The sequence below is a fragment of the Dryobates pubescens genome, chromosome 4, assembly GCF_014839835.1.
Source record: "Dryobates pubescens isolate bDryPub1 chromosome 4, bDryPub1.pri, whole genome shotgun sequence".
In the NCBI taxonomy this organism is placed as follows: Eukaryota; Metazoa; Chordata; class Aves; order Piciformes; family Picidae; genus Dryobates; species Dryobates pubescens.
Genome location: NC_071615.1, coordinates 7,916,923 through 7,978,390, shown reverse-complemented (window position 1 = coordinate 7,978,390; position 61,468 = coordinate 7,916,923). Strand labels below are relative to the sequence as shown.

General features: G+C 44.3%; 4 protein-coding genes across 4 annotated transcripts; 2 read left to right on the top strand and 2 right to left on the bottom strand.

The window, feature by feature from the left end:
• Positions 1-14,842: 14,842 nt before the first annotated feature.
• On the bottom strand, positions 14,843-18,873 carry THUMPD1 (THUMP domain containing 1). The gene is made up of 4 exons (XM_009899702.2): positions 18,647-18,873; positions 18,095-18,275; positions 16,955-17,203; positions 14,843-16,372 (listed from the first exon to the last, which is right to left on the bottom strand). The coding sequence occupies exons 1-4, from the start codon at positions 18,854-18,856 to the stop codon at positions 16,050-16,052; spliced, it is 963 nt and encodes a 320-aa protein (XP_009898004.2). The 5' UTR covers positions 18,857-18,873; the 3' UTR covers positions 14,843-16,049.
• Positions 18,874-21,248: 2,375 nt separating this feature from the next.
• LOC104299089 (acyl-coenzyme A synthetase ACSM3, mitochondrial) lies at positions 21,249-32,066 on the top strand. Its single transcript, XM_009899232.2, has 14 exons — positions 21,249-21,416; positions 22,435-22,692; positions 24,023-24,233; positions 24,912-25,119; positions 25,358-25,501; positions 26,755-26,911; positions 27,876-27,955; positions 28,936-29,059; positions 29,571-29,651; positions 30,330-30,431; positions 30,766-30,893; positions 31,014-31,113; positions 31,666-31,785; positions 31,917-32,066. Exons 2-14 carry the CDS (start codon positions 22,483-22,485, stop codon positions 32,001-32,003), a joined length of 1,752 nt encoding a protein of 583 aa, XP_009897534.2. The 5' UTR covers positions 21,249-21,416; positions 22,435-22,482; the 3' UTR covers positions 32,004-32,066.
• A 642-nt stretch (positions 32,067-32,708) lies between these two features.
• Positions 32,709-37,424, bottom strand: ERI2 (ERI1 exoribonuclease family member 2). Its single transcript, XM_054161324.1, has 8 exons — positions 37,402-37,424; positions 36,974-37,113; positions 36,563-36,690; positions 36,268-36,424; positions 36,044-36,144; positions 34,911-34,992; positions 34,261-34,348; positions 32,709-34,050 (listed from the first exon to the last, which is right to left on the bottom strand). The coding sequence occupies exons 1-8, from the start codon at positions 37,422-37,424 to the stop codon at positions 32,709-32,711; spliced, it is 2,061 nt and encodes a 686-aa protein (XP_054017299.1).
• A 163-nt stretch (positions 37,425-37,587) lies between these two features.
• On the top strand, positions 37,588-51,755 carry REXO5 (RNA exonuclease 5). Its single transcript, XM_054180418.1, has 19 exons — positions 37,588-37,633; positions 37,849-37,971; positions 39,969-40,090; positions 40,984-41,110; positions 41,972-42,056; positions 43,369-43,518; positions 43,690-43,778; positions 44,461-44,576; positions 45,294-45,432; positions 46,123-46,217; positions 47,005-47,107; positions 47,718-47,854; positions 48,162-48,270; positions 48,609-48,719; positions 48,844-48,981; positions 49,475-49,567; positions 50,036-50,255; positions 50,781-50,974; positions 51,609-51,755. The coding sequence occupies exons 2-19, from the start codon at positions 37,852-37,854 to the stop codon at positions 51,720-51,722; spliced, it is 2,262 nt and encodes a 753-aa protein (XP_054036393.1). The 5' UTR covers positions 37,588-37,633; positions 37,849-37,851; the 3' UTR covers positions 51,723-51,755.
• The last annotated feature ends 9,713 nt before the right edge of the window (positions 51,756-61,468 follow it).

The following is a 61,468-nucleotide window of genomic DNA, read 5'->3' as shown; positions in this document are numbered from 1 at the left end:
CTTCCACAAATGCTCCCTCATACAGGAGTAGCTTCATTGCTCACCCTCTGTTCTTAGACAGAACTCATGTACCTCTTCTGAGGTCTTTAAAATTAAGTTTGCTGTTGGGCAGGTGACCCAATCTGTAGAACTGACCGTGGTTCTTTGCCATAGTAGGCACTTAACTATGAGACCAGTCTGCTTCTGCTGCCACTTAGAGGTGAAACCAGTGAAAAAAAACTCTCTTGATCTGGCTTGAATGATCACATTTCTGTTGAACAGGTAGCTCTTAGCTTTATAAGGAAGCATGTATTGTGGTGTACACATCCTTACTTCCTACACTTGCACTAGTTGGCCAGACTTTAAGGCTGTATCAGTTCTTAGGTGATTATCCTCAGGTTTTTTAATTTTGTGTATTCAAGATAGATTTTGTTTTCTGATACAAAATTTCATTACTTGACAATAACATCTCCAGCCTTGGAGTCCTCCTCTGTTCATTAAATAAGAAGAAACCGCTGGAGAACAACAGTATCTTTAGGCAGGAAAGGATGTCTTTTAGAGCTGTGTCTCACTGCCTCAAGTTCTGAAGCTACTGCAGCAGTAAAGTGAAATTGGAGAATTCTAATTTTGAGAAAGTAAACTATTTTATTTCTTGAGAGTGAGCACTTTGCTTATATCAGTGACACAACTTCTGTACTAGCAACTGCTGAAATGAAAGCACTTCTCAAAAATAAATGCTTACTTCATTCTTCTTGGGCAGTAGCTTCTTCTTTTATTTTAATGCTCCACAATATTTGACAGGGATTTCAGATCACTTTTCACCATTTCACTCCTAAGGCTTCTAGGAGCATTAGATTACATTATCATAAAACTAATCCTTAGTTCCTTGAATGCACTCATTTGGGCACATCACTTGCGGCTGCCTTAGGCTCTTTTCTGTACCTAGCTGAGTTTCCTCTCAAAGCTATACACTCCTGGGCCTTCAGGGACCTCACATCTTCTAGGTCTTTCTGCTTGGTTTCAAGCAAGTGAAATAACCAGGTGTGCAGACTGGGCTTCAGAACCCCTGGGAGCTGTCCTTGTCTCTGCAGTTAGCTGTTTGGGAAGTTCAACTCCGGTAATGTCTGAGGGCTGGGAGGGTGATTTATTTATTTGTTGATTTCCCTCACCAAATTTAAGGACCTAAAACCAAGCAAATAAACTCAGAGCTGGGGAAATTCAGAAGTTTGGGGTTTTTTTAAAAAAAAAAGGTCTGAATGAAACTACCACACTGAAGACAGGAGTTTTACAACTGATTTTAGTGTGGTCATGACTCTTGACTCTTTAAATTCTAGGCTTCAGTGCTAGAGTTGTCGCCTGCACTCACAGCCTTGCTTAGCTGACCTCAGAAAACGGATTCCTGTTGTAGTCAGTATCTGGTTATTTGCATGAATGAGCTGGGATCAAAGTCAAGCAGACTGTCAGGTTATTCCTGCCACGTGCTGTGGCTGTAGTGTGTGAGGTGCTCTGCTCCATGCTGCAGCAGCCCTTTATCATTGATACTCAATACACTTTTCTGTCTTTGGTTCAAGGCAGTTTATTCAATACTCCTCCTCTGCCCAAGATCAGAGAAATCATCAATGCATTTCCTCTGATCCATGCACATTTGTTTTAGAGCCACAGGCTTGCAGCTGCAAGCAGTTGAAAGCAAAATGTGTCTTTCTAGTACAAGGCTTTCTTTTGGAGCCACGAAGTTCTAAACCTAACAGAATTTTATTGTTCTGCCTAAAAAAATTACAACTGTCACTAGACTAGCCTTTCCCTTTGAGATGTCTTCCCCATCCCTCATGCAGCCCAGCTGCAATTTGATGTTTTCCTCAGAAACTATAGAAAAGGCAATAACTGCATCAGAAAAAGTATTCTGTAGCAAATATCTTCTGATGTATGACCTCCTGAGAGTTCACAGTCCTCTCATCCACAGACATGGTAAGGTGAGACACATGCTCTCTGCAGGGATTACGGAAGTGCAACGTTATGACGAGGCTGCAAAACAACCTCACCCAGGTGCTAAAGCTGCTACTGACTGTATGATGTTACAGCATGATCCTAGCAGGTATCCACTGCACCAGAGCCACGTTGCAGGCTGGAGCTTTCTGCTTTAGTCCCATCCCACACAGAGTGTGTCATGCACTGTCAAGAGTGTAATAATTCCACACACTGAGATCCTCATGTGGCCCTGGGCAGCCTGATCTAGTCAGAGGTGTCTCTGCTTACTGCAGCGGGGTTTGGACAAGATGACTTTTGAAGGTTCCTTCCGGCCCAATGCAGTCTGTGACTCTGACGTGCAAAACTGCCATTTCTGGTTGTTTGTAGCAGGATCCTACATTCACATTTTCCTTCAGTGAACCTAATGCACTGATTTCCTGGGGATTTGCCCAGCATATATACGGGTAAGTGCAGGGGCATCAAACCACCCTGCTGCGATGGCAGAGTAGGGTTAGGTGTATATGAATGTCATGGCCAGACTGAATCAGGTGTATATGAATGTCATGGCCAGACTGAATCAGGATGTTTGCAGTCACCTCTCTTCTTGAACAATCTTGAGGGCATGACGTGGCTGCCTAGACGCCAGTGAAGAACTCCTGATTGCTAGGAATGCTGCCATGCTCCCCAGAAGTAGTTTTAAGGACTATTTATGGAGCTCAAGAAACAACAAAACTCAGAAAGCTGCCTAGCATCTGACTCAGAAACCTGTATTTTTGCTGGATTGAAGGCACTTTGCAAAAAATTGCATTATTCATCTTAGTCTTTCTATTGAACATTGTTCATCCAGTTAGTGATTGCTGAGTGTTGCCTTACTCCAGCTCTATCTTTTGGGTGTTAAAAGCTTTTATTGTTCTATCTCCTGAGTTTATGTCTCATGATCCTGAAAAAGTAATTCTTCAGCAGGTGAAAAAAGTTACTGCACCTTACAAGTACCAAGAAAGAAAAGTGTGGCTGAGTTCTGAATATACAAATAGTTCCTGGCAGCACACCCTGTAATAAAAGCTCTTCCAATGAAGCCAAATAATCAGGTCAAAAATACAATCAGATTATATTTTGGAACACTGGAAATGTACTTTTTTTTCCCCCCCTCTGGAACTTCTTTTATTCAGGTTTTGAAATGTAACATTAAAAATCTTACCCCATCCTAACTACAGAAGTAAACACTGCTTAGCTGAACAACACAGGCCTGTCCTGATAGGATCTGATGTTGTCTTCTTATGTTGAAGCTGCAGCTGAACCTCTATTAGATTTCACTGTGATTGTATACAGGGGAATGAAATGTTCCTTCACCTAATCAAATTGTGTCTATGAGCATCAATTCATTCTAATTATTTTAAGCAAAAGAATCAGACCTTACAAATTGAATACAGTGATAAAATATTAAATGTATTTCTAGACATTCTGAATTACCAACTGAAAAGAGAAAGGTAGTGGTTGGCTGTTACAGTCAGAAGGGAATTGAATACTGGAGTGTGGGCAGAAGCCTCAGCTGGCCACAATCGATAGCCTGTCAAGTTCCTCAGCAGAGTTGTTATCATTTGCACTGCTTGCAGATTATCAGGGTCAAAGGGTTCAGCAGGTCTGGGGGAATCTCAGCATGCTTTTCACATCTCATTACGGGTGGCAGTGGGCCGTGCAGAGGTAAACAGTAACTGCAGCATTTCCAGGTGAGGCAGGAATCAAACTCCAGTAGCAGAGTGTCTGGACTGGTTGAAGAGAACTCCAGAGTACTCACATTCCAAATTAACCAGGAATAGTTCATCAGGGGTAGCAGGATGATCCCTACCTGGCTAAGCAGTGATGCCCCAGCTCCCACAAAAAGCCTCAGTATCTGTCTTTACTCTCCCTCAGTTTCTACACAGGGTTCCAACAACCCTGATGCAAGGTTTGAAATTTCCCTTCCCTTTCCCTGAGTAGCAGCTTTGCTCTTGGAGATCAGTTGTTCTTTCTTTGATTCGATCAGAACAAAACATTGGGTATTTCAAAGCCAATCCCTTTTTTTCAAGTGGAGCAAACAGAAATAAGATTTGATTTATTTTTTTTAGTGCAAAAATAACAACATGTTGAAAAATGTCATCTGTCCACAGTTTCAGAATCTGAGGATTTTTAAGCACATTCAGATGTCATATGCAAGTACTTCTTGTGAGGGTAATCCACTGTGTCTGAAGTGATCAGGGTGTTCATGGGTTCCATTTCCGTGTGCAACAAAATTTTTAATGCAGTCTTGGGAAGTGTTTGTGTTCAAAGCAATCTTAAAAATAGAATCCTGGAAGAGGTGGTTGGGGCTTGGTACTGGTCCATGAAGATCTGTCTGGATTATCCCCTGAGCCCTGTTTGAGTGGTGCAAATTGCTCATTACGGCAGGGAAGGTCTCAGGGGGTTTCCTCTTTACCGCAGTCACAGACCTCTCAGTCTGTACATTGGCTCAGTCAGGCCAAGGTGCTGGTGCAGCTTTGTAAAGATAACTAAACCTGAACAGGAGGGAGGGGAAAAAGAAAGAAACAGGTGAACCAAAACATCTCTGTTCAGCAGGAATCCTAGCTCTGCCTCACTGCCTAGGGTTTCGGGCAACCAAATAAAGCCCCTTACGTGCTCACTTGGAGGTCCAAGCTGTACTCCGGTTCAGTGGTGTGTGATTATCCTGCACTGCTGGTGTCCACTAAGTCACTGCTGATGTGAAGAATTACTAAGTCACCCTACTGATGAGCTTTTTTCTCTACAATGCAGCTCACTCTTTCTGTTGGGCACTGGGACTGATGCACTGCCTGCTGCATCCTCAAAAGAGCCTGTGGCTTTTAAAATTGCAGGCTTGCCACAGGAAAGGAATACAGCTTGGAGTGGAGCTGTGCCAAATAAAGTGTTGTTGTTCTTTCTCTTTACAGGCAAGCCAGAGTTTGCTCAACAGCTACCAAAGATGATGTCTGGGAAAATCCAAAGCAAGAAACTAGGGAACAAAGAGTGGGGACCGTGTGCTCATCCTGGACTGCTTTTCTGCCTTCTGGCTTCATGCTCCTTACCAGTCTTGAGAGGTGCTGGACAACCTTTTTCAAAAGTGTAGAATGTACCAATTTTTGTTCTGGTGCTTTGGGGTGTTTCTAAAGGAATATGTGTCCTACCATTTTAAGTGAGAGAAACTGATTTGAAAATAATAGGGAACATTTGCAAATAAGGGGAAATCAGACTTGCCTTTAGCTTTTGCCTTTTCTTTTTTATCACTGCAAGCCACAAACTGTGGGACTCCAGGTGTCAAATACTTTTTGTGAGAATGCTTTTTAATAATTGTTGGTGGTCAGACTACCAGCTTCAGCCAGTGCTGGGTCACACAGAGTGTCAGGATTAAATATAATCAAGGATTTCCTGCTCCAGGTAGTCAGTTCAAACAGTGAGATATTTCCATAACAGTCAAGCACAGTTACGTGGGTGCAGCAGAGGTTTAGACCATCCCTGTGAGATCACATCTCACATTTCTTGTTATCCCTCTGTAGCACTGGCACCTCACACAGTGCTGTTACAGCACAGCTTGTGTACTCTTTATTCTTGCTTCAGATGATAGAAGTAGTAGTTGAACCCTGTGACCGAGGCTGTATTTACTGGGAGTACAAAACCCACCAGTGAATAATAATAATAATAGTAGTAATAATAGTAATAATAGTAATAGTAATAATAATAATAGTAGTAGTAGTAATAATAATAATAACAATAATAATAATCTTATTTTGTATAGTTCATTATCTATAGCAATATTATATTATAACCTATTGTATTATTATATATTATACTCTAAAATATACCATATTGTTATTATTACTATTACATATTATATTATTTATTATATTTAATTGTATATGTTCATATTATATTATAATTTTATTATTACATTACATTATATTATACTTGATGATGATGATTGTTGTTGTTGTTGTTGTTATTATTAAAAGCCCAGGGTTATTTATCTCAACAATTCCTGGCTCTGCTGTAAACCCACTGCACAGTACCCACAGTCACATCTGCTGTTCTGCCAAGAGCCTGGGAAAAAAAGAAGAGTCCCCTTTACTAAAGGTGTGGAAAACTGAGTTATTAACTGGCAAACAAACACAAGTCCCAGGAGAGGACTTGTGCCAAGAGGCTTCTGCAGGGGGATCTTGCGTCTTTCACACTCTTGAGCTCTGAAATGGATGTTGCTTTACTTTCCAGCTACAAAACACATAACAGCTTGAGGTCAGAATGCTTGTGTGTAGCCTTTTTCAAGGTGTTAGTTTAACAGCACTTCCCCTTGCAGGGCATATTGCCTGTGGCAGCAATGCCAGCAGACTGTACTGTGACTGCAGTAGATTCACCTAAGCCAGGTGTCTCGTAATGGAATAGCTGGAGTAACTGCATCGCCTTGCTGCCTTCCAGACCATGGATTTTGTGTCTCTTCCCTTTGTCACCCTGTAGTTTAAGCTTGGATTGTCCTGCTCAGAGCTGATGGCCCACATGTGTTTTCTCCACAGAAGTTTCCATCAGCTATTAGAGGTGATATTTACTGGCCCCAGGCTTATGAAGATCCTCCTATTTTTATCATACCAGTCTTCATGAAATGTTTAACTCTGGAATCTGAAAAGCAAGCCCCACTGTGGCTATTTCCAAAGTCCTTGGTGCCACAGTGTTATGTATTAATGTATTATGTATGGTCGATTATCCATTCTCCAAAGGCAGTGAACCAGAAACGCAATCATTCATACTCAGCACTATTTTCATCCTTTTTTCAGCTTTTTCAGTGCTTCTGCCTTTCTTCAGAATGTACTTGGAGAAATGAAATCTGCACTCTTGGGGGGAAGTCAACCCACACCACAGAATATGCTGTGTGACACCAATGAAGGGTTACAGCTGCTCAGACAGCTAGAGGGATGCAGGAAGGGGCAGCATTTGCCCATGAAGTATTAGGCAAGATCCATGAGGTGGAGTTGAAAAAAAAGTCTCACCTGATCACAAATAACATCTCCAGGTAAGCAGAGCTTATTTAAACACTCTGAGAAATGAGTTTTTCTTGAGCAGTTGTCCATAGATTCAAATCTTCACAAAGATGCTATCTGCTCATGTGGGGAAAAAAAAAGAAAAGGAAGGAAAAAGAAGTTATGCTTTATTCATTTTTCTTCACATGATTTTCACTTTTATGAAGCAAGGTGGACTGCCAGAGAGCAGTTACTCTTTCCTGGTTTGTATCAAGTAGACTGAAGAAGTTTCTTTAATGCAAGAACATCTTCTAGGTCTGAACCTGCAATTGCTGGTTCAGATCTAAGGGGAAAATGAAAGAGTAGCCAATTCTACAAAGACATCTCTGATTAACTGTGAGTTCTGGAATCAGGCCTTTTTTATTGACCCTTTTAGGGATAGAGATAAGAAACAATATGTTGTAAGCAGACTATATGGGAAAAAAATAAAAGGCCTCCAACTCAGTCTCTGAAAGTGGATCTATCCTGAGCACCATGTTGCCAGACACACAGCTCTAGTTCACTGGTTTTCACAATGTGTTTTCAGGGTAATACACAACCTCAAATGGTATTTTCTGAAGCCAAATTCACCTCTGGATGTTTCAGAACAAATGCAGCTGTAACAAAAGCATTAGTCTGGTAAGGAAATCAATGAGAGAATGCGGAAAGCCACATGATACTTTGCTATCCAACTTACACAAAGCAAATGCCAGGGGGAGGAAGGGGCATTGTGGACAAAAGGAAGGCTGAGCAATGGTGCAAAGAATGTGGACATGCTTCTTTTCAACCCAACAGTAAAGATATTTATCACATCTCTTCTACATTCATTTAACTTCATTTGACTCTGTAGCTTGATCATTTGGCAACAAAAGGGGCTGGCAGGGGTAGTCTCTTATGACTGATAAAATTACCTTCCTGTGGCTTGTGTCAATCACATTAAATCAACTTGGTTGTGCTAAATCAATTTGATTTAACTTTGACAGACTTAAAGTTCAAGCTGCTAGTATTTACTGGACCAAAGTTGTACTTCCTGCTTACATTGTGCCTGGAGCAAAGGATCTTGTAGAAACAGAAGTTATTTTGTACTTCAGATCTGCACATCTGTATTCCAAGCTCAGGTGTGGGGACTGGTTTTACCTTCTCATTTCTGGCTTGAACAGTGCTGCCTTTCAACAAATCAGGAGAAGTTACAAAGTGATGGAGACTGAAAGAGAAAAATACTTGATGAATTTCTAATTTTATTGCCCTTTCAGGTGTTACCATCATCCCAGGGACAACGCAACTGACAGCACAAGACATTGGCTATAGATTGCTGGCTTCCAAAGCAAAGTGCATTATTACAACCGATGTGCTTGCTCCTGCAGTGGACTCAGTTGTGTCCGAGTGTCAGTTTCTGAAAACAAAGCTAATTGTGTCTGAAAGCAACAGGGCTGAATGGCTGAACTTCAGTGACTTGCTCAAGTAAGTGCCTTCTGCTTTAACTCCATCACAGTTATCCCTAATGGAAATTTGTTCACATGGTTTAAACATATTTGTGCACTTACATCTCATTATGAACTCGGTACCTTTTGAGGGGGTGGGAGAAGTGATTTAGTCTCTTGTCTATGAAGAAAGGGAATATGTGGAGATAACCAAACTGCTAATTAAAAAATAAGTGCAGTCTTGTGATGTCTTAAGTTTGTCACATGTATCTATGAAGTAATATGGAGAAAAGGACAGGAAAGCCTCTTCTGTTGACAGCTGTGGCCCCTTTACCCTCTAAAGCTCTAAAGAAAATATCCTATACAAATGATTCCAAGCCATATTCCTAAAATTTGGTGAGAATAAGGCTAATGAAGGACTACAAAAGATTACTGCGAAGTGAACCTAATATGTACAGGAATCCACCTGTTTCACTGCTGAAAAGCAGCTAATAAAATGACACCCAGCAGACAGTTCCTCACTGCCATGCCTGTGACTAGGAGTGGAGAGGCAGAGTGGGGAAGGGAAGCAAATACCCTCCTGTGATCTGCTCAAGGCCCTAGGTGTGATTTCACCAGCTGATAGTTTGTTAAAAGCATCTGTGCCACTGAAACCATTGTTCCAAGGTGGGATTCCAGTTCCTTGGACACTTAAAGGGCTTTGTAAAAGATGTACCATGTGTTGTCACAAGCCGAGGTGTCTGAACTAGCGTTACCTGCGCAGCCCAGTACAGTCCCGCTGTACTTCCATCTGCCACTTCAAACAGCTGCCCACTTCAGTATCATGAAACTGGAAGACAGAGGAAGCAGTAAAACTGCATTCTCAAACCTCTTAGAGCTACTAAAACATTGTCAAATCGATTTGATGAATACTCTTTCATGCTGGGCTAATATTCCATGGCTCAGTTCCATGGCAGAGGGCAACATTGATTTAATAAACCCTAAATACTGTCTGGAACTGCATCAGTCGTGCCGAGGCTGTCACTGGTGGGCAGGCAGGTAGGCTGGCTGGTTTCCCCAGATGGCTGCCTTGTAAAGTGCTGGCTCTCTGGCTCCAGGGTTGTTCAGCTGTCAGGTTCCCAGTCCTCCCAGAGTGCTTGAGCTGCTGTCCTGCCTGGTACACTGTCTCACCCGATCACTGGAAGCCTGCCTACCTAGCAGACTAATTGCCCAGACTTCCCAGCTCTCCATGTCCCCAGCTGCCTTACCTTATTACTGAGCTGGCCAAGGGGCTCCAGAGTGCTCCTGGGCAGCCTGTCTGCCTGCCAGGCAGCACAGGGAGACAGCTGGACTGGGGAGGGCATTCCCACACACAACCTTGGCAATCTTTGCGTGCCAAGAAAAACCTTTTTGAACGTCCGTCCTGACAAAGAAAAATAAACAATTCTTTGTCATCCTGGTAAGAGAGGAGAAATACTTCCCTGTCACGTGCCAGACAACCAAGGGTTTGGGCTTCCCCACACTTACAGCTGACTAGTGGAAGCTCCTGAAAGAAATGGTGGGTCTTCCTGCAGCTGATCACACTCAGGCTGGAATGTATCAGAGAGGGCTCTGGGCCTTTTGCTGGTTGTTAAGGGAGGCAAATAAAAAAGAGCCAGTTTGTGTGTTTACTCTGGAGAGGGTGGATGTGGAGACCAACATTTTAATACAGAATTGGTGAGGGGATCTCAGTGGTGTCTTAACCCCTGTGTTTCACTGTATGAACAGTTCTACACATCTAGGGCACAAGCTAAGTGTGCTGAGTGATACCAGCCACTGTTTCTTAAAATCTTGCACTTAAGGGCTGCCCCTTCTGTCCATAACTGTGTGAAGACAAAAACCCAGGCAATGGCAATCTATTTCACCAGTGGTGCCACAGGCTGAACAAAATGGTTGAACATTCCTATGGAAGCCTTGGTCTGGGTGCTTTTCTCTGTGGAAAGTAAAGTATTCCGCTCATTATGCCTTTATAGCTCTGAAACATGAAGCACACAGGAAAGTTTTTGTATGTGATGGAATTCTGATAGATGATGGGGCTCCCTCCATACTGCACATGTAACTTCTTTTGGTCTCTTCAGCTGAATGAATTTGTACCCAGGAAGCAGGAATCTTGTTTGATATGGGACATGGCTTCATTTTAGAAACTACTTGCTTGTTAATCCAAGCTAAATAGTGATTTAGGATACCATTTCATTTCCTTTACCCTTGCCATCAGTATAAAAGGTAGGCAAAAGGCATTTATTGGAGCTCTCGTGTTTCAGATCAAATTCACCATGCCTTTCTAAGCAAAATTAACCCACTCAACCCCCTCACATTCTTCATTTCCACTTGCAGACTCCCTTTCATTTCCCAGCTTTGTCTTCAACAGATACTGGATGAATTTGACTCCCTCAGACATCATTTGGAATATGTCAGACACTGCCTGGGTAAAGGCAGCCTTTGGGAGTGTTTTTGGGCCATGGTTTCAGGGCACATGTGTTTTTGTACATGCCATGCCACACTTTGATTCAAGAGCAACGTTAGAGGTAAGAACACCATGCTCACAATCAACAGTTGCTCATATTTCATGTTGTTTTCCAGGGAGGCCACAAAACTAAGCCTCTTAGGTTTATGGGATTAGCTGGTTTAAGATGGCACAAGCACAAGGTGATTGCTCTTTGAGTAAGAACAGAATACAGGAAGGATTTTGCAGCACGATTCTTTTGGGCACAGGATATTACCAGCTGCTTCCAATCAGGAGGAGTTACTGGTATTACTTAAAGCTTCCCCCTACTGTATTTCACTATTGCAATGAGAAATGAGCTGAATTACATGTAAATTAATAGTCATTACACTGCTGTGACCCTTTAGAAAGGCAAGTCAGTACTGGCAAACACTGGAGCTGGGAGACTGGTTTGTTCAATTATTTGCAAGCTTCTCAAGCCAATCTGAGTTTTACTCTAATACAAAGGGAGAAGTGCTGTTCCCAAATGGCTCAAAGCACCTCTGTAGAGAAATGTATGTTCCTGACATGTGGGGGTTATTTGAGGAATTTCATCCTGTTTCATTTTCTTTCTTAAATGGTAGCTGCTAGCTTGGTTTTCTTCTTTGTATTAATTCCTTGGCCTTGCAGAACCATGCTTGCAACGTGCATGGGGTTTCACATCTCTACACAAAATGAAGTTCAGTAGCAGAGACTGCTTTTATTATGCGTGGTATGGCTGGAGTGAAAGCTGGTTAATGAGGGCACATCACTTGCTGTTATTTATCACTACTTTTCTCCCCTCTCTGTGTAATTTTTCATTGCAGGCAGAACTGAGCTTAAAACAAAAAAAAAAAAGGGGGTAAGGCTGAACTCTACCTGAGTAACTGTGAATCATCTGCTGGTGTTAATGGGTGAGAAATGAAGATGTGTCTGAAAACAGAGGTCTTTCTTTTTCTAGCAAGGCAACCATATCCTTTGTTCCAGGTAAAAGAGGGTATATAAATTTGCCAGCCTGAACCAACCTTTTAATACAGCATTACTCACAACTCGGAGCTCATGGAGACTTGGCTCAGGCCCTTTGGCAGGACAGCTGAGGGAACTGCAATACGTCTAAAGATTTGCAGCAGTCCATTTCAGAAAGTGGGAGGCTAAATCAAAGACTGTAAGAGGCAAACTGCTCAAAAGAAACCTATAATTCTAGGTGCCTCCACTTTGAGGTGCCTGACTTTGTCCACGGGTAAATGTGGGTTTTACTTAAAACTAACATTGCACCTCCAGAGCCAGGGTTTAACACCAGTGGATGGTCCTTGTGTGTAAAGTGAGCATCAGGACCAATAAGATACAGCAGTGATTTACCACAGTCAGTTTACCAACTCTGCAGCTGCTGGCTGGGGCACTGTGACATCTTTCTTCAACACTGATAATGGCAGCAATTACTTTGCTTTTCATGCAGGTGAGGTTACAATCACATCTTGACATTCACATCCTCAGATGGTACAGAAAGGAGCAGTTAGCAGCATTTTTTTTCCCAAAATTATACTGTTTAACCCTGGTTTTTGTTTTATTTTTCAGACCTTGTGCAGGTATCCAGTGACCACTCTGTGCAGTTCCTCAATTGACTACCACATGCTGGTACAGCAGGACCTCCCCAGGTACTGCACATCAGCGGGCATTAGAGCTCTCGCCTAGCTCCTCAACAGTGATTGCCACAGGCCCTCATAGCCAAACACTCAAGTAATGGAAATTCTGTGTTGGAGGCAAGGTCTGCAAGGAGGCAGAGCCTTTTCCATGGCACTGCAGAGAGGGATGACAAAATCCATCCCACAGGCACCTCCAACCAGAGCCAGGTACCTCTCACCTGCTCAGTGTTTATTTCTCCCTCCCAGCTACCGCATTGGGCCATTCGAAATAGAGCTGTCCTCCAGTTAGCTGCTGTCAGCAGCCCAGATCCCATCACAGGGGAGGTAAGTAGTGTTACTCTGCTACTCATCAAGGGCCTTCTGTGAAAGAGCTTTTTCTGTACAGCTTTTAATACAGCTGTACAAACTTCTCCATCATTTTACCCAAAGTGAGGGGAGCACTCACTAAGAAACTATGAACGTGACACTTTTCCTCAAGAACATACAGAACAAAAGTCTCCAGGCAGTGGATCAAAGCACACATCAATTCTTAGCAGAATCACCTTTAACAACACGTTTACAGAAAAGACTCTAGGGTCCAAGAACTTTAAACCATTCCTTTACAGAACTCTTACAAGTTTGGAAGCAGAGTTTGCAACTTCTATCATTCATTAGTTCAAGACCTTTACTGATGCAAGGCAGGAAGAGTCTTTTGTCTTGGTAGTAAATTTGCTTATACAAAAGTGAGTTTTGTTCTGCTGCACAGGTGTGCTACAGCAAGTCTGTATTGCAGGCAATACTCCCTTATTCTCAATAAATTGCCTCATTTGTTAGGTTGCTCTACTTTAAATAATGTAATCTTTATTTATTTCCTCTTTGTAGGTGGTAAAAGCTTTTGTGGTCTTGTCTCCTCCCTTTAAGTCACAAGAGCCAAAGAAACTGGCCTGTGAATTACAACATCATGTCAAGAAGGTCACTGCTCCATACCCCAGAAAGGCAAGTCAAAAGCTCTAATACAGTCACAAACAAACAAAAAAAGCCCAGCTAGGTGCTGTGCAAGAAAAATGACAAGTGGTATTTTAGAGAGGATTGTGGAAAATAGAAGACACAACAGAATCTAAAAGCAGCTACTTCCCCAGTCATCAAATTCTCATTTAAAATAAACAGGCCACAGACCTATCTTGTTCTGAAATTTGGGGGGGGTAAGGGCAAAACAACACTATAAATCTGCTCATTTTACTTGTTTGGGTTTTTTCCTCCTCTTTTTAATCAGATGGAATTTGTCCAGCAGCTGCCAAAGAATATTGTGGGGAAAATCAAATGGAATGAACTGAGAAACAAGGAGTGGGGACACGTTTAGTTTTGACAAGCAACCTGAAAGTCCTATCCCCATCAGTTTCAATCATAATGGAGCTGTTCTAGTAGCACTATGCATCAACACAGGATTTTATTTCACCTCTTAGGCAGTGACTGTGTAGTAATGCACAAAGTTTAAGAACTCCCAACTTGGTTTTAATTGCTTTTTCTTACTTACAACTGTCCAGCCTCCTTACCAGGGTGTATGCACACACATCCTTCCAGCCACCTAATGCTTTTCAGAATTAGAGTACAAGCAGAAGTGATTACTAGGTGAAGGAGCACTGTGTCCATTCCTTGAGACCAGGTGTCTTAACTCACAAGAGGCTCATTGTTGAGGAAATCCTAACAGTGTGCAGTGAAGTTCACAGAAATGGCTGTAGATCTTCCATGCACCCAAATGAAGCACCCTTTTTGTCTGAATCTTGAAAGCCTCAAGATACAGGAATTACTGTTCAGTAAGTGCAAACTATGAACAACCAGAAGTAAAAGACTACAAACATCTTCAAGACTGCAGCACAGACAGCACCTGCACGTCAGATAGAAGCTTGACAAACAGATGGCAGCTATTCAGCAGTTCCCTCTGAAGAGCTGTATGTCCAGTAGGCACACAGATGAGTGAGAGAGAAGGAAAACAATTAAACAAAGAACCACAAACTATCCAAGAGTCTTTCTTTGTCCTTGGTAGGATAAGTTGCCTGTCTAGAATTCTGCATACCGCCACCAGTCACAGCTGTCCTTCATGTCTGGTCTCAAATGGTTCTTTCCTATGTGTGACCTAGACATTGTTGGGTTTAATCCACACACAAAGCTTCAAAATTTAAAGAAAAACACTGATGGAGGTTAGAAAGCAGAGTTTTAATAAAGGGGTAGTAGGGGAGACAGGATTGGGGGGAAAAAAGTAGTCTTAACTTTCCAACTTCTGAAAAGATTTTGAGTAAAGAGGAAAATTGAACTGTTGAGACTTGAACAAATCCTTTGCAAGACAAGTAACAAGAGGTGTTCTTCAAGATGAGTCTTTTCTCATTAATAACCCACAGGCTTTCATGCTAGAAATGAAATACTAAAGCTAGACAGTTGTACAGAAAGCACACTGAAAACCCTATTGGAAAGCAGGTTATAACTGAACTGGTTTGGGCTGCCCTTTAGAAGTCACTGTGATATCAAAAAAGCTGCTGTAACAAAAGCGAACTGACAGACCTGGAACAAAATTAATACTGTAAAGCTAAAACTGTACCAAAAAACAAACTTAAATCCCCTTGTCCATTATAGTATAATGGAGAGCTTCTTTCACAAGAAGTTTCCAAGCAGTACTTAATTCAAATTTTGAGACCCAAGGAAAAAAACAAACCCAATAAACTTTACAAACCTCACCAAGGATGAAGTCTTTGGAAAGAGCAGCAAAAGGCTATTTGCAGGTAATTACACAAGAAGATTCTGGTTTGTCACTATAGCATTTCCTATAAACCAGTAACTGCTGTATGCACAGCTGATGTAAACACACCTGTAGTTTCAGCTAAAACTGCCTGCAGTGTTCTTCTACTGATCCAGAAGTCAAATCTCTTCGTCCAAACTGTCTCCTAGTATTCAAGTATTTGATCATAGCAGTTCTTCCCATTCACTTTTAAGAACTAGCACCTCTTTGCAGATTGATGTTTGTGTGTATATATATACAGAACCCTCCATCATACAGGAAGTTACCTGTTTTAGCTTATTCATTGTTCACAGAAAAATACACCTCGAGTTACACCAGTTCTCTTCCTTGAAAACCCTCTGCAATCAACTGTCTTCTTCAGATCTCTCACTTCTGTCAGTACTTCCTGATAGAGCTGATTCTGCACTGCCTTTTGGTTTCTATTGCCATCAGATATAAAAAAAGAGTCAATCCAAGTCAGAATGGCAGCAGCTCCATCTGCATGCTTTTTGTGCTAGGTAAAGGCAGTGCAGAACAAAGCCACAGAAGAATGACAGCAAGCTTCACCGGAAAGGTTAGGATGCACTCTTGAGCACTCTTGCATCTGCTGTAATGTCAGGTCCACCTGCACAGAACATCAGGATTCTTACACATGTGGATTTTAAAAACAAGGTTTCAAAATAAACCCCACTCTCCTCTTTAAAACACCCTTTCAGAACTCTAGGGAAACTGGTTTTAATAGGTTGTGACCATGTTTACCTTTCCCTTCTACCACATTTTCTAGGCAGTCAGTGCATCATTCCCCTTGGGCTCAGCTCCTAATTCACCTTGATTCTTGCTCTCTTCTTTTGCTTCTTTTTCCTCCTCCTCCCCAGTTTCTGTTTTTTCTACCTTTGAGTTCTGTTCTCCTGTCACAGTTGATGGGTTTTGCTGTGTGTCTTCTTTGTTGCTCTTCACCACCTCCTGCAGGTTGTACTTTCTGAACAGGACATAGTCTTTCACCACACTTAAGCAACAGACATTCTTTATTATTTCCACCACAATTGTATACTGTGGGTTATTAAGATCAACTTTGTTTTCTGGGTTGAGGCTGCCCACAATTCCTGTAAAACAAAGATGTAGTTTAGAAAGTGCTAGAAAGACTGTTTCAGAACTTAAGCATGCCCTGTTGAAAGGCTTAAAGTTAAGAGAGAGAAGGCAACATCATCCTTAGCTGTAACCAATTACTTGGTTTTGTAGCTGCTTAAAATAGTGGAAGAGAGCAGGACTCTTGGAATACACCACCACAATTTACCACCAGACTGAAGTAACTGGAAAACCCTTCCACTGCAATTACCAAGAAACCAAATACTCCAGGATGGTGGAGCTGTTTTCTGAGTCATACATTCAGTGGAAATAGTAACACATTTTTTTCACTACAGCATCCAGAGAGAGAGTCTGACAGCAATCACTTCACAGCACATGTAACTGGCACTCCATATTCAACACTGTACGCTCTTCTCCTTGTCAGCACCACTGCCAACACCACCTTTTTTAAGTCTTAAGAGCAGCTTTTTTGATTCAACAGATTTCAAGCAACTACTCTGCATGCCTATTAAATCCACTTTTAATAACCTGACCTACGTTCTGCATCCAGTTGTGGGCTGCTTCTATACTCGTCTGTTTGGCGTGAAAGCCATACGTACCTGCCAGTTCCTTGATCACTTCTTCCCTACTCATATGACTGTTATTACGAGCTTTGTAAACAATCTGGAAAGTACCCTTATTAGGGGCCTTAAACCAAGGCTCAAAAAACGTTTCTGTGTATTTTTTCATATCCTCCATAAAAGCCTTGCAAGTGCCAGAGATGGGCAGCATGCGCAGGATGACTCGTGTTTTCTTCTTCTTGGTGGCATGCATGTCCTTTAATATGTGATGCACCAGGTCCTCAGGCTCTACAAGAAAAACACCTAGGTATAAGAACCAACTTGGAAGGCATTTTCTTTCCTCTTCCCCTCTCTAAGCCATCAGCCTCAAATACTTTTGCATAGAGTTGTTACTACACTAAAACTGGATCATCAGAAATTATGCTGGAGCAGGGAGGTCATTCTGCCCCTGTACTCAGCACTGGTTAGGCTCCACCTTGAGTACTGTGTCCAGTTCTGGGCCCCTCAGTTTAGGAAAGATGTTGACTTGCTGGAACGTGTCCAGAGAAGGGCAACAAAGCTGGGGAGGAGTTTGGAGCACAGGCCCTGTGAGGAGAGGCTGAGTGAGCTGGGGTTGCTTAGCCTGGAGAAGAGGAAGCTCAGGGGAGACCTTATTGCTGTCTACAACTACCTGAAGGGGGGTTGTAGCCAGATGGGGGGTGGTCTCTTCTCCCAGGCAACCAGTACCAGAACAAGAGGGCACAGTCTCAAGCTGTGCCAGGGGAGGTTTAGGCTGGATGTTAAGATGTTCTTCACAGAAAGAGAGATTTGGCATTGGAATGAGCTGCCCAGGGAGGTGATGGAGTCACCATCACTGCAGGTGTTTAAGAGGGGACTGGATGAGGCACTTGGTGCCATGGTTTAGTTGATTAGATGGTGCTAGGTGATAGATTGGACTCGATGATCTTGGTCTTCTCCAAACTGGTTAATTCTATTCTATTCTATATGGTTAAGGCAGATTCCTCTACCTTTAGCAACTCTGCTAATGACAAAATTCAGTGGCAATGGCAAAGGTAGGGGAAATCCTGTATTTGTTTGATATATACAAGTCTCTTGGAAGTCCCCTTCTGTGGCTTGTTACTAATACTGTTCAGAGCCGTTTATCCCCACAGCATAAAGCAGCACCAGTTGCTGTCCCACCTATGCCCCGGGTTCTGATGAAGACCACGTTGTTGGCACCACTCTCCACCGACTGGAAGCGCCGCAGCTTCTGCTCGGTGGAGGCGCGGATCTGGCCCACCTCCTTCTTCAGGGCAGCTTCAACATCGTCCTCGTCCTCCTCCCTCTCGCTTCCAGACAGTCGCTCCTCCTGATCTGAAAACTTCACACAAGGCACATCTCTTGTCTGGGGAGTACCGAGCAGCAGAGCCCACGTTTAAAACCGCCAGCAGGGCACCACCACGTGCTGGGCCTTGGAGGTAAGGGGCACAAGGCCTTTCCTCCAGCCAACTCGAGGGGCTGCGCTGGGGTCTGCTTACATAAACCTGCATTTTCATGTGCGTCGTGAACACCAACAGGGCTTTTTAAACACAGACTGGGAGAGGAGGCCTCACGGCGCCGCTCTCCCCGCCAGCGGTAGCGCTGCCGGGCTGCGGGAAGCGAATAACAGGACCCGGAGCGGGGGAGGCCCATACCGCGCAGGGGTGCCTCCCGCCCAATACCGAGCGACCGGCCGGACCCGCGCGCACTCACCTGCTCGGGCCCGTAGAGCAGGTCCCCGTACTCGCCGAGGAGGCTGTAGGCCTCCCCCACGCACTTGCGCTCGTTCATGTTGCAGGTGATGAGGATGCCGCGCATGCCGGCCTCCAGCTGCCGCCCGCTGCCGCGGGGCCGCTTGGCCCGCCCCGCCGCGAAGTGGCCCTTCGGCCGCCGCTTTCGCGCCGCCGGCTCCGCCGCGGCCATTGACGCCACCCGCTGCCGCCGCCGCGCACGGCGATGCCGTCAGCTCCGCGCCGCCCGGCCACCGCGCACACCGGGGGACAGCGCCCCCCTGCGGCCCGGCTGTCCCGGCCCGGCACTGCCGCAAACCGCCGGGGGAGTGGGCAGGCACCGGGCACCGACACCTGCCGCAGCGGCCGTGCGCTGCCGGCTGCTCCGGGGAAGCCGAGCGGACAGTGTAGCTGCAGGCAGCGTAGTGCCTTTGGAGGTAAAAAATACCCGGAACCCCCGCCTTGGAAATGCCGATTCACCTCAGACCACACCGGCTGCGGGCGGGTGGAGCCCCAGCCCCCGGAGGAGAGGCCGACAGAACTGGGTCTGGGTGGCCTGGAGGAGACCGAAGGAAGATCTCATTGGTAGTTATCAATATCTAAAGGACAAATGTCAGGAAGGTGGAACCAGACTCTTCTCGAGCAGCGGCCAAAGGGCAGTAGGCACAAGCTGGGAGGTTCGCATGGATGTGCCATGCGAATACAAGGACAAAATTCTTTGCATTGAGGCTGCCCAGAGAGGCTGTGGAGTCTGTGAAGGCTTTCAAAACCTGCCTGCACATGTTCCTGTGTGATTTCCTCTAGGTGATCCTGCTCCAGCAGGGGAGGTTGGACTAGATCATCCTTCCATCCCCTAGGCACAGGGCTCTGAACTCTGTGCTTAGCTGTGGCCAAACTCAGTCATGCATAGCCCTCGATGGTTTCTCTTCCCCAAACTAAAGTTCCAGGATTTATGTCTGGGTTTGGGTTAATGATTCCAGGGAAGGGGGGGGGGGGGGAGAAAAAGGAAATTTCAAGAAGTATTTATCAGTTACAACTAAAAATGGATGTGGCATTGACATCTTCTCTGAAGCTTTGTTCCTGCAAAGCCTTTGGGAGTCGCAGTTCCACACCAATTGTTAGGCATTGGTGGGATCATTCACCACATGGAATTAAAAGTCACTAAATCTTTGCAGGGCTGGGGCTGTGTGAAAGGCTCAAAGTTCTGGTGAATTACAGTGATAGTTTCTGGAGCTGGGTATGTCAGGTCGTGTTTGAAAAAGGAGGAAGAATGTCTAGAAGCAGCTGAGTGGTGCAGAGGAAATGCAATTCACCACTCAGAACTAGATTATTGCTGTGGTGAAGAAGAGCTGGGGGCTTTGGAAATACCCTTCCATGCTCTGGAAATCAGTTCTGTGCCCTACAAAAAGGTTAGAGGGCTTCTGTGGGAGTTACAGCTTTTCTCCTAAACTTGAAACCTTTTTGCCTATATGTTCCTGGCATACTCAGTGACTTTTATCACAAGCCATTGCTGTAATTTTCTCTTTACATTAGTGCCTTCTCTGGGGCAATGTAATCTGCTTAGGGAATCCCTTCAAGGCTTTCCTCTGGGAGGATTTCATCTCATGCATTTCAAAGAGCTCTTTAAAATTTCGCTACTGCAGTCTGGCTGTGGGTCTCCCTGTACTGCTAGGCAGAGAACAGCTTTGTGGTTTGGGAGAATGTCTTGAATCTACTGCACTAACTTTTCAGGGAGCTGGTTAACATTTCCTCTGAGTGTGCTGTTTACAAACAGACATGGGTAGAACCCCAGGAGGGAGCTCTGGCAGAAGTACAGGACCTATGTGCCAGTAAGGACTGTAGTGTTATGGTCACTGATCAGCACCCAGAAGACTGTTCTGGTCCAAAGATGTAGATGGACATTAGCAATCTTTCTGCTGACCTTAGAGACATGGTTTGAGAATGGAGATACAGCAGGAGCTGTTTAGGGCACTGGCAGACAGACTCTAATGCATCTTGATGTCCCAATTTAAGTTACAGCTGTCACTATCTCCCCAGCTTTTACAGGAGAGGCTGAAGGTAGAGGTATGCTCCAGTGCCACAGCCATGACCACAGTGATGCTGGTCTGTGGCCTGGGGGGAAAAAAGGATGGCACACATTCCCTCCTGCTTCTGCCATGGGAACAGAACAGGCAGTAATGCTGCACCACATAACTGCTCTGTGACCATGGGGCAAAGCTCTTACAAAACCTCACAGTCACCAGGTGTTAACAAAGCTGATCCAGGCACCAGCTGCAGCATCTCAGGAATCAACACTCATCGTCAGGGCTGAACTTCTGTGGTTACCTAAGAACCCCCAAGCTACACGCTGAGCAGTGCAGTCACAGAGCCTGTCACAAGGCTGTGACAGGCCTGTGTTGCCACAGCCAGAGCGTAACAGATGTGGCTTGGCTGTAGCAAGGTGTTATGACTGTATTACTCCATGGGCTGGTGAATGGAAAGAGAGGAGGAAAAGGAAACAGAAGAGATTTGCGACTCACTTTCTACCTCCACTCTGAGCTCTGCAGAAACCTATCAGCTGCTCTCTCTGTGCTGGACGCAGCTGGCCCCTGTGTGAGTCCAAAGTACATATAAGGAAGACAGCAGTCGGTCACTAGAGATAGCAGCAGTGCAAGAGTGGACACGTGGCCAGGAGTCTGAGATCTGTGGAAGGAGTCAAAGCTGTGACACACCTCAGCACTGAAAGGGCTTCACTTCGGTGCAAGGCGGAGGCAGTAAGTTGGAATTAACAGCCTTTACCCTCCACCCACCCCTTTTGGAGTGCTGATTTGCCTGCTGTCTGTCCACATTCCCTCTTCTCCCTGTCCCTCTGTCTCTTTCATTTGGCTGGGTTTCTCTCCTGTATTTCTCATACTTGGACTGAATGGCAGAGATCCAAAAACTGTCCCTTTGCTTCACTAAGTCACTCAAATAATTTGATTCTGCAGCTGGGTGGTTATTAATGCCACAAGGAAGCAGTAGTGTTTACATTATTTAGTAAATAAAATATGGTTGACAATGCATGAAAATAATTACTTCAGAGTTTTCAGATCTCCTGGTAAGTTTGCTCTTTTTGAGAAGTAAGGCTTTGCATTTTGGGTCCTTTTTCAGGGAGGCTTTGAATGTTTCCTCATCTCATAAAGCAATCCTTTTTGCTGACCAGGCATCAAAATGAGGTTTAAAGTGCTGATACTTGGAATCTTTCCAGGGCTTTGCTACCTTTTTTTCATTGCTGGCAACCAATGCTGCCAATATCTCCAGTGCTGATAGACCAGGAAAGCTGTGAACACCTAGTGACACTGTGGTCAGCCAGTAATTTGTGGACAGTTGCTGGATTATCTGTGCAACACATTGGTTCAGAATCTGTTGCTTCTGTGTTGTGAGTCAGTAGCAGACATTGCAGCTGGAGAAATCAGAGCTGAAGAGCTTGAGCAGCATTCAGTGCCTCTTTGCTGCATGTGACAACTAAACTGTGGTCTGCAAGATTAGCAGAGCTTACAGGAAGGGAAAGAATGTGAACTACAGGAAAGCTGCCACAGTGACAAGGCTGAGTTTTTCTGACTGAATGCAGTGGGGAAGTTAGTTGCACGGTGGGCAGTGGAAAGCAGGGGGCCAATGGCTGAATGGGAGCTGTCCCCAGCAGTTACTCGGTTAACAGATGGAATTGTTGCTCCATTCTGTGCCACTGAGCAGTAGTAAAAGCTGCTCTGAAACTGCATGGTTAATACCAGTTTTGTAACTGTATCCCTGTAGCATTGCTTGGAGAGCTAATCAGCAACAAATAACCTTGAGAAGACTGTTATGGCTCTTGCTGCTGTGCATCTCTCACTGAAGATCCCAGGTGCTGTGTCCCTGCGGGCTCCTCTGAGATCTCTCCAGCTTTGCAGCCGGTGCTACCCAGTTCACACCTCTTTCAGTTATGAAGCCATGAAACAGCAGTACAGACCAGAGATACCAGAGTACTTCAACTTTGCAAGAGATGTGCTGGACAGATGGGCTGAAATGGAAAAGGTAACAGTTACTTGGCTTTTCTGATGCTGAAATATCTAATGATGGTCATTAATGCTGGATATCTGACAAATCTAATAACCAAGACACTGGAGTTATGTTCATATAATAATCTGGTGATCATCTCATGCATTTTGAACCATGCTATCTTGTCCCTGAGTCCAAATAGTGCTTTCCTTTAATCAGCTTGCATGTGCATAAACAGGTGCCTTGTAAATGAGACAGTGAACTGTGGCACTCTACATCAATTCCCCCACCAGCTGTGGCATGCATCCCTACCTGGATGTGCCAGGCAAATCACTTGACCTTTGTGTGCTTCATTGCTTGCCTGTAAAACGAGTAAGTACAGTGTAGCATCAAACCTCACCCACCTATCCCAAATGTGAAATCTTTTGCATCAAGACCTTGGACTCTAAAAAACTGGCAAGGAAAGGGAATACCAAAAAAAACCCCAGCAAACAACATGAAGAATGGGTCTATAACCTTCATACTAGCTAGGCTACCTAGGTCTGGTTTCTGTGGCTGTAGGACTGATTTTGCAGGCTCAGGCTGTTCATGCTGAGGGGCTAAATGCAGTTCTGGCCAGCCTGTCAGCAAGAACAGAGCAGAGGTAGGACTTGACACAATAACTCCTCTTGCAGGAAAACCAGTTTTTGGCAGGCTGCAAACACAGCAGGGAACAACCTCTGAAACTTTGCCCTCTGAAGTGCACAAATAAAATCTTTTCCCCTGAAAATTAACCTCAGTGTTATTGTACCTTCAGATGCACAATAAGGTGTCACATTCTTGCTGCTTCAGTGAACGTTTTGCTGAGGAGATGATTTACTACACTGCTACTGCACATGGTATGCATGCATATCACATCACTTCACACAACAGTTGAGACATTGATTAAAGGTCACACTGTGTGGGCCTTTGCTTTTGAAACTTTGATTTAATTTTCAGAAGTATCAGAAGGGCTCAGTTCCAGATGAAGTTGAAAATGAGCTTTGAGGGCTCAGGAGGCTCTGAGGCACAACTCAGAGGTGCTTGCATTCATCAGCTGGCTTTGTTGGCATGACCTGAACCAAAAACATTCTTTATTTCTCTCTCCAGAGAGTAAGATGAAGAACTTGGGAAAGGAATACAAATTTCATGTCCTAAATGGCACGTATAGGCTGTTCTTTTTATGGGGGGGTTCTCTGCCTTACCTGGAATCTCTGGCTAATTTCTGTTGCATCCCCAGGTTTCTCCAGCACTGAATAAGTGATGAATGCCTTTTCCCCTTAGACTTAAGGTAAAGTCAATGTGTTTCTAAAGTGAAGCCTTTTCCCTCTACCCTGTTGTTCCATAGGAGGGGAAAAAGTCTAAAAACCCTGCATTATGGTGGGTAGATGGTGCTGGAGAAGAGGTGAGGTGGAGCTTTGAGGAGCTGGGAGTGCTGTCCAGGAAGGTTGCAAATGTGCTCTCTGATGCCTGTGGTCTGCAACAGGGAGACAGAGTTATTCTGATTCTGCCCCGGATCCCGGAGTGGTGGCTGGTGAACGTGGCTTGCATGAGAACAGGTTAGTAAAAGCAGAGTAATGGTCTGTAGGTACAGAAACTGTGACTTAAATCCTTGCTGCACCTTGATGCACCCAGAACTACCAACGTGCTACTGAGGATGAACCAACATTCATGCTGGTTGAAACCACTCTTCATGCCAAGTTTTTCCTTCATGGAGCTTTCAGGACTTCTGCACATGCTCCAGGTGTTAAGGAAACCTTGTGAGTCTGTGTGCCTCTGCCATTCTTCTCTTCACAGCACCTGTGGCACATTGCAAATGCACCCTCTTGCTAACTTGCAGTGAAATTAGCCCACTTTAAATGTTTCACTTTTCCCCCTGTGGGATCTGTTACTCAGCTTCCTGTTGTCTTGGGGCCTCACAAACACTAGCAGCAAACCTGTGAGGCAACACCCAGGAGAAAGGTTGAGAGAGATGGCATGTTCCAGAGGCAGTGTTTTCAGAACAAGGGAAATTACTCTGATTTCTTTTACTGTCCCATGCTCAATGTAGCATTTGCTAACTTGTGCTAATTCTCACATAGCATTTAATCCACCCAAGAAAGCAGTATATTTACACGTGGAGGGCCAAGTCCTGCTTCCCCCCACAAAGGAACAAAGTAAGCTGAAGCCTACTTGTAGATACAGGTGATATTCCAAAGTGTTGAGATGGTTTTTCCATTCTGCTTCCTTCCATTTAGGAACTGTCTTGATTCCTGGCACACAGCAGCTGACAGCAAAGGATATTCTTCACCGGCTACAGAAATCCAAGGCGAAGTGTATCATCACTGATGATTCTGTGGCACCAGCTGTAGATTCTGTTGGGGCTGAATGCCAGTCTCTGAAATTCAGGTTGCTTGTGTCAGAAGGCCACAGAGAAGGATGGCTGAACTTTAAGGATCTCTTGAAGTGAGTAAATACCATTGTGAAAGCAGCACAGCAGTAATGAAAGCTAAGCACAGCCATTGGGTTTTGAATAGGAAATGTTGCCAACCACCAATATATTTTCACCCTTTTAGGACTGCAGTGTGGAAAAATACCAATGTTTGTGACACCTTTATTGCTGCAGTTGTTCTGGTTAAATGTTTTCCAAAATGTGTAAGTCACACTTGCTAATCACTCTATTCATCACTGTGCTTATTTTAAGAAATGCTCCTTCTGGTCACCGGTGTGTGACCACGAAGTGCCATGATCCAATGGCTATCTTCTTCACCAGTGGAACTACAGGATCTCCAAAAATGGTTGAACATTCCCACAGCAGCTATGGTGTTGGCCTTACAGTAAGTGGAAGGTACAGATACCACTTTAAACCAGACATATTTACCTAGCTAGTCACATAGCAGAAGGAAGAGACAGAAGGATTTTTACCAGAAACTTTCATTTCGATAGTTCAAAACCAGCAGGTGTTTCACATTAAAAAAAAAAATGAAAATGAGGGGCTTTTTCCATAAAACAGGGCAGTTTGAGTCCAGCTGCCTTGGTTTATAGAGAATGGAGTGATCATACAGTCACTAACTTCTTTTAGAATCGTAGATTCATAGAACTGTTTGGGTTGGAAAAGACCTCCAAGATCATCCAGTCCAACCATCAACCCAACGCTACCATCACCACTAATCTATGTCCCCAAGTACAGTGTCCAGATGTTTCTTTAATACCTCCAGGCATGGGGACTCCATCACCTTCCTAGGAAGCCTGCTGCAATCCCTGATCACTCTTGCAGCAGAGACATTTTTCCTCATCTCCAACCTAAACCTTCCCTGGCACAACTTGAGGCCATTTCTTCTCGTTTTGTCACCTGACAGTAGAGAGAAGAGACCAATCCCCACCTTACTACAGCCTCCTCTCAGGGAGTTCTAGAGAGCAATAAGGTCTCCCCTCAACCTCCTCCTCTCCAGACTAAACACCACTGAACATTTATTTTAGCTGTTGGTACATTTGTCATTGTGTATAGCTAATAGAATGTCCATGAACTGCACATCAGCACATGTTTATGAAGTCTGTATCATAAAAGAGAAAAAAACCCATGGGCCAGTTAAATCTTCTGAATTAATCTGTGTCTGGATTAGACACAAGTCCTGCAGGAAGAAAATGCTGATAGCTGAGAATCTTTAGCTTTATAAAGCAGTGTCATTTTTAAGTTGATTTTTGCAATGCATTTTGCTCTAACAGGCAAAGAATAACAAATGAGAAAATACCAAATTAGAAGCAGGTGAACAAGAGAAGGAAAATTCCTCGTCCCTAAAAATTAGTTCAACGAAACCTCAGCAATGCCATTCATATTCATACAACACCATATGCTGAGGTGGTGTTTGCTTGTCTGTCAGTGTAAGTTTTCCCCTAGGAAAATGCAACACCAGTCTCTTTTGCTGACATCCTGCCTGTGCTGTGACTTATCCCTGCTCAGAAATTCAATTTCTTTTAACTGCCTTTTACCCAAGACAACCAGTGATGGATTTGCTTCACTGGCACATCTCTGGTTGGTATTTTAATATTTGCCTTATTCATGCCAAACAGAGACTGTGAATGGTTTCCTTATTTTACCAGGTACTGGCTGGACTTGACTTCTTCAGATATACTTTGGAATACATCAGACACAGGCTGGGCAAAGGCAGCTTGGAGCAGCATTTTTTCATCATGGATTCAAGGGACGTGTGTGTTTGTACACAAGATGCCACACTTTGACCCACACATTGTCTTTGAGGTAAGTGGTGGGAGCCCAAGCAGAACTATTCTCTATGTCTGCTTTTGCCTAGGTTTTCATTTCCTCTGGTGCTGCACAGGGACAAAACAGTTACAACTCACCAACCAGTAAGTAAACAACTAGTTAAGTAGTGAGTGCTGCAAATGTTTATCCCAAACAAGGGCATACTTGATATCCAGAGTTTCATCATATGAAGTGCTCTGGACACTTTATGTTGTGGATTTGACTGCACAAACCTGCAGGCATCCATTATTAGGCCTAAAATGGAAGTACACAAGTTGTTGTTCTGGAACTTGTGGAGCCCTTTGGTGTTGTTTTTCAAACAAGTGACAATAACAGATGGATGAGAATTTCAGTTCTGCCCCATGTAATTCAGAGTTAAGGAGTGAAGTGGCAGTGAGGTTGGATTTCTTTAACAACAGGCACCAACTTTATATTCTCTTACATCCACACACAATTTCTCAACAGCTGAAAAAGACAACTGAGTTTCTCTTTGCAGGGAATGACATTATCACCTTCTGCATGTTAATTAAGTGGCTGGAAATTGCTAGTTAGTATTAGGGCATGTTGAAAACCACTGTCAGTTGGAACACCTACAGAGCATCTCAAATAGCAGCCTTATGGTTTCACTTGTTTTCTACTTAACTGTAATTATGAGGAAATTCTGCAAGAGAAACTGTAAAGCTTTCCAGAGGAAAAAAAACTTCAGTGTGTGGAACTAATTGTAAAATTAGGTTCTGCTTTGAAGCTGAAACTAATTAAATGTAACTGCAGTGTGTTGGTGTTGGCAAGTATGGTGCTAACTGCTTTTGGGACACAACGCTTCCTCTGTGTGTTTCACAAGCTGCATGCAGAGATCATTATATTGTTGCTTACAATGAAGATGACACCCCACAGGTTTCAGTACCTAGTCTGTATGGTTTCTTTTTATTTATTCATCCTGTTTAAATTTTGAATTCTCTAGAGTCTGTCAAGATTTCCCATCACTGTTTTCTGTTCTCCTCCAACTGCCTATCGAATGCTTGTGCAACATAAAGTGTCCAGGTAAGCAAAAGCAGAGTAACTTCACTGGTGCATTTAATCAGACCAACTGCTCATCTCACCTTGCTTTTGTTCCAAATTTACTATGGCAGAACAGTAACACAGCTTATGTATTTCCCAACATTTTGAATCTGAAGTATTAGGAGCAAAGTCAGAATAAAGGCTTAGGCTCAGTTTAACTATCTCAGATTTCATATTTTACATTCAACTAGCAAAAGAGTTTAAAGCAGTTTAGCTGAGGGTGTAAGAGGACAGACATGATATCACAACTGACATTTTCTTCAGAAGTGATGTTATAATCACAGAATCCCTGTTTTTGCACTTGCTCCTGCAGCACTGTAGCTACAAGATGTGTGTCAGGATAGCTTGGTGAAATGTATGAAACATTCCTTGGCCTCATTTAACTCTTCTGTGAGTTTTTCTTGTCATTAGGGGTGAACTTTGTTACTCCTTTTCAGTTTAGACCTCAGACAGATTCTAGGAGTGGAAACAGCATATTGATGATTAGATTTTTCAAATAGAATAGAATAGACCAGGTTGGAAGAGACCTTTGAGATCATCATGTCCAGCCCATCATCCAACTCCATCTAATCAACTAAACCATGGCACCATCAAGTCTCCTTCTAAACACCTCCAGTAATGGCAACTCCACCACCTCCCTGGGCAGTCCATTCCAATGGGCAATCACTCTCTCTATGAAGAATTTCTTCCCAACATCCAGTCTAAACCTCCCCTGGCACAGCTTGAGACTGTGTCCTCTCAATGCAGAAGTAAACCAGCAGATTTTTTTCCTCTTTGCTTTGTTTGTTGGCTTTGGGTTTTGTTTTTTCAGATTTGGGTTTGTTTAGCACTCCACAGTTCAGATAGAATGAACTCAGTAAAAATGCTGGGTTTTTACAGCAAGGATCCCACGACAGGGGAATACAGGAGTGGGATGCAGCCTACAGATGATGCCAATGTTCTGTTTTCTCTTTCTCACTAAGCTATCAATTCAAAGGCCTGCGGCACTGCGTGAGTGCAGGGGAGCCAATCAACCCTGAGGTGATGGAAGAGTGGAAAGCGCAGACTGGGCTGGATATTCACGAAGGCTATGGACAGACAGAAACAGTATGTGCAGCTTTGCAGCTGTAAGCATGTATGCTTTATGGATACAGCCATGTATTCCTTTCAGGTTGCCCAGAAAAAGTTATTAAAATGATTGCACACAGTTGAGACTTCAGGGGAAAAGTCAGTTGCAGTAAGCAACGGTGGCGGGGAAAAATAGGTTTTGTAAGTTACTGGATACTCTTAACAGCTTCACCCAAAATCCAAGGACTGTTTTTCACTCCTGTGGGCTTTGGATTGGGAACTAACACAGGAGAGGTATATTTCTCATTACTGCATTCCAAATTCTGCTTCTGTCTTTAGAGCACTCACTAACAGTGAGTGGGCATGAGTCTGAGGGCATAGTTTCTCTCTAGAAGTTTCATCATTGGCTGTAAGATCGTAACAAAGACAATTAGTATTCCTTACATCAATACAGAATATTAGCTGAGTTATTTTTAAACCTAAAGACTGAATATACAAGCCACAGTTTAACTAACAACAAATAATTAAAATCCAACACCACTTGTTACAGGTGCTGGTCTGTGGAAATTTTAAGGGAATGAAAATCAAACCTGGCTCTATGGGAAAGCCATCTCCAGGGTATGATGTGAAGGTATGGTACCTCTGGTGACTCAGTCTCTCTCTCTTGCCTAACCACTTTCCATTGAAGAGGTCTGAAAGCTCCAGTGCAGAGATGTAGCATGCACACTCAGCAGTGGATGCAAGAGTGAAGAAAGGCAGGGTACTGCCCTACTCTGAGCATACCGAATAAACAGCTGGACTTCCCTGCTGCACCATCCTCACCATCGGTGACGACATCCCAGTGCTAACTGTCAGATATGACACTTGCAGGCAGTGATAGAATTAAACTGCTGAGTCAAAGATGAGTGGGGGTGAATATTGTTTCCTGGTGATAACAAAGCTACAGAAGCAGGTTCTAGCACCACATCAATTTGCAATGTGGATTAAGATTTTTAGTATCTTTCAGTTCTCCTACCCCATCACTTAGGTTCCTCCCTGGGGTCTTACTAACTCCATCACATGATCCTCCGTGGGGTCTTACTAACTTTATCATGTTTGCATAGTGCTTGGCATTCCTCAGATAAATGACATAGTGCAAAGTACAGTGCATTAGTAACAATGGCACTTCAGTTGTCAGAGAAAGACCCTCTACTGCTACAGATCATCTCCCTGTGGAGGTGGGGGGGAAGCCAGCTTTATACATTTTAAATGCACACCAAGATTTTATCATCTTTGGCTCCAAGATAATTAAACTGTGTTTTATTTTTAGATTATAGATGAAAACAGTAACATTCTGCCTCCTGGAAGAGAAGGAGATATTGCCATCAGAGTAAAGCCTACCAGACCACTTTTTCTTTTCACTTGCTATGCTGTAAGAATATTTCTACATTTAAAGTAGATATCCTGTTAAATCTCTCTCACAAGGAACCTGAAGCCCTATTTCATTTACTTCTGCTTTGCTTACCAATCTGAAAACCCAGGGCAGGAGGAAAGAGGGATTTCCACTTTCTTGCTGCAGTTGCTTAAGTTTGTATCTTAGTAATGGGGAATTCATAATTCTCTGTTATTAACATCCCACTTGAATCTCATGCATATAACCACAGCTGAAGAAGCTGTAATTTAGTGATATTTGGACTGCCCTCGCTTCTGTGCTGCATGTCAGAGTGCAATGTTGTGCATTTTTAAGGGAGTTTAATGTTTCCTAGGATGATCCGGAGAAAACAGAGGCAACAATTCGTGGGGATTTTTATGTGACTGGAGACAGGGGGATTATGGATGAGGATGGATACTTCTGGTTTGTTGGAAGAGCTGATGATGTCATTAATTCTGCTGGGTAAAACTTAAGAGTGATTGGCAGTAAATCATTAAACTTGAATAGCACAGATGATTCAGGGGGAAAGTTCTATTTATGTGTTACCAAATACAACTAAAAGCCCTTTCCTCCCTTCTAAAGATACCGTATTGGACCTTTTGAAGTAGAAAGTGCCCTAGTGGAGCACCCTGCAGTGGTGGAGTCAGCTGTTGTCAGCAGTCCAGACCCCATCAGAGGAGAGGTAAACTATGTATTTCTTAGTAGCTTTGTGCATACCAGAGCTAATATAAAACAACTTCCAAGGGATTTATCTGTCCAGGGTTGGTTTTCGTTTGTGGTTTGGTTTCTGGGTTTTTGTTTGTGGTTTTGTTTTTGTTTCAGGCGTGTTTTGTTTGGTCTGGGTGGTTGTTGTCATTGGGTTGGTTTGTTTGTTTTAAGTTACTACTAAAAAAAACCATCCAAGCTGGCATTTCTACTCTGTCAGACACTGACTGAGAAATCCACCCAGGACAAAACTGACCAAGGCAATTGCCCCAAATCCAGTGTAACAAAAGCACCATTTGAGGCTTTCCCTGTCATTCAAGTACTTAGTTTTCAGTCTTTAATACATGTAACAAACTGCCTGCACAGTCCAGACTCAGTGAGCACACACAGGCTTCAGCAAAGCTTTTTGTACCTGCTCTGTACATTACTCTGTAGGTTTTCAGCAAGTATTTGGTTAAAGTTTCAGATCTTATTCTTGTGTAATACAGTTTCATTGGCATTTAAACCATTGCTGCCACAACTCCTTTAGGTGGTGAAAGCCTTTGTTGTTCTGACATCTGACTATGCTTCACAAGATCCAGAAAAAATGATGAAAGAGCTGCAAGACCACGTTAAGAAAGTTACTGCTCCATACAAGTATCCTAGGAAGGTGAGTGCTCAAATACCCAGATAATTTGCACTGTCATAAGACAGGGGATGTTAACTGCTGTGTGCAGGTTAAGAGAAAGTGAAAATGTAGGTAAACTCTGATTTTGTGTTGCCTTTTCCTGTTCCCAATAGATGGAGTTTGTTCAGCAGTTGCCAAAAACTGTTAGTGGGAAGATCAGAAGAAATGAACTGCGCCAGAAGGAGTGGAGGAAAGATTAGCAGCGCTTCTTGCATTTTAACAGGAATCTTTCCAAGCAAGGTATTGCAGATTTACATGGTGGCAGAGAGATACCACACCTTTCTTAGTTTAGGTTTGAATAAATTCTTACCCAATTCCCAGATCTGGCTGTCCCAGGTGCTGTACTAACAGCTGTATCAGTACAGCAGGCAAACCCTACACATCAGATGAGGAGCTCATGTCGTCAAGAGAGCAACAGGTGATGTGTGTTAAATAAAGTATTTCATGAACTGTCACCAGCATTTTGTCTTTATTATTTAATTTTAAAAGGATACAAAACCCAGCAAGTTTATAAGAATGCTGTTGCTCCAAGAATGACTTTTGAGAAGGGCAACAACTTCTGCCTCACAATTTTAAAAGGTATAATCATTGCAAGTATATTTAGGGGAAAAAAAACTGCAGATAAAATCTGTACTATTAAAATGTTCTTTTAAGGTCTGGACCAGTACCACAGAATTTAAAATCTCTGGTAAAGCAGATTTGTAGCAACTTTAATTGTAGCACTTACACCATTGTCTGTTCTCTCAGGCTTCATTGATGAGCTACTTTATGATATGTTGGTATTTCGGGATGCTTGAGCCATTCCCATTTCTATGTTAACCAAGCTGTCTCCCATTCTCAGAAGAGCTCTCTGACATCATTTGGCTGTCCTGGATGTATTATGCATGGTCAGTTATTACCAGTTTTCAAGTTCTCATAGAGGGTCGAAGAGGCAAGTATTTTCTGTTGCAAGAGTTTCCTGAATTGTTAGTGCAAGTTCCTAGAGAGGTCACAGCATCTGCATTCAGGCTGAGACCATCAGATTTCTCTTTCAGAAGTGCATGTTCCCACTTGAAGTATCCACAACCTTTCTTCTTACCTTTGTGCTTGCCAACAGGACAACAAAAAAAGGCTTTGCCATGGTTTGGACCAGCATTTGACACATTCAGCCTTTTAGCTCTTCGACCACAGTTACACAGAGGGGGAGTTGGTTTGCTGTTTTTCACAGCTCTTGCAGAGTGAACTGAATTGACTGTGGAGTTCAGAATGGCAGGAGATACTTGGGGCAAATTTGAACTCCTTAAAGGTAAGGAATGGTGAAAAGATGTACTTTTCTCTTCATAGATAGCAAAAGACTGTTTCTTTGCTGGTGGGAAGGTTTTTGGACTAGTTGGCTTTCTTTTAGGGACCTCTGCTGGAGTGGAATCATTTCCAGCTGATGCTGCTGAAGTACCATTTACCTTTGCAGGTGGTAACTTAAAAGCTGAAAACGTTGAGGTCTGCCTTTGTACTGCTCCTACATTGTAGATAGTAGTATCAGGACTTTTGTAAACAATAGATTTCAGGGGTTCCACAGGTACTATGGGGTTCTCCAAACTCTGATTTTCTGAACTGAGCAAAGCCAATTGTTTTGAGATTTTTTTCTCTTCAAATGCTGTTGAAATATCTCTACTTGAGTCATCTTTGGATGGAATACAGTCTGAATTTTGTTCACATTGAGATTCTGGTATCAAAGCAACATCTTCCCAGTCACTCAACAGAGATAAGCAATCAGAACTAGTGCTGATATCTTCATTAGAGATATTAACTGAAGAGATGGTTGTGGAGACGAGCACTAGTCCTGACCCGGGTACCAGAGGGTTATATCCAGCTGTACTCAGAGGCTGGTGATTGCTCAATCCTTGCCAAATGCCTGCTGATACAGTATGGGGAGATTGCTGTGCCTGCTCAAGAGGAACAGGAAATCTGTCAGTAGATGCTGTTGAAGAGCTTTGGGATTGAGCATGCAACTCAGTCCTTGAGCTGCTGCTAGGTACAACACAGACATCTGCAGATGAATCAGGGCAAGCGGTCTGATGATGTTCTTCAGTTTGTACATTAGAATTTAGCTTAATTCCGGCAACACCGTTCTGCTTTTTCTCAGCCAGGGAGCTTGTTTCACAAGCTCCATCTCTAGCTGTTTCAGGTCTGCTGTTTCTTCCCAGTGGAGTCTTGTCAGAGAAGTTTGTAGTCAGTGTTCTGGAAATTGTATTATTCTTCAGATGTGCCCAGGGACCCCGTAAACAAAAAGAGATTTTGCAAAGTGAATACCCAGAAGTTTCAGGAATCAATGCACAGAATTAATAAGTGTATCAGTCTAGGGATGTTCTGTTCGACTCACAGCCGAGATGCTGCGTTTGTTGTTTGAATTGCTCACCTTTCATCTGTATTCCTGGCTCCAAAGCAAGTGGGAAGGAAGATACAAAGTAGTTACTAACCTTATCCAAAGATTTAGTAACCTTCAGCACGCATCCATCACAAATCAGCCTCCAAGCAAGCCGGGCAGTATTCCGGGAATCATCCAACCCTTCAGAAGTATGGTTACATTAGTGTCTTAGCTTTAAACTACCAATGGGGACAGTTCCTATTAGAGGAAAAATATAATCTAGGAAAGCCTTACAAAAAAGGGCAAGGATTCACAGAAATCTGGCACATAATTATCTAGCTCCAAAAAGGCAAGTGGAAGTAAAAAAAAAGAATCCCAAAAGTTCCCAGTGATGAAACATCTGAAGGACTGAATGTATATACACACAAGTTGTTTGTGTTCAAAGCTATCAGGTAAGATCAAGCTTCCATAGCCTTTGCCTCTTTTCTTTTGCACCCAGAAATTGTGCCCTCAGTAGCACTAGGAGAGATTTCAGAAGTAAAGCATGAGGTCAGTAAGAAGTCTCTGATCTTTGAAGCATGTAGCCTTTCTTGTTTCCATGTGTCTGTTGGACTGAGCACTTCATAACCTGAAGCAGTTACTGTTCAGGGGAATGATTAGCTGTTAGTAGCTGCTTTGGTTTAGCTAACTTAAGCTAAGTAGTAGCTATTTAGCTTTAGAAAACCCATACATATTAAAATGAGGATCATCATGTCGTGCTTACCAGAATGCTCCCGTCCTGCAAAAGCTAGCCCCAAATCCTGCAGAGCACCATTTAGCCCTTTGGGCTGTCTGTTATAGAAGGCCTAAGGAAAAAAAAATGCAGGTGCTTCACATAAAGCATTTTAAAACATCTTCTTAGTGAAGTGAGAACCGTTTCAGAAATACCACCTCATGAATAGTGAATCTCCCGAGGCACTTGTGCAGGTCAGGCATCTTCATTGTACAGGCAGGCGACTTACCCTGTAACAAGCTGGGCTGGAGAGAATCCTCAATCCCTCCTCAGTCTTAAACTAATCCACTTTGTCTTAGCTCTGGAGTCAGGCATTTGCACTTTATGGCTTACATTGATAAAGGCCTTAACAGCACAGCACTATACAACTATAGATAATATCCTGAGATGTTTAAATTGCTGCATAGTGCAAAGGCATGGGCATTAACATATTTGGCATCGGGATAAATTCTTTCTAAGTGAGTATTGCTACTCGCTCCCAGGATCTCATTTGATCACAAGAAAGGAGGAATATTCATAATATTGATCTTTAGAGATCTCACTCTGCTACCTAGGTTAAGAGACTAGGCTATGAGTGTCAGAACAGGTAGAGCCCTGAATCACCCTTGAAAGCTTCCTTGACTACACAGGGGTACACTTGGGGTGCTGTCAGCCCACAAGTTGGAACTCTGTGGCAGTGCAGACTGTAGTAAATACACATTCATTTTCTCAGTATTATGCATGCTATTCAGAATAGACTTTCTGGCCCAAGAGCAGTTTACAGGCCAGACCTCTGCCTTTAAAGAGATGATGACTACTTTCTATGCAGCAATAAGAGCACAAAAAAAGGAAGGAAATAAGGAAGCAAGCAGAGCAAAAGATGTCAGGAAAGGAAGAACAGCTCAAAAAATTCACCTAGGACTGTCAGTCAGTTGTCTAAGGATAATGCCAAGTTGTTTTTCTGGCATTAAGATTTCTATTAAAATTCACACAGTTCTAGGGCAGGCAGTTTGTTAGGGAGTGATAACAGCAGGGGAGGAAAACAAATGGGTTCCTCTAGTCACTGGAACATAGAATATTGGTTCAGATAGAATTAGCCTTTGAGATATGGGTATAAATGATTCACAGTTTCTCCATCTTCTCACCCTGTACGTTGCTTTGAGATCAATCCAGGAATTGAAAATGGCAGGTTTTCGCAGCTGCTTCCTTTTACATTCATACTGCAAACACACACCCAGGTCCCAGTCTGCACAGAAAGAAAAAGCCACAAACAATCCTAGAAGCATAGACAATCTCACTAGCACCACCAAATGTTGGTTTTTGTTACATGTAGGAAAGGGCAGAAAAAGCGAATGAAAATTGTATTTACCCGTCCAAGTAACAAAGGTGCATGCTTTTGCTTCAGAGTTAGAGTTGCTTAGAGTGTCTCTGCTGAATATGATTTTCTTCTCCTTTTGTATCTTTTCAATCCATTTCAAAAACTGTGATAAGCAAATGTTTAGGGGGACCCCTTCATCAACCTGATCCTTTATAAAACAGAAGTGTGCCTGTGTTAGCGTGCACCGACATTCATTTAATTACTTTTAGAGCTTTAAAAGCCTCCAACTTAAAACAGCAAACAGCAATTACAGCAGTGTAAAATAATGCTAAATAGCAGTTATTACCTGGGTAATGCCTGTTAGTTCTGTACAAAAATCAGACAGAAGGGGATGCTCCTGGGGCTGGACGTAGGTGTGGAACTCAGATTCAATGTCTCCTGTAGAAGTGTTTAACAGGACTGCTGGGAATTCAACTGTGCAAGAAAACCCCAAAGGGAACGGGGCAAACAAACAAACGAAAAACAAACCATGAAGCCAGAAGGGTTAGAGCTGGTCCCAAAAATTATGTCCCCTGCTTTAAATAGAGGTTGAAATATAAGGAATTAGACTGAAAATGACGGAACGAAGACAGGACGTTCAGAACCGTCTCCTACACACGCCAGCACCCTGGCCAACACCCTCCTGCCCGCTACACCCCGCAGCCGGGCTTCTCCCGTTCGGAGTTGTGTGTCCGGGCACCCCGCACCCCACACTCACTGATCTCGGGGCTGCGCCGCCCCGGGTCCCGCCAGCACGTTGCCTCGAAGTCCAGCACGATCAGGAAGCCGAAGCGTTGCTCTGCCGCCGCCTGCGCGCTGCTCCGCCCCCGCGCACTGCTCCGAGCCAGTCCCAGCTGCCTGCGGACCGCAGAGGGGCCGGCATCGCCTCAGCACCCCGGTGCTGAGCGGCCCATCCTCCCCTGCCGCTCCGCGCCTGGGATGAGCGGACACCCGAGTCTCCCTCAGCACCCCGGTGCTGAGCGGCCCATCCTCCCCTGCCGCTCCGCGCCTGGGATGAGCGGACACCCGAGTCTCCCTCAGCACCCCGGCCCGCCGCAGCGCCTCGCCCCCCCGGACGCCACCACCCCGTCTGCGCTCCCTGCAGCGGTCTCGGCGGGCGAGATCTCCCAGCCCAGCGGCCCGCACCTGGCAAGGCGCTTGGTAGCCATCTCCGCTCTCAGCCCCGCATGGGCGGATAGCAGCCATCCCGGAAGGGGCTCGGCGCCGCAGCGGCCATTTGAAACCTCCCGCCGGAGGCAGTGGACCCGCCCCAATCGGTGCTGTCGGCGGATCGACTGCTCCGGCCTTGCCCGCGCAGGCGCAGGCAGCCGCGTGCCGATGCGGCGTGCTTCCAGCTGCGGGGTCCGGCGTGGCTGAGGTGGGATCCGCGGCCGATGCCCTGCCTTGGAGGACTGGGGGAGGAGAGGGTGGCAGGGGATCGGCCCCACGGCAGCGGGCGCTCCCCGCTACCCATGCTGCCCCGGCGGTGGGAAGGCGCTGGGGCTTGGCTCGGGTAGGCCGGGGCGGACGCTGTCCTGGCTGTTGCCCCTCTGAGCGGCGGCGCCTCCCTGATCCCACTGTGCTTTCGTCTAGGGCATGGCAAAGTCTTTCTGCGTTAACGGGCACAAAAGGCCCGCCGCAGCCGGGGAGGATGCGGGGCGACAGAGGACGGCTCGAAAGAGAAGGAAGGTGGATGGCGGCGGCCAGGGCCCCGAGGTGAGCAGCGTGCTGGCCGTACGGGTGTTGGGCGAACGCTGCAGGGCTGGGGCTGGGCGGTATCGCTCTCGCAGCCCCGTTTGGTGCATTTATTGCATCACTCCTACAGATAATAGCTTCGTTTCTGCGCCAAGAAATATGGAAATGAGCTCATTTGGAGTGTTAGGCATTCATGTTTAAGGAATGTTGTTAACGAATACTGTCTGATAACATTTTTCATAAACAAGTGGATTTTGAAAGGAAGATCGTGTCTGCTTGTGGGGATTTAAGGAAAAGAGTTAATCACTTTTGATTTTCGGGGGTCCGTGCCCTTAATTTGCCACATGTGTGCAGCCCGTTCCCGCATGAAGATGCAAATCAGCCCAAACTTTTAACCTCGTGGTAACACCTTCCTCAGGTTACGTCTTAGGTAGTTGCCAGTATAGGATAAGAGCAAGCATGTGAGATCAGTCCTAATTACACTTGAGCAGAGACTGGCCTTCCTGCGGCCGGCAGGTAGCCTTTGTTTGGTGAAATGAAACAGCTGTTTGGTTGGGCGTTTTGTTGCAAAGTTCTAATTAGATCATTACTGAAAACAACGGTGTCGTTACTTATTTGTCTAACTTGGTGTGAGAGATGCACGACTAGAAATTACACCACCCAGTGTTATTCTTACCAGATGATTCTTAACCCCAAAGGTTGTCACCTCTGTTTAGCAAGGACAGATGGCTTTCAAAGTGCACTGGCTCAACCCCACGTGGACAGGCCCTGTCAAAATTAATGAGCACAAGGCTCATTAGCATTGTGTGGTCTCTTTTCCTTTCCCCTGTGTGCCATGAAGCCTTTTCAGCACATTAAAAAAAAAAAGTCTCTTTAAAATGTTTGCAGATCAGAGTTGCTCACTGACACAGCCCCAGTGTTTGGTGCAGATCTCCAAAATCACCATTTCCTTGCTGGTTGGCTCTTTAGTAGAATAGAAGCCTGCATTCAGGCTTAAAGAATTGTGTGGAACTGTGTGGTATAGTCTCCACTCCATCTCTCATCTGAGCCATGATTTCTTCCTGCCGTTTCGACTGAAACGTTTGATTCCTGCAGGGGTCAGCAAACCCATCTGCCAAAGCAGATCACAGGATGTAAACAAAGTGAATGGCTTTCAGCAAAACCTTCCACGGAGTGGCTGCATAGAGCACTTCTGAAAATGCCCAGAACTCACAGCAGCAAGTGTGGGGAATGGGTTGTGAGAGCAGAACACTGTGCTGGCAAACCAAATAACTTTTAAGTCTTCTCACTACATACCTCTGTATGTAATACTTTGTATTAAATAAATGTTTGAAGGTAGGGTACCTGCATTGCTGAAATATAATAATATTAATATTAAAGTGTGATCTGAAATGAAAATTTTACCCATAATGAGTGGAAGAGTTATTTTAAGTGTAATTGATTGTATCCAAATAGTAAATACTTCCCTTTTGCTGTATAGTTCACTTACTTTTCCATTAACTTGTGTGATTACATGAAACCTTTCTTGACTGGTGCTTTAGGAAAGATGTTGAGTTGCTGGAATGTGTCCAGAGAAGGGCAGCAAAGCTGGTGAGGGGTTTGGAGCACAAGCCCTATGAGGAGAGGCTGAGGGAGCTGGGGTTGCTTAGCCTGGAGAAGAGGAGGCTCAGTGGAGACCTTATTGCTCTCTACAACTACCTGAAGGGAGGGTGTAGCCAGGTGGGGGTTGGTCTCTTCTCCCAGGCAACCACCAACAGAACAAGAGGACACAGTCTCAAGCTGTGCCAGAGGAGGTTTAGGCTGGATGTTAGGAAGAAGGTCTTCACAGAAAGAGTGATTGGCTATTGGAATGTGCTGCCCAGGGAGGTGGTGGAGTCACCATCACTGGAGGTGTTTAAGAGGGGATTGGGTGAGGCACTTGGTGCCGTGGTTTGGTTGATTAGATGGTGTTGGGTTGGACTTGATGATCTTGAAGGTCTTTTCCAACCTGGTTAATTCTATTCTACTCTATTCTACAGGAGAAGTCATCATGCCTGTCAGCAGCTTTGTTTGGTGAGGACTGTGAAATCAGCCATGATCAACTCTATGAGTTGTTAAAGTATGCAGCTTTGGGAAGAAGCCACAATGCAACACAACCCAGGTATCACACATTTGTACTCAAGAATCAGTCTTCCCTTGTGTCCCAACATGTGAAAACATTCCTAGAGGCATGCTGGCCATGCTGGGTTTAGAATCCTTGCAAGGCAGTCACCACAAAGACAGCCTCTATGATGTAGATACAGTTGTTAGACTTGGCCAGAGGCCAGAATTCCTCTTCTGACAAAACTTCTGCCACTTCGTAGTTTTGTTTTATGCAGTTACCAAAAATAACCAATTCTGTGGAACTGAAGAAGCTTCACACACTGAGAAACAAAATAACCACATTGAAAAATATGAACACAACAAGTAGGAATGCTTTGCACATCAGATCTAGTTGAAAGAGTTTCCTGGGGTCTTTGGGGAAAAAACATTTCCAGTGCAGCCTCTGAGCGATGGAAAGGAAAGGCTGAGGAGGGTATATAACCTCGGATGGCAAAGGTACAGTGACACAGAATGAGTCTTGAGATGAAACTGAAAGGCAAAAGTGATCCCACTTCAGAATTTAGTAGTAGGGGGAAAAAAAAGAAGATTTTGTAAAACTTTTTTGTATGCATTAAGTCACTGGACTGCATCACTGCAGAGGTTACTTGGGTATTCATACTCTGATGCACCTATAAATGTCTTTAAATGGTGCTGCACCAGAGTTTTCTGTAACTCATTCTTGCTCTGTCTCCTGTATTATGTTGCTTCCAGGAATATGTGGCTGTTTGAGATAAGCTATGAAAGCCTCTTCTCATTGAAGGCATTTGGCACTTTGCCATTTACTGACTTAAAAGCTGGGCTGATTCCAAGTTTGTTTTTTAAGAGTGCTTGACAATTTTGCTTTGATTTTTGTTTTTTTTTTCCCTTTTTATTTATTACTACTTTTTTTGTTTGCTTGTTTTAAAACTGCAGCTGGTGCCATATATCTCACCAGAGCCACCTGGCTGGGGTCGTGGTTGTTATTCTCAATGAAATGAGCCAACTCCATTTCTACAAATTCTATCTGCAGTTCAAGCACCTCAGAAGAGTCTTCCGACATGTAAGTCCCCAGACTGCGTTGCTGTCTCCTAAACGTCTTCCAGTCCTGAAACCATGTCCCAGGGCTTAAGCCCTGCTGTGGAATTGCTGCCTTCTCCAAAAGGAAGTGGCTGTCTGTGACTCTCAAAGCAAGCTAGTGAGAGGATCTATTTGTAGCCTTTGTCAGCTCAGAACAAAGGCCAAGGCTTTGATATTAGAAACGTTTTCAAGACTTGCTTCTCTGAAGCCTTACCAGGTGGAGCCATTGATGTTTCAATCCTCCAACTATTACGCTTCCCACATCTTCAGGATGCCAATGAGATTAAAAATATCTTGGTTAATTTAGAATTCACTTCAAATGAGAAGGCTCTCAACAGAGTTAGGCTGTTCCTACTGGTTGAGAGGTCTCCCCTGTACTATTTGCACTTTGTGTTACTTCTCCCATTTCCCCAAAAGATTATTACAAATAATTGCTTTAATTTTCTGAGTTAGAAACGATATTTTGGAAGGAGGGAGGGAGGGAAGGAAGGAGGGAAGGAAGAAAAGAAAGAAAGAAGCACTTCAGGCTTCCAGAGAGTTCTCCCTGAATGGCAGCAAATGCAAATCACAGCTTAACTGGGAACTCAGGAACTTGCTTTTGCCTTGATGGTATCAGGCAAGGCAAATCTGTCCCTCAGTACAAAGAATCCTCTATCTTTTGTCATTAAAATGGGTTTAGTTTGTGTTGGGAGGGGTTTTTTTCCCTTGGGAAAACACCAGACATATTTCTGCTACGTTTTTATCCTTCCTCCTCTAAATTTAGTTAGTTGGGGGATCAAGAAGCATCTTTCTTGCTTGATACTTCTGTTTCTGTTTCAAAAGTCTCCAATACATCTCTTTTCAGAGATTCACATTAACACCTTCTGCCAACTTCCCAACCAGCCTGTATGGAGAAGGGACAAACCTGAAACCTCAGAACACTGCACAAGGTATCTTGTTTAGGTTTGCATCATCTCTTTGAGCCTGCTGCTATAGTAAAGTGGTTTAGAAAGGAAAACACTTTAAACTATGAGACTAGTTTCATAGATTCATAAAATGCTTTGGATTGGCAGGGATCTTAAAGATCATCTACTTCCAACCCTCCTGCCATGGGCAGGGGCACCAGTTGGCCATGTTGTCACAAATGCAAAAAGCAGAGAGAAAGTTTTTAGCATGTTTTAACCAAAATTCTGATGCTTCATTACCTAATTTATTCTATTCTTCATTACTTATTTTATTTTAAGATGTATCTAATAAAAGATACAGAGCGATAAATTAGGTCAAAGCTAAGCAATTACTCATTTCTTCCTACTTTTCTTTGAGCAGTAAATCAAAGTAAAGAAGGGGGGTGTTGACAACTGATTTCCTATTGTTACACTCTTTGTAGAGGGGATTGTAAGCCAGCAAGCTTGTAAAACCTGCCAGAGACCACAGAAAGAACTTCAGGGAAGTGGTTAGAAGTGTAACAAAGGATCTTGAATTCAAATCCTAGATGGGAGAATGAGCAGCTGTTACTTTCAGTGTACTGGCAGAGTCCTCTAGCATCCTGACTGTCAACCTGCTGCACAGTCACAGAGCTGAGCTGTCAGCTGTATTTTTCTTTCAAGTGCAGTCTGCAGAGAATCATCTATGAGGTAATTTATATAGCTGTGGATTCTGGTGTCAGTTCAGTGTTTGCTTCTATGTAAGCCACGCTTAGAGAACATTTTCTCTTGGTGATACTTCAAGGAAAGAATTTCACAGAGAAGGTAGGGGAAAAAAAACCCCACTACAAAACAACCCAGCTTACCTGAAGTAATAGATGATTAAATTGTCATGTTTGCAAGGCAGGTTTGTGAAATGGAATGCCAGGGACTTGTGACCTGACCTGCTTCTGAGTCAGCAGCAGTGTCAGTAGCTGGACTAGGGAAAGACTCAAGCAGTCTACCTAGCAAGTGAATTAGAGAGAGAGAGAGAGAGTAGATCCACTAGATACAGTATGTATACAGTACTGTGTGTATAGAATTGTATGTGTGTGATGTATATAGTGTGGTTATTCATTCAGTAAAGGAGGTATAAGTGAGAAAGATTAGAGAGAGAGAGAGGTAGACTGTCTGTCTGTCTCACCTACCTACCTGCCTGTCTATCTATCTAATCTAGCCAGTTCACTGTTCCAGGTAGCGTTTCCCTGTGAAATGGTGTAGCCTCTTGCACACTAATGCAGAAAAGTGACTGCAGGCAGGGAGTTCTGTCTGAGCTTGACAAATGCTTCTGTGTGTGCAGGTTTGAATTCCACTAGTGGTGACTGTCCCCCTAAAAGCTCAGGCTTGCAGCGTAATCCCATCATTCGGAAGTACGGAGAGAAAAAGCAAGGCCTCACCAGCTATACTCTAACTCTAGAAGAGCAGAAAAAGAATGACTATCCCATAAAAGGTTAGTTCTTAAGGGCTTCTGTTTGGTTGTTTTGCTGTGGATGTTTGGGGGGTGGTGTTTGGTTTGGGGGTTTTTTAATCTTTCTGACAGTTAGTGATGTGCGGTCATAGAAGATAATGATGGATTTCAGAAGAGGGAAGTTTCTTATTCATGGGTATCTTTTCATTCTAGGCTCCCCTGAATGTAAGGGCTATATATATACAGAGTGTGATCAGCAAAGGACAGACAGCAGCCCTCTCTTTGGTCTGGATTGTGAAATGGTAAAAATCAAGTGTGTGTGCCTTTGACAAAACACAGTCGAGCAGCCAAACTCCTGCCAGCTGTTCCAGAGTGAGCCAAGCACCCTGTGCTTGCTAAACCACTTCTGATACATTAATATCTACTGCCAGTCCCTTCATTCATGGTGTCAGTGCTAATGCAGTCATGGGAAGGAGGCAGGAAGTGGTTCTGGCAGCAAGATAGTGCAGCAGAGAGCTCAGGTCCGGGTTCCTTCTCCCAGCCTTCCCCAGGGTTTGGAAAGGAGAGATACTTCCCACATCTTTCCTTTAGCTGTCACAGCTGTGGCAGTATGCGGCTGTGGATTCCTGCTTTAGTGCAGTTTTGACCTTGTAGAGATGCCTATTTGTCATCAGCACTGAGAAGCAGCAATACAGCCTCAGCTCTGCTCTTCAGTTGGGCATCTCTGGTGAAGATGCTCTCAGTGACAGCTCTGCAGTGCAGAGCACAACAGATTCAGTGAAATCAGCACTTTTTCCATCATGGGTTTCATTGTGTTGTGCTTGTGGTGGGCACTGAGCAATTAAAATGAAGCATGCTGCAGTAGAAGCCAACTAGCTGTGGGTGGTTGATCTCTTCAGGAACTCTTTAGTGGTGCTGCTGGCTGTGGGTTTTGAGTGGCAGTGCCATGCTGATTCAACAACTGCCTCTGCTTCCTCCTGACAGTGCCTGACTGCAAAAGGGAATGAGGTCACTCGTGTCTCTCTGGTGGATGCACAGGGTCAATGCCTCCTGAATGAACTGGTGAAACCTGAAACCACCGTCATGAACTACCGCACCAAGTGACTTGCACATAAGTTTCTTATCTCTTTGCCTTCCAGTGCTGCAGCAGGTTTCAAATCAAACCTATTACACAGGGCCTTGCAGAAAGCTTTGGTTTGCACAGGTGTCTGCTGCATTTTCCTCAGTGTTAAGAATACAGTTATGTCTGAGCAGAATAACCACCATCATTAATACACTCTGTGCCACACAGTGCCCCTGTGGCTGCAAGGCAGAGGCATTATCACTTCAGTGCTCTAGGAGAGTTCTGTTACAGATTAATGGTAGAAAGCAGTAGTTGATTTTTACTGCTGGCTATAAAATAGGATACAGGGTAAGAGCACAGGATTGCAGTCTGCATCTCTGCTCCATCACTAGCTTATCAGCTTTCACACACCTCTGGGGCTGGGCTCAGGATCATAGCAAAATCAGGCAAAACCCGAGTCTTTATGCAGGAGTTGATGTACCAGCCCCTTCAGGTTACTTGGAAGCATCCTTACATATGCTGTGTGATGCTAAGAAATGCATCACTTTAGAATAGATTATATTTGAGTGAGAGAAACTCATAGCAGTTTATTGTACCTGCAGTGCATCCTCTTTTGTAGGAACAAAACCCAGTAGCTAGCAATTCTCCTCTTAGTTACACTGACTTTGTATTTTATGTGCCCTGCTTGTAATTCTCTCCCATAGGTGCTGTTGCTGATGTGTTGGCTTTTCCTCATCCAACTTTTGTGTTGCAGATTCTCAGGAATCACAAAGAAAATGCTTCTTCCAGTGAAAACAAAGCTGTCAGACATCCAAACCAGACTGAAAAAACTGCTTCCCCATGATGCAGTCTTGGTGGGGCATTCTCTAAATTCTGATCTTCAGGCTTTGGAAGTGAGTATGGTTTTTCTATGAGTATTTTTCCTAGCCCTGTGATTTCAGACCTGAAAACTATGAAGATTTTTTTTCTTTTTAACTGGTGAACATGTATTAATTGTTTGGTTTTTTTTAATTATAAATGGCCTTATGTCTATAAGGGTTTAAAGGAAACAGACTCTCCTAACCTCTATAAAGCTTGCAAGGGGCTATTGGATGCTTGGTTGCATGGTTTAGTTGATTGGGTGGTGTTGGATGATAGGTTGGACAAGATGATCTTGAAGATCTCTTCCAACCTGGTCTGGTCTATTCTATTCTATTCAGAAGCCAGAAGGAAGGGAGGAATCTGTTCAGACATAGACACAGTCGCAACTGAGGTTTTACCTCTCTGCTCCATGTGCTTTTGATCTCTCTCTCACAGGAAGAACTTAAGTCCTTCCTATATTTAATGTAACCAACCTAAAATGCTTGAAGCATAACTAAGCTTTCTAGCCAAGGCTGGATGTGTAGCACAGTGGAGTGTTAGCAAGGACAGTTGGGTTTGTTTCATTAGTCCCATCTGCTTTCTCATTGTGGACCAGTTACCAATCAGGTGGAAATTGGCAGCTGAAGTGAAAAGACAAGAGGCACAGATAACATGGAGCTACTGCCTAATCTTTATGTGACTGCTGTTCATAAATCAAACTGCTGATGTTTTCTCTCTTCCAGATGATCCACCCCAGTGTTATTGACACCTCCTTGCTTTTTGCCAGAAATGCAGGTCGCAGATTTAAGCTCAAATTTCTAGCCAAAGCTGTTTTAGGGTAAGATTATTACTGTACTGCTATGGGAAACCTTAGACGGTTGGGTGGGCCACAGGCTCTTGCTTTTCCACTAGTAGCATCAGGATGATTTTATTTTGTTTTCTCTGAAGTTCAGAAGAGAGGGGCAGGCTGTACAGAGAGACATGGTAAAGAAGAATTTACTGCTCGCTAGAAATACCAGGCAGTGTGATGAACTGGGACCCTGGAACCCAAACAGATCTGAGCCCTAGCAAAACAAGCCTTTCTGCAGGTGTACCTGTGTGGTGAACAGTACAGTAACAAAGACACTCTGGCTCACACATGAGCCGTTAGCAAGAAGTAGAGGCTAATGAGGGAAAGCATCTTCTGTTGACTGAAATCCTCTTCCTCAGTGTACGAGCTGCCACAGGACTGCACTTGTTAGCAATCCAGCTCTCACCAGAGTGAATACTCTGCAGCACCAGAGGCACTGAGGTGCACGCTGCCCCCTGTCTGTGTACAAACTGTGAGCTGGCTCATTGGTCAGGGAAGAAGCAAAAATTGCAGAGAGGCATGCATCAGAGCAGGCAGTATTAGCACTGCTTTGGTCAAGCCCAGTCCCACAGTGTTTTGCTCAACATTGCAAAAGCATTTCTTGCAGTGACATTTGGGAATATTTACAAGAATTATGTTGTACAGAGCTGAAATCCTTTTTGTAGAGGGGAAAGCTGTCTTGCCTGTAAAGGACCCAGTTTAGAAAGGCAATATGTTGGTCATTGTGGAAAAAAACCCAGATAATGTGCCTGTTCCCCTGATTTTGATGCCCTAGGAAGGAGATTCAGTGTGAAGAGAGGCTTGGCCATGATCCTGCAGAAGATGCTAGAGCTGCCTTGGAATTGGCTCAATTCTTTATAGAGCAAGGACCAGCAAAGGTAGCTTATCTAATTAAGATTTCCATCCCTAATCACAGAATGTACAAGTTGCCATGCTTGTGAAGGAAAAATACCCAAGCCCTTCCTGCTTATCCTCTTGTGATTTAAAAGAGAAAATGGAGCTGTGATAGAGGCCTCCAGTTTGCCAGCTTCTTGCTTTCAGCATATATCCAGGTATCCTACTAACCTGAGCGTTTCCAGTGTTCCACTACTCTCACACTGACATGAATCAGCATTGCTGCTCATCTTGAAGAGGGGCACTGGGTAAAGAAAGATTGAAACACTTCCAGCCTACAGGAATGCCTGTCATTTTTCCAGATGAAAGAAGTGAGAGAGACCTTGTATGTTGTGGTAGTGAGTCAGGTGGTTTTATGAGTCTCTTGCTTATGTCATTGATGTCTAAGAGAATTCTGTTGGAGATGATTGCTGGTTGGTGCTGTGAGTGCTGCATGCTTGAAAATGACAGCAGACAATAACAAGGCAAGAAATGAAGGCCTGTGTTTTTTCACTGCTGGGGCGTGTGCCTGGATGACTCACAGAGAAAGCACATGCTTTCTGGTTGGCTACAATTAGCTGAGATGGAAGCCAACTGCTTATCTTCCTTCCCAAGGTAGCAGAACTCAACTTGGAGAAGCTTCTGACAGATGAAAAACTGGCTGAGGCCTCCCAGAACAAAGCTGCGTTACAGGCACGAGGATGCAGGGTCCAGAAGCAGCTGAATGAGCCTCCACGCGTCCCCAAAGCATGGTAATGTGATTCTCAGAGATGCATGGTTTCCCTTCAGTATCCCCAGTGAAATCTAAGTGTGTTCTGTTTGTCAGAAGCCATCAGCATCTTCAGAGAGACGCAGATAATTGCACTGAGAAACTTTCAGAGGTTGCAGCTTAAATTTCACAGAGCATTTCCTAGGCTGCTTTTGATGCTGAGGACAAGAATATTCTTTTGAGCTGTCTTTGCTGAACCCTGTTGGTTTTCTCTGACAAGCACTGCTTGAAAGCTTTTACATCGCCACCCTGATCAGTAGTGTGACTCACAGCTTGCTTCTCTCTGTTAGTTTTTTAGACTGCTTGCAGGTGACTGGCCAAAAACCCCTCCTTTTGGGCAGAGAGGAACCAGACCCTTCTGGCCTGTGTCAGAGTAACCCGAGCTCTTCAAACAAACAGGTGAATGGAGGGAGAGTGGGTTGGGCTAAGCAAGCATCAAAGTAATTGAGAGTTGTTGTTGAGGGGGTGGGTAGATGAGGCCAGTTTTAAAAAGCTGCCTGAGAGAGCTGTTAGCAATAGTGTTAATACCAGGCTAGTCAAATCCATGTGAGCCTTTCGGAAATGAGCTTTGATCCTCTACATCCTGCCATGACTCACCAGAGACTTTCTGCCCGAGGGCTTCCTCAGACAATAATGAAAATTAAAGTTGGGAATGAAGTTCAATAGCTTTGTTTCTGAGCCTTTGCTGTACGATTGCCTTGTGCCTCTTTGAACCTCGCACGCTCTTTTTCTTCCAGATTCTTCAGAGAGCCTTAGAAGATGTTCCCCAGTCCACATTCAGTATCATTCAGTTCAGTTTGGGACCAGAGGACATTGCCTCTCACCCTCTTGCTGGGCTTTGTGCCAAGGTACTGGGTTTTCTGAGAGCAGTTTTCATTGCTGAGCTCGGAAAGAGATGTCCTTTATCTGGCGGCACGAAGCAGTTAGTTCATTGGCTTTGCGAAGTTCCTTCTCTAATCTGTGTTCCTACAGGTGAGAAGCAAGCTGACTGACATGCTGACAATTTATGCAGGTCCTTTTGAAGAAAGCTTTTGCCTGAAGTCTGTGAAAAAAGAATTTGAGATGTGTGGACCAATCCAGTCTCTTACAGTGGTAGCTGAAACATACCAGGTGAGGAACACTCAAAGCATTCAGTGTGCTGGCAGGCATTGAAGGCCTGAGTAATCTCTTGGAAAGATAAGCATTAGAACCACTCTGGGTGGGGGGGGGGGTTTCTGGAGGGTTTAGTCATCAGCTACAACAACTCAGGGTGTCTAAAAGCTGCTCCACACAAATGACAAGAATAAACACAGCTCCCATGCTTAACTGTTTGAGCTAGAGGACTGTCAGCACTGGGGAAGCTGAGGTGCTTTTTGTCCCTCTCAAGAGAACGGATTTGCTAGGGCCTTTAATATGTGGTGGGGTGGGGGAAGAGGATATTAATTGACAAGATAATTGAAGGTTGTTTTTAACAGCAAAGGTACATGGAATGTTACATATAAAAAGGTTTGAGGGTGAAAACATTCCTCTTTTAAACACAACTTCACTGAAACCTCACTTTTAAAGAGGGAGGGATAATGTCTCTTACTGATAAGCCTCCAGTATCATCTTGTTCTTTTTCAAGCCCTATGTCTGTATCCAGTATGAAGTATTGGAAGCTGCCCAGCTTGCTGTGGAAAGCCTAAATGAAACGGAGGTAGCAGGATCCTGCATTAAGGTAAACAACACAAATAGCAAAATCCAAGTCATGTTGAGCACAGGAACTACATCCAGCATGGCTCTTCAAACACCTTCTTGCAGCACAGCATCTGGGCTGGTCATGCTGTTACCATCTCCCTGTGCATGGACAGTGTAGAGCCACTGTCAGAAAGGAAATGCTCATAGCTCTTGCTTTTTTCCCTTTCTGCTTGTCAGCAGAAGGGGGTTAGAAAGCATTGTGACCTCCAACTGCAGCTTTAAAAGGATGAGGCAAGTAACAGGGTGTTGAAATGCCATACACAGACCATGAGACTCTTAATTTTAGTGTTTCTGCATTCTTTCTCCCTGACTAAGATGGCCTTCATCAGGCATGTATGTTTCAAGAGAGGGAAAAGGGCAAGGGAAGAAAGTAATTGAAAATAGAAGCTCAAAACACAGAACTGCTTGGGCTGACATGTTGTGTTTGTTCTTGCTGATCCCACCCCAGGTCCAGAGACCTGTCACTGCAGCAATGCTGGACTGTGAGGTTTGGATAAAGGAACTGGAACTGGATGTAGAAAATGAAGGTGTGATTTATGTGGCGGGGCTGAAGAAGTCATTAACAGAGGCAGACTTGCAAGAAGAATTCAGCCAGTTGAAAGACCTGGAGACACTGTTCCTGCCAAAGGATCTCCAGAGTGGAAAGCACAGGAACTGCTGTTTCCTTAGTAAGTAGCTTCACATACCGCCCGCTTATTTCCTTCACATAAGCTCCCTCAGCAGCACTTGAGCCTTTGCACAGACAGAGCAAGAGCTACTGCAACTCCTGTCTGCTCAAAGGGATGGTATTTAAACTACTCTAGTAAAAGCAGCTAGTTTTTGGAGGAGCAGTTTACAGCTCGATATTTTAAAGGGAAAAAATGCTTACAAACAGGCACAAAATCTCTACTCAGAAAAATTCCAAGATACTTCATTGGCTGTAATACCTCAAGGTGAGGGTTGGCTACTATGCAGCTTCACACAAATGAGTAATCACCTCTAAAAGGTGAGGAGACCCAACTGGATGAGTGCTGCTGCAGTTAGCTGACTTTTCTATAGTGTGGTGTTTACCTGTAGCAAAATGAGGATCTGTTTGTTGCAGTGATTACAGTTTTCAGTCTCCTTCCTGCTCCTCTAGCCCTGCCCTAGAGGTGACAATGAATAGGGCAACAACAGCATTGCCAAGGCATGTTCCCCTTCTCTTTGTGTTTCAGAATTCTGGAAACCACAGAGTGCTCTGGCTGCCCTTGAAGTTCTAAATGGCTGGACTGTGAAGGGCAGCAAACTGAGAACGAGAAACGCTCTTGCTTCAGGTCACCTCTGGAGATGGATTCGGCAAATGAATCACAGCAATGGGAAGCAAGGAGGGAGCATTGTACATGAGAAAAGGGAGCAGCTCTCTGACTCTGTGAGTTTAAGGCTGTGCTGATGTTTGTTGCACTTGGTGAGGAGCTCCTGTACTGCCCTGGGACTTGGGAGCAGTAATTTTTGGAGCAGACCTAGGTGCACAGCTGTGTATAACAGGACCTCCTTGTGCTGGAGCAGAGGCTGCCACGGGTCAGTCCTCACAAGGCAGTTTGCAGAGGTAATATCACACAAGATAATGTGATGTTTGCAGGGTATAGGTAGAACTTTTTAAGGTATAACCTTAAAACCAGCATAGCTGCTTAGGGCAGTGTGTAATACTGTACAGGAAGTAAAGCCTGCCTCTTGCCAGCAGACAGATCAACATACAGGTGTGGCAAGGGCGATGGGAATTGGAGGGGAGAGGTGACTGGTTGTGTAGTCATACAGCAAAGAGCAGCTGTAGTTAAAGCTCATATTTACTGGTGGAAGCTACAGTGCAGAATAGGGCATGTGGTTCTCCCTGCTTGTAGAGCCACTGCACTGCCAAACACCAGCCAGTAAGAGTCACTGCTGTCCTCACCTGGTCCATCCCTGACATGGCCAAGGGTCAGCCTCACCACACACACTTTTTAAGTGTGATTGGTACAGATCTGCAGAGGAATTAGGGATTTTAATGCTTCTATTCTGTTATGTAGGAGCAGGATCTAAGGAAGAAAGTGAAGAGGTTAGACCAATACATCAAAAAGCTTTATGGAAGTCTGCAGAATAACACCTTGTGCATTGTTCTCTTTCCTGGAGCGAACAGGTAAGTTGCCACCTCTTTTTTTTTTGTGAAGAGGCAAGGAAAATGCATAGCCAGATATTTTTATCTTACTCTATTAAAAATTAAAACCCTGCACAAGGAAGTGAAAAGCTGAGAGAAAGCCTCAAGAAGCTGTTGTAGTTATTCAGTCAGACTTTCATGTTAGGCCAATAAAACTTCAGCAGTAAAGTCTGCATAAGTTATACCTGATCCAGAGCAAGCACAAGCCTGAAGATCCAGCCTAGCAAGGCTGGAGTGGTGGTCTACTACAGGTCTCCTCAGTTCACCCCACCAACCCCTGTTGGATGTTTCATCCCTCTTGACGACAAGCAAAGTTTTATGTGCTCATGAGACAGCCAAGGAGAGGTTCCACAGCAATCAAGGCTTTTTGAGGGGTTTTGGTGGGGTTTTATGTGGTTTTTAAAACCACCTAATGGCATAGCCAAGGCATCATCTGGTTGCTGTCTTGCAGTACCCTGATGTAGTACCCATAGCTGATCTAGGAGGTGGTTCATGCCCTTACTCTCACATGGGACAACTGGGAGAAAACACTTTGTGAGTCCTTAAGCTTGCAGAGCGAGGGCCAAGTCCTAGAGTTGGGCTTCAGCACTGGTATCAGGGATGCTTCCATATGCAGTGGGCTTCCTGCATCTCAGAACCTGGGGCCTGAACTGCCACAGTCCTTCACTGCTTAATGTTATTAATAAGAAAGGCTGAATCTTTCCCAGACAAGGGCCCTAGGTCCATATTTATTTCAGCAGTCTTCTTTCTCTCACTGTGTCACTGGTCAGGCAGTTAAGGTCACCTCTATCCTTGCTTTTCAGTTCCCCATCAGCAGAAGGGGTACCATTTCTGGTGGAGACAGAAGGCATGCCCTGAAATAGAAGCAGGGAGTCAGAGCTGCTCAGCAGCATCTCTTCTGCCTGGCTAGGCAGCCAGGCCAGGTTCCTTTCTCATGCTTGCAGAGCTTCCTAAGACGACTCAGGATGCTGCAGTATCCTCTGCATCAAACAGTGTCCCTAGAAGGGAGCTGCATCCCAAGCCAAGGGGATATTTAGGCTGAATGCCAATGACAAACCATTTCACCAGGGTTGCATGCCAAGGGCTGCTCTTGGCATGAGCTGCTCTAATTGTTCAGTTTCCAATAACTTTCAAAAGCAACTTTTTTTTTTTCCTTTTCATAATTGTCTTAACTAAAGACCATTAACCTGTTAGCCCAGTGCAAAAGAACAGCACACAAAATGGGACAGCAGCAACTCCTGCCTTATTCAGATAGACCATGTGCATGGCAGCTGTGGGCTATCAAATGCTGCCTTCAGTCAGATCAGCCATGGCAGAGGCCTGAGCTGAGAGCTAACTGCTGTGGGCACTTTGGTGCATGCAGCCCTCTGAGCAGCTGCCGTTTTCTTCTGGACTGAACTGACTATTTTTACATTCCTGATGTTGCCTCTTCTCTGCATGGCTGTCCTCAGTTACTTCAACTGCTAACCTGTCAGCTCCCCTGGGAAGGTTTGAGGAGAGGATGACTGTGGAGGTACAGTCCTCACCCTGTGTCTTCTGCAGGATAGATCCTGGCCTCACAGGGGCCAGATTTACTTTCCAAGGGCACAAGCTTACCTCTCATCACTGAAGGGTATGAATCCTGCTGGCACAACAGGAGGATGCAGGAGTTTGCAGTCACAAGGAGCCTGTGGAAGCCCACAGAGCCTGGCTGCTGAATGGGTTGGAAAGGAACTTGATCCCAGGCTTGGAAGTGGTTTCTTGCCAAGCAAGGTTCCTGTATTTGTTTCTCAGAGGGCTGACAGTCCAGAGGCAGCTTCTTCATTAAAAAGAATGCCAAATAATTGTTGGGTGGAAAAACAAAGCACAGTTTTTCAGTCTACTGGAGGTTGCAGGCTTCTTGCTACTGGACCAGCAAGCTTGTGTACATCAAGGTTACTCAGAACAGCAATGACACACCTCTTGTTTCTGTTACAGTATGCATGGATCACAGTCTGGCCTTGGTCTAATGGGAATAAAAGATGGCAGAGGAAGGAGTGCTCACTGAACTGCCAAGTTTTTAAGCAAAGTCTTTTGTTAAGATATTTTTTATTACTCAACAATTGATGGCTTTGTAAAGATCTCTTACCATAAGAACAATAGCCTTTCACTCTGTATCTCTAACAAAGTCTAAAAATAAAGGCTATTCAAAACATCTTAAAGCACAAAACCTTTTCCATTAACCCTTCTCGCCGTGGCAGTTTTCCTTGGCAGTGGCTGAGCCAGGCAAGTGCTTGGGAAGGGCTGGGGGCAAACTACTGGAGCAGTGCATAGAAGCCCATCAGCGTTGGCCTGCGAGATGTAACTCAGCAAGTCCTTCACTGCCAGGGGCTGAGGTGCCAGCTGGGTGCAGGCCATAAAGCAGTGAGTTAATGTGGTACCTGCAGCAGCTGCTCAGCAGTTAACAGTTGTCCTGTCCTAGGGAACTCTGTGGATTTCTGGAACCGTGCTGTGCCGGCTCCTGAAGCAGTCACTGCCTCCTTTCCAGAAAGTACTGTACTTAGCCCATGGAAAGGAGGAATTGGTGATTCATACTTCTTGGACACCCTCCACTTTCTTCTCCATCCCTGACCATCCCACACACCCTTCATGCAGCAAAAAGATGAAAAAAGACATGTTTCAGTGTGGCTGTGGGAGGGGCAAGGGCCAGTTTCAGGCAAGCACAGGTCTCTGTGAACACCACACCACTGCTGGGAGCAGAGCTACAGGAAGTCCCTGCCAGCAGTGGGGTGAGCTGATTTGCAACCTGACAGCATCAGACACATACTTTGCAGCCACTGCCACCTAAAATCATAGAATTGGAGCATCTCTTGTTAACAGACAGAGGTGCCAAGCAGGAGGATGCCTAGGAGACTTTGGGCACTCAGAACAAGAAGAAAAATTGAAGGAAATATTTGTTACAAGGCTTGAATGTGAGACAAAGGATTTCCTTATAGGAATTAGAATAGGTTGAGATCAAGCTGAAATAGATTTTAGTCCAGCAATTATTAAATACAGCTTACAGAGTATTTACACCCTCCTAGTCTCCAAGCCCAAGTTCACTGCAAGCAAAGAGCAGCTTACAGAGTAGAAGTTGGGAGCTGCTGTGTGGAGGAGCAGGCAAAAGACAAGGGAGAGAAAGGCAAATGCAGCACTAGCAAGCAGGTAGTAGATGCTCAGTGCCATTTATACCTAAATTGAAAGCCTCCAACACTCCTGAAATGAAATCTATTAAACAAGATGAATGCAGCCTTTTCTTTTTTCATTCTTTTAGAAAGGTATTTTATCCACTCTGAGTCTGGCATCTTTCAGCTATAGATACCACAGACTGGGGAAAGCATCAATGTCAGTGCTACTGCAGCTTGTAAAAGGGAGCCAGTTCCTTTGCCCAACACTGCCAGTCCTCCTTTAACCCCAGCATCAGGCAGCTCAGTGGAAGGGGTAAAAGGCAGCCTGACCTCAGCACCCATAATCTGCTGTAAGACTCCTGTTTACAGCCAGCAGCTCTTTGTTGTAGACACTTAGTTGGTTGTGTGTTGTTTTTTTTTTCAACTTTGCAGCACCAAGGGTTTTTTCCCACCACACTTAAAACTGATGTGGTCACCTCCCTGCAAGGACTGGGGCAAGGTCCAGGATTCCTGCTTGAGCAACTCTGGAGATGATGAACAAAATTAGCAAGACTCCTATTTATAGGCATGAAAAAAAGAATTCATTTGTCCCCTTTTAATTGAAAGTGTAAAAAAAAAAAAATAAGGACTTCAGCTTTAAATAAGACATTTTGTACAAAGCTTGAGCATGAAAAAAGGTGAAGAGCAACGTGTCATTGTGTAAACACCACAAAAGGTACTCCTCTGGTCAGCAATGCATACACCAGCATGCACGTTCCCTTTGCAGTGGGTTAGGCTGCTGGAGCTGTTCCCTCCCTCCCCTCAGACCTTACTGGAACACAGGAAACCCAGAGGCTTTGGAACATTCACAAAGCTACAGCAGTCAGGATACATTGTGACTACAGGAGTCTCTTTTTTTTTTTTCCTTGAAGGGATTGGTCATTTAAATATACACCAGTACAATAATCTCACAGGTAAATGAATGGCAGCTTGGCTTAGAAAAAGCACCAAAATATTTAATATACATCTGGCACAAATTCCACAAGAAGTCAGTAATGGACAAACCAATGCTTTGCTTAGAAGAAAAGAAAAACTTCAGACTGCACTTAATGCTCTTCTTCCAAAAGGGACACGACAAAAAACATTGCACTCAGGATTGCTATCAAGTAAAGACAAAACCTTCTTATCACAACCTACTTGCATTGTGCCTCAGATTGCACATTCTGTGAGCTGCTGCTTCCGTTCTGTTCCAGACAACAACGGTGAGCAAAATTTGATACAAGTCATTGTAAGAACTACAAACCGAATGGGACTGAGTAGTAGATGTATCCTCCTGACCTTCTCCCACTTCCCCTCTATGTCATGGTTTCAAATTTGGCCACATCCTTTGATACAAGATCCTACACAAGACAGAATTTACTCCAGCCATTGTCAAGCATTCCATTTGCACGGCACTCCTGGTACTGCTGTGTGAAGGAGGCAGCACAGCTCTGCTCCATGCCAACCAGTACATTTGTTTCCCAGAGCCACAACATCACCTCATACATGGTTACCTCTCAGGTGACTCCAGGAAAGCAACAAGGATGGCAGATTCCACCCTGTCCACCCTTGCTGGTTCCCTGAGGAGCTGAGGGCCTTACCAGCTGGCTGTATGCACACAGGAGTCAATGAACGCTGCACGAAGAGCTGCTCTCATTAGTTCCTAAGAATTAGTTACCTCCCTGGAAGCAAACACTATCAAAATGCATTTCTTCCATAAAGGGTGACTCAAGGCTAAATTGGGGCCCCAAAATCCTCAAGGACTCCAAGAAATGCAGCTACATCAACCAGCTTTCCCAGGCTGACCCTTTCCCTCCATACAGCCTGTTAAGGACTTGCAGTTGCTTCATGCTGTCAAGGCCAGTCACTACAAACCTCAGCAGCATCGGGTCAGGAGCCAACTCTGGCAGTTGTATCTGTGGCTCTTGGAACTCAAGTTACTCAATAACTAAGCACAAAGCCCACCAACCACTCCTGCCAGCCCATCTCCTTTTTAAAAGACTATTTTAAACTTATAAGAAAGCAAACATTCTTAGGATAACTATGTTTAAGGTGACTCAAAAAGTCACACCTTCAAAACATGAAGTACTATGATGTGAAGTCCTCTGACGTGTATGGGAGTGTAAAAACAGCAGCCAGCCTTCAGCTCCACTGAGTTTGCAACCTCTGGTCACGGGATCTCCCCTCTCACAGGGCCCAGAGATAGAGCAGAAGTCAGCAGTTGTAACTGCATAAAATGGCAACATTCAAGTAAACTCACTGCTTCAACAGCAGGCAACCGTTCAGTCCAAATGTAACTGACAGAGACTAAAAACAAACCATTTCACAGCAAGGGCATGGGAGATGGGTGGGGGGTTCCTGTCAGTGTATAGGATTGCAGATTATCCAGAAAGGGCTTCTCTGAAAAGTGCAATTAGGCAAAGATAGAAGTTTGGGGGGGTTTTAAATAGTGAAAAAGTTGTATAACTTCCAGAAGCTGTGGGATTCTAAACCCTAACTACAGAAAGGCTGAGGATTGCAATAGCAGCAAGGAACTGCTGCAAGGTCAGTGATTTAAGGCAAGCTGTTAGCAGGACTCATACGTTCATACTCCTTTTATTTATTGCCTCACACGTCCTCCCTTTCTCTCTAAATCTGTGCCCATACAGATAGTGCAAGAGGTCACACCTCAAAAGCAGCTCTCTAACTGGAAAAGGAACCTTGTAGCAGGTTGCTACAGCATAGCAACTACTGGGGATCTGCAAATGGCATTAACCATGTGGTTGTTTTGGGGAAGGAAGCAAGGGAGACAGATGTGTCACATGAAAGAGACACCACCTAAATGCATTCAAGAGTACAACTGAGCACTGAAGTCACTCTGGCTTCTCCAACACACTGTGAGAATGCTCCAGCTTTGCTCACAGGTAAGGGATTTATCCAAAGCAAGATTCTGACCTCAGGGAGAAACAGAATGGGTGTTCTGATCTTTGCTGGGTGTCCAGTCCAGCATGGACCTAAACACACTATTTTTATTCCAAAGGAAAACACACTTATGGCACTGCACCAGGTGGGTTCCTCAAGTTCTTCAAGAGCAAATGAAAAGGCTGATGCATCCCTCCTGGGGAGCAGCTGCTCCATATTCAACTTATTGTCAGGGAAAAGGATGTGCAACGAGAAAAGCTCCTGATCCACATGCAGTGCAGCTCTAGTCAGTCACTATTGCACTCCGTAACTAGCACTTGGGAGGACCACCACTTATTTGCAGCTTGACTTGGCTCCCTTTCAAAGGGTCAATTGCATGCAGATTAAAAGCAGTATTCCAAAAGAAGTATGGCAAATAGATAATACTTGGGTCAACTAAAAAAAACCCAAACCCACAGCCCAACCAACAACAAAACAACCCCAAAACAAACAAACAAACAAAACACCAAAAAAAGATTTCTCCCAGGATTTTATGCCTGGATCAGTCAAGAATAGTAACCTTAAACTATTCAAGTCTAAGAACAAGAGGTAGAGACACCTATGTACTTCATGGTGAAGGAGTTACAGCCTTCTGTCTTACAATCTCATGGATTTTACCTTCAGTTGACAATATAAACCCAAAAATTCAGTCTTCAATAGACCAGAGAGAAAATGTTAACACTGGTGGTTTTGTTTTGCAGATAACAAAGTTTAAGCAGCCACTTTCCTTTCCATACTTAGTTGAAGAAAAATATGTATGTTTTGCTGCCTACTGAAACCCTGCCCTGAAGAAGTTTTAGTTTCAGATTAAGCATTTGCCTTTTTAATATGAAAGGCTAAATTCACATGCACACATTTGGAGGAGAGTGATCTCAAGGGAAGAACTGGGTGCCCAATTTACCAAGGATCTTCTAAAAAAGGCTCACACTGCAGTACACAAGTCTGCAAGACCCAGAAACTCACAATGACTATTATTTTCCAGTGAATGGGAATGATGGAACCTCAGCCAACAAATTACATCATGACTGAGATGGCTGTTAACTATGTGGTGCTTCTTTGACTTTGCTGGGCTTTTTTTGGAAACCAGGCTCAGAACTGTAAGGAAGATACTTGATGGTGCCAGTGCCATAAAAACACCCAGGGCACTGGTCAGTGCATAGCTGTGTCTGGGAACTGCAGCCTAGCCCTGGGATCTGTGGGTTCTTCAGGCTCTGAAGGACATGCAAATAAGGAAATAAAGTCACACAGGCAAAGCTGCTGCTGTCCCTAGCACCCTGAAACCCTCATGTGACAGCCACCCTGCCCTCAGGATGAGGGGCTGCATCAGTTTGAACCTAAGTCACTCAGAGCAGGGTGAGCTTGTTTCACACTCTTAAGTGCTCGGCTGAAAGGCTGCAGTGGTTCAGAGGCTGCTTCAGGAGCAGATTTACCCTGCCAGCTGGGGGAAGGCAGCACTTGGGGGGACCAAACTGCCACAGAATTCAATCATCTGGTTTTATGCCACCTGCCACCCTGGCATTTATTTTCCCTGTGGTTCTTTCGCTGTGATTGCACAGTATTAGAAAGCTGTAATTCTCCACCCAGAATAGCACCAGAAGCAAGTCAACTCACAATTCAGCATTCAGCTTCAATTTCCTTGTTCATATTTTATGGGCAGAACCTTTTAAATCTTTACTTGAATCAATAAATAGTCTTTGACCTCGTAAATGTACCCACACAAGTAAAAATTAGCACAAGTGAGCCTCTAGTCAACCTGGAAGCTGAATTTTTAAGGGTGTTGCAGGTGCAGGTGGTCAGTTTTTATTACTGAAGTTTACAGGAGTTGTATTTCTTTGAGCATAAGGGAAGGCAACAAAATGCCACAGTGTAGATGGCAGACCAGTTTTCCAGTATATTACTGTACCTATGTATTTATCTATAGTTAGTTATCCTAAGTTGCAGCAGATTCACTACATGCATAAAGTTTTTTAATGCATACTCTGATTAAAAAAAACAACACCCCAAACAATAAACAAACCCAAACTTAAATAGCTGCAATGGTTTCAAAGACTTCACCAGCATCACTGTTCACTACAGTCCTCTGCCCTACACAATCAAAATGTAAATAATATCAAAATGAAAAGTCAATGTAATTGGCCTGTTCCACAGACATTCACAGTCTAACCATTAAACAAGCAGATTGGCAGAGGCTCCAAAGACTTCTCTGAGCCACGCACAAAGCCCCAGTCCCACACAGGTACACCAGCATTACAGAGCACACTTTATTCTCCTTTAGGATCATAACTTCACCAGGCAATCCAGGGGAAGCCCTGATACCCTCTCTCACTTTCAGCACTGCCAGAGACTTGCACCTTCAGCTCCTGCAGGCTTCAGGAGTTCAGAAGTGAAACCGGTCTGGTTTGTATTCTGCAAAGGGCGATTAAAACAACTCAAGTCAGGCTAAACCAAACATGCTTTGCTGGAGAGATCATTTGGCATGGTGTTGCTGCTGCTAGGCTGAGAGCAGCCTAACAGGAGCAAGGCTGTCCTCTCCCACCGAAAGCATGGGACATCAGCCACTGAGAATAGTATGTCCTTTCCCCAAACAGTAAGATTTTTCCCTTCCTCTGTATTCACCACCACTGTCCTGAAGAAGCAGCTGTATGGTGTCTGAGACACTAACCTGGCTAAGCCTCGATGTGCTACAAACTGATTTCCTCATGGCCATCCAGGTTCAGAGCACAGGATGAACACCTTCGCTGAAGAGCTCCATCCCTGATCCACAGAGCTGCTGCAAGCTCAGCACACAAACCAGTAACAGCCACTGCCATGATTGTGTGTGCATGTGCATGGCACTGGCTATCCATTGCAACATGGAGTTTTCACACTCTGCACATTTTAAGTTCCCTTTGGGAAAAGAAAAAAAAATATAGAATTATGAACAAAGTATTTAATAGCTGAATGAATGAGTAGTCTCAAACTTTAATAAATACAGTCTTCACTTCCTATCAAATCAGTCTCTATTTGGAACCTTTGCTAACAAAGCAGCCTCTGTTGGGGATTATTTTTTTTCCCCTCTTTTTAATAACAGCACCAGCAAAAGTCTTGCCATAAATTCAGTTATACCAGCACAAGTGCTTTGGCTTGCTTTCCTCACTGAATCAGGTTTTACTGCCAAACCCTGCTCGTGCCATGACAGCTTGGAAGGTTACAGTGGTAAGGACAAAGCTTTGAGTATATTTACCTATAAAAGAGCAAGTTCAGGGCTCCCCTCCTGCAAAGGGACAGACTCAGCTGCATCCAGAACAACTGCATTTGTTTTCGACAGCTTAACGTTATCTCCCACCAAGAGTCTGCAGAAGCAGCATGGACCAAACTCTCTTTTTATTAGATGAGAGAGATGTTATCTGTGGCTTGGGGGTTTGTTTTAAAACGTTCTCAGTACCCACATTTCGTTAGTGATTTATGATCTCAGACCCAAGCTATTGCATAGGCTGCACACCAGTAAAGCCAGTGACAGAACTCAGGCAGACCCTCCTCCTCTCTGCTAACCCCTCTGGGGCACAGCACATGGGCAAAGCATGACATCCTGGATCCAGTGACAAGCTCACCACTTGAAATCTGATTCCCTTTAGCTTTAAAACCCTTACATCACAAAAGCCATTAGATA

Bases quoted from the DNA above. Each gene is read 5' to 3' on its own strand.
- THUMPD1 (XM_009899702.2), bottom strand. From the start codon at position 18,856: ATGGCCGCGGCGGAGCCGGCGGCGCGAAAGCGGCGGCCGAAGGGCCAC. The intron at 17,204-18,094 runs GTGGGACAGCAA...TTTTTCTTGTAG, and splicing joins CATCAGAACCCGGGGCATAG to AGCCTGAGGACCTGGTGCAT. The intron at 16,373-16,954 runs GTACGTATGGCT...TTTGTTTTACAG, and splicing joins AGTGATCAAGGAACTGGCAG to GAATTGTGGGCAGCCTCAAC.
- LOC104299089 (XM_009899232.2), top strand. From the start codon at position 22,483: ATGGCTCTTGCTGCTGTGCATCTCTCACTGAAGATCCCAGGTGCTGTG. The intron at 27,956-28,935 runs GTAAGCAAAAGC...TTTCTCACTAAG, and splicing joins GTGCAACATAAAGTGTCCAG to CTATCAATTCAAAGGCCTGC. The intron at 29,652-30,329 runs GTATGGTACCTC...TTTTATTTTTAG, and splicing joins CTCCAGGGTATGATGTGAAG to ATTATAGATGAAAACAGTAA.
- ERI2 (XM_054161324.1), bottom strand. From the start codon at position 37,424: ATGGCTACCAAGCGCCTTGCCAG. The intron at 37,114-37,401 runs GTGCGGGCCGCT...TGCGGTCCGCAG, and splicing joins GCTACCAAGCGCCTTGCCAG to GCAGCTGGGACTGGCTCGGA. The intron at 36,425-36,562 runs GTAATAACTGCT...TGTTTTATAAAG, and splicing joins AACTAACAGGCATTACCCAG to GATCAGGTTGATGAAGGGGT.
- REXO5 (XM_054180418.1), top strand. From the start codon at position 37,852: ATGGCAAAGTCTTTCTGCGTTAACGGGCACAAAAGGCCCGCCGCAGCC. The intron at 40,091-40,983 runs GTATCACACATT...TTAAAACTGCAG, and splicing joins CACAATGCAACACAACCCAG to CTGGTGCCATATATCTCACC. The intron at 43,519-43,689 runs GTTAGTTCTTAA...TTTTCATTCTAG, and splicing joins GAATGACTATCCCATAAAAG to GCTCCCCTGAATGTAAGGGC.